At 33.9% G+C, this 72,089-nt stretch overlaps 4 protein-coding genes across 7 annotated transcripts; 3 read left to right on the top strand and 1 right to left on the bottom strand.

The window, feature by feature from the left end:
- Positions 1-10,218: 10,218 nt before the first annotated feature.
- On the top strand, positions 10,219-11,577 carry LOC145114260 (uncharacterized). The gene is made up of 4 exons (XM_079050261.1): positions 10,219-10,362; positions 10,459-10,781; positions 10,874-11,127; positions 11,198-11,577. The coding sequence occupies exons 1-4, from the start codon at positions 10,219-10,221 to the stop codon at positions 11,575-11,577; spliced, it is 1,101 nt and encodes a 366-aa protein (XP_078906387.1).
- Positions 11,578-18,210: 6,633 nt separating this feature from the next.
- Positions 18,211-21,478, top strand: LOC145114414 (glutathione gamma-glutamylcysteinyltransferase 1-like). Of its 4 annotated transcripts, XR_013710996.1 has the most exons (9): positions 18,211-18,413; positions 19,084-19,240; positions 19,351-19,589; positions 19,688-19,851; positions 19,944-19,995; positions 20,079-20,306; positions 20,398-20,853; positions 21,015-21,161; positions 21,359-21,478. XR_013710996.1 is itself a non-coding variant. In XM_079050414.1 (8 exons), the coding sequence occupies exons 1-8, from the start codon at positions 18,339-18,341 to the stop codon at positions 21,099-21,101; spliced, it is 1,458 nt and encodes a 485-aa protein (XP_078906540.1). In that variant the 5' UTR covers positions 18,211-18,338; the 3' UTR covers positions 21,102-21,478. The 4 variants fall into 4 exon arrangements, 3 of the variants coding, with proteins under 3 accessions (XP_078906540.1, XP_078906542.1, XP_078906541.1); XM_079050414.1 differs by having other exon boundaries at positions 21,015-21,478; XM_079050416.1 differs by lacking the exons at positions 21,015-21,161; positions 21,359-21,478 and having other exon boundaries at positions 20,398-20,442; positions 20,528-20,698.
- Positions 21,479-36,868: 15,390 nt separating this feature from the next.
- LOC145114413 (long-chain-alcohol oxidase FAO2-like) lies at positions 36,869-41,051 on the top strand. Its single transcript, XM_079050413.1, has 3 exons — positions 36,869-37,137; positions 38,816-39,091; positions 39,161-41,051. Exons 1-3 carry the CDS (start codon positions 36,916-36,918, stop codon positions 40,901-40,903), a joined length of 2,241 nt encoding a protein of 746 aa, XP_078906539.1. The 5' UTR covers positions 36,869-36,915; the 3' UTR covers positions 40,904-41,051.
- A 1,690-nt stretch (positions 41,052-42,741) lies between these two features.
- MRL7 (polyadenylate-binding protein 2-binding protein) lies at positions 42,742-44,570 on the bottom strand. The gene is made up of 4 exons (XM_079050412.1): positions 43,803-44,570; positions 43,524-43,608; positions 43,170-43,281; positions 42,742-43,063 (listed from the first exon to the last, which is right to left on the bottom strand). The coding sequence occupies exons 1-4, from the start codon at positions 44,525-44,527 to the stop codon at positions 42,966-42,968; spliced, it is 1,020 nt and encodes a 339-aa protein (XP_078906538.1). The 5' UTR covers positions 44,528-44,570; the 3' UTR covers positions 42,742-42,965.
- Positions 44,571-72,089: the final 27,519 nt, after the last annotated feature.

The raw sequence follows: 72,089 nt of genomic DNA, 5'->3' as shown, positions 1-72,089 counted from the left end.
AAACAACATAAGTATGGTAGATACTTGTACTCTTCAGTTTTGGAATAGTTAATTCAATAACTTACACTTAGGGAAACTATAGGATTTTCCAGGACAAACATAAGTACTTTACAAACAAATGGTTTATTATTCAACCAACGAATATTCATTATTAATTCTATAATTCCTTAGTTTATGCATCCGGGTTATGTATGAAGAATATCCGATAGACTGTGGAATGTGTGGTTTCCGTCTCATTCCCTGTTCCTTGTTTGGTTGTGGGTTTAGGGCAGATCCACACAATTAACTATCTGTTCAATATTGGTTTATACATAACTAGTATGAACTAAGTAGTTATAGAAGGAATTGGTTTAATCATGCTTTCAATAAGAGAATATTGGATTTTCTTGAGGAACATTATCAATAGATTTCAAAGGACCAATACAGTTAACCTTGTAAGTACTTAGTGCATACTTCAGGGTTATATACATGAAGATCCGACAATCAGTGGAATGTGTGGCCTCCACCTCATTTCATGTTCCTTGTTTGGTTGTGGGCTTGGGGCAGAACCACACAATCTATTATTTGTTTGATCTGGATTGTATATGATTGGTATACACTAAATACTCGCAGGAGGAACTAGTAAGTATCATTTTAATTAGCATTCATTACATTCGAAAATATGAGGTTTTTCTGGAAAATCACAACGCACTTTTCAAAAGAGCACAAAACCTGTTTTCTAAAACAAAATGCTTATGAACTCACCAGCTTAATGCTGATGCTCTTTCAAAACTTACTTGTATTCTCAGGACATTAATAGACAGGTACACGCACCGGGTTCAAGAAGATGGAGCATAATAGCTTCGAGTCTTTACTTGTTATTTTACTTTTGAAGTCAGTATTATATGAACCAAATGTAATGTAGACATTATACTATTAATACAATGGTTGTTGTTGCTTTGATTAATATTATTCAATTGTTGTGATACTGTACATGACGTCCTCCGCCTCCGAACGTTTCCGCCGTTCCGGTTTGGGGGTGTGACAAAAGCAAAAATAACAAATTTAAATATAATGCATTATGAATATGAATAAATTGTTACAAAAATAAGAATTCAATATATACATTTTATACCTCCTCGTCCATCAGAATCATTTCGATCGAGTATGTGTCGTTTGGATCATATTTTGACTTTTGAGTACAAAGACATATGATCCGAACCTTTATTATGAAATCGTCCGCGATTGAGTCTATTTCCTTTATAGGAGTAATATGGTCCATTGTACCATGCAGTTAAAAAAAAACTTGTATATTTAACAAAAATTAAACAAAAGAACCGAATATGGGCAATTTAGTAATTTGGTTATTACAGATAAAGTATTTTACAGGAAGGGTAATATTCAAAGCAAACAATAAGAATAGCAAAGCAAACAGAAGGTTATTTATTAAAAAGTAAATCAAATTTATATGAAGTGATGTGAAAGTAGAATGCTATTAACAAAAAATAGTTTTTGTACTTTAACTTTTGCTCTGAAATTGGACTTTACAGCAAAAATAACAGGAAGAATGTAAAATTAAAAAAGATAGATTTTATAGATTCACATTTGAACTGTAAGACAACTACAAACTTTAACATGTTAGAATAATGAAAGCATACCGAGGTTGTGTATACAGCTTCAGGATTATGAAAACAACGATGTTAAAGAAAGAACTTAAGAAGTGAAACATTGAGCAATAGAATGAACACAAATGAAAGATAATATAACCAAACAGACAAAGTAGATTCGTAGTGAAACATTGAGCAATAGAATTAGAGATGGCAATGGGGGCGGGTATTACAGGGGACGTCAATCCCCATCCCCATCCCCGAATCATCATTCCAATCTCCGTCCCCATCCCCATCCCCATTGGGGAATATAAATAAACCCCTATCCCCACCCCCAACGGGGATTGGGGATCCCCAGCGGGGAATCATATATTTCTTTTTCTCTTTTAATATGAAAACTTTTACGTAAAGAAAAACTCTAAATTTCAATTTTACCATCATAAGTTTAAAGATTTTACAAAATATAAAAATATACATAGCTTACATAAAAATATAAACAATTTTTCTACCAAATTTAAATACATACATGAAAAATCAAGTAGAAAAAAATTATCAAAGTGATATTTGAGTTAAAATAGATAAACAAAATACAAAAAATATACATGAGTTTAAATTAGATAAAGAAAAACAAATATAATTTCAACCAAGTAATTATTAATGAATTAGGTTACTTGGATCAAATTTTATGTATTGTAAATTGTAATATAAATATATGTTTTGTATTATTTTTATATATTAATATATATCGGGGGCGGGTCCAGGGTCGGGGATTAGGGGTATCCCCATCCCCATCCCCATTCCCACTTTTTTATTCGGGGATTCCCCATCCCCGTCCCCATCCCCGGTCAACTTGGAGATTCCCGGTCAAAACGGATGCGGGTTTCGAGTTCCCCGTTGGGTATGGGGTTTTTTTCCATCCCTAAATAGAATGAACACAAATGAAAGATAATATATATATATATATATATATATATATATATATATATATATATATATATATATATATATATATATGAAAGGGAACTGTAAACTTGTTTTTTTTATATTTGAGATAAAAACTATCGGTAATTTAGGAATGTTTAAATGTTTAAATTAGGAAGAGATGATATTTAATTATTTTATTGATATTAAATGGAATTCAAATTGATTGATCTGATTTTTTGGGATTGATAATCCGTAGATAGAGTATGACAGAGTGTAATACATATTTTTTGCAAACATATATGGATTAACTGAAAATTGAAATTTGAAATTTCCAGAAAAGAAAGAAGACAATAAATGTTTTCAAAATGGAAAGGCAAACTTGGAATTTCACTTTCATGTTTTAAGTGGGAAAAATCTAGGTGGAGGTGCTAAGGAAATGACATGTGGCTTTTTGGGTACTTATTAGAAGAGAGGATTTCCCTATAACATAGTATGTATTTTTTAGGATAGTAGGATAACTAGATGATAAAAAAAATTTTATTATGGTGTTAAAGATATACTTCCTATTGCCTAGTAACAATAACTTTACCTGTATAATTCGTAATACTTCCTTTAAGTTTGCTATATATTTTACTATTTTATATTTCTTATAAAGATTCTTTTCATCTTTTTTAGTTATTTTATAGATGCAATCTAATTGTATGCTTTTACATATCATTTTTTGGGTTTAACAAAACCTAACAATTTCTATTGTTCGAACGTATCATTTGTAATTATTATTATGATACATAAATCCTTCATATGTTAGTTTTTGAAATGGGCCCATACTTACACTTGTTAGTTATTCATGCAAAAGGGAGAAGAAAGGAGAAAAGCATGGGTGTGGTACTATTCTAATAATGAGTTAGATAATTATGTATCTGTTACATATTTTATATAGGTAGATAGATTATAAAAATATACAAGGGCGTAAGCTAAATTTGTTAGAACAAGAATTCAATGAAAAAAATAAAATGTGGAATGAACCGACACAAAGATAGAGTACAATTTAGCATTTGGATTGATTATTATATAATTAATTACTCCTATCGTTTACTCAAATATCAAGTTGTAACATTTAACCTTTTTTTTCTCAACTTTTCTAATTACTCAAATATCATTACTTCAATAATCATTTTAGTTAGCAATATAACGTTAATATTTAATTTAATTTTATATCATTTTATTGATTTTATATTTAATTTTTTTTACTAAAAATGAAGAAAACTTCTAGACACATTTTGATGATTTTATAGTTACCAAAGTAATTTTTGCAGTGAACGAGAATCACATGGAAGGGTTTTTGAAGGAGACGAAGATTTTACAATGCATGGTTTTTTGAGGCGAGTTTATGCATACTTTAGGTGGGTCTCAGGACCTATTTATTTATTTTTTATTTATAAATTATACAGAACAAAATTAGGACCTACCTTGCAAGATTTTTTGAGGCGAGTTTATGCATACTTTAGGTGGGTCTCAGGACCTATTTATTTATTTTTTATTTATAAATTATACAGAACAAAATTAGGACCTACCTTGCAAGATTTTTTGAGCCACCTTATAGTTTTAGACAATAAAAAAGGAAGGAAAAAAGAGGTATACTATAAACAATTTAATGCATATTATATTTTGTGACATGAAATAGTCTCATATCAACACCAAAAGAAAAATGATAGTGGTGGTGGGGTCATAGTAAACATGTGCTTCTTTCTTAAACTTACTCCAAATTTAAGTTGGTTTAAGTCAAAAATAATTTAAGAAATGATCGATTTGAGCTTGGTCCTTTTAAATCAATTATTTTTCTAGTTGAACAGACTCGATTAAACCTGAATATCTCTTGAACATACTTGATTGAACTCAGTTAGAGAACTAAGGAAATTTTTCATTCTAGATTTGTCATTGATGGTTTCTCAAGATCTCACTTCAAAACAAAAAATAGAAAAAAAAATGATGTTTTGAGCTACCATACTTATTTAACAATGCCCTGGAAAATGAGTGGTTATTGGTGGAATATCGTTAAATTTTAGCTATTTTTTGTTAAAAAATTATGAAAAATTGATTATTTTTTCATTTTATCTTTTATTTATATAGTTATTTATAAATAAAATAATTAGATGATTAGTTTCATTTCAATTACAACAAAGCTGATCATCCACACATGAAATAAAATAAGAGAAAATTACAAAATTAGCCAAATACACTAATTACCTTACAAATTTAGCCAAAAAAAATAGAAATTGCAAAAATAACCACTAAATTCGCAGATGGAAATGCCTCATCTGCGATTTTGGCTTTCCATCTGCGATTTGTATTGTTCATCTGCGATTTTGGTTGTGAAAATCTATAAAACGATTTTTTTTCCTCATTTTTCACTCTTCAATATAGAAAAACTCTCTCTCTCGGAGATTCCTTTTGACGATTTCTTGAAGAAAATGGACGATTATTTCAACAATCCCGAAAATATGGTTAGATTTTAACTCTTTTTATGTTTTAATTAACATTTATTTAGTATATGTCTTTATTATTTTATTATTTATTGTATTAGTTAGTGTAAAAAAAAGAAATTATATTGTTTGTGATAGGGTAATTTTGTTGTATTTGATAGTTTTAATATTTGTTATTAGTAAACTTGAAGTTTAAATGCTATTTTGTTAGTGGTTGTATGAATGTACAAGTAGAGACTGCGTAGAGTGTGCATCGGTTAGTTGTACATTTAGTAAAATGGTTAGAATATGCTAATTTTTTTAAGTTATTAGTTATAAAAATTGTTAGAATAATGTTTACAATATGTTTGGTTAGTGGTTTAAGTTGATAAATTGATATAGCATGGTTAGAATATGTTATTTGTCGTTTGTATAATTGTTGTATAACTTGAAAAATTGTATATTCTTATCGTATAATTGTTTTTATAAATTGAAAAATGGTTAAAATAATGTTTACAATATGTGTACAATAGTCGTTTGTATATTTGTCGTATAAGTTAAAAATTTGTATATATTTGTTGGTGAAGTATAAAATTTTTTATAGTATGGTTAGAAAATGTTATTTTATATATTTGTGTACAATAGTCGTTTGTATATTTTGTCGTATAACTATTTGTTGTTTTAGTAGAAAAAATTTTATAGTAAGGTTAGAAAATGTTATTTTATATAATTTGAAAGTTAAAAATTGTTTGTATATTTGTCGTATAAGTTGAAAAATTGTTAATTTAGTTGTCGTTTTAGTTGAAAAATTGTTTGTTTATATGGTTAGAAAATGTTATTTTATATAATTAGAAAGATAAAAATCGTTTGTATATTTGTCGTATAACTTGGAAAATTGTTTATATAGTTGCCGTTTAAGTTGAAAAATTGTTATAGGATGTTATTGTTTTTTATCGTAAATATATAAATTATTTATTAAATATTTGTATTTGCATTGTTATTATTGTTTATGTTATTATTGCATTTAATAATCATATATTTTAAAATGAAATAGTTGTTTAGTTTTCTAATATGTTATTGTGTTTTGTGCAGCATGATTATAATAATTTCGATGTGAAAGCTATTGTAAACTTAAAGGGATCGAAGTGTAACATATGAGAAGTATTTGAAGTGTTAGATGGTGTGAGACGTAATATATTTAAAGATACAAATTTGGTTACTTGTTGGACGTCCCTCGTTTACAAGGGGACGGATTGCTGTTCCACAAAATGTTCCTTCATCAGATACGGCCGGACGATGTTTTATCTCCAGATGGAATAAAACGGTTATATTTTAGAGTAGGCGATACGAAAATGGTATATGGGCCGGAAGAGTTTTGTTTGATAACCGGGTTGAAATTTGTGGAGTATCCAAAAAACATCGGGAAAAAAGTGTTAGAAAAAATAGTTAGTAGTAAAAAAAAATGTTTATTGCGTGAGCGGCTATTTCCGAACTATACAAATAGTTCGGTGAAAATCGGTGACCTGAAAAGTTTTATTTTAAATCAACCATTCTTAGAAGTTGACGACGCCGATACAGTTAGAGTATGTTTGATATACATTTTATGTGAATGTTTTTTGGAAAAAGAAATAAATGATCGCGTGCCACAAGATTGGTTTTTTTTGGCTGAGAATTTGGATGTCTGGAACAGGTATTTTATGTTTACTTTGAAAGTTTTATATTATTAATGTTAATTTATATTATAACTAAATTTTTTTTGTTTTGTTAGTTTCGCTTGGGGTAGCTATTTATGAGATTTTACGTATGACGACCTTGAGGATACATGGAACAAGATAAATAAATATTTATCACTTCCTGAGCGTCGTCAAACTTTAAAATACACCGTCTCAGGATTTACGGCTCCAATTAGGGTATAAAAATTTACTTATATTTAAATAGTTTTATTGTTATGTTAGTTATTTTAATTTTAACTTTTATTACTATAATTGCAAAAATTGTAGATATGGATATATGAGATGCTTCCGGCTGTTCGTGCCTGTGGATTTGTATTGAGAAAAAATAGAGACATGCCTCGGATGAAACGATGGAGTGAGACAAAAAATTGAAATGGGTTGATGTGAACAAGATTTTTTCAAAGATACAGGTTTATAAATATTTTTTTATTATTAATAAAATTCATTATTATACTTTTATATGCATTTTTAATATGTTCAATTTTTTAGGAGGGACAACCACCAAGAAATAAAATGTCACCGAGTGATGATGAGATGACATCTTGTTAGTATATGTCATTTCAAGAGTATGTATATGGTGAACGGAAATCAGTTCCATCCCGAGTACGGGACCATTTTAGGAGACAAGACGAATCTTCGTCTAGTATGTCGTCTAGTGGTCGCTCTCATGATAGAGGTGGGCACAGTGGAAAACCCAACCTAGAGGAGGTGTTGAAACGGCTACATGCACTGGAGCAACATGTGTTTACGAACCGAGAACCTACAGAGGTGTTTGTTGTAGAAGTGAATAACGAAGATCTATGGAATAACATCAGTTTTGAGGAGCCTGCAGTATTCCAAACAAAATTTGATGAACGGGTTAATTACACGCTACATTATTTTTTTTAATTTATTAACATATATGAATATTTATGTTCATATTTTATATTTGCAAATTTAGGTTGTAGAAGATGAAGTGATGAATAAAAATAATGTGATGTGTTTCATATTTTAATGTAGGAGTTGGAGGAGAGGAATGAGAATGCGGGTTGTAGTAGGAACAAATTTGATGACGATGTGTTTGATGTAAATGATAATGAAGCTAAAGAGGTTGTTATGCTTACATTTATTTTAATTTTTATTTAGTAGATTGAAACATGTTTTATTTAGAGATTTTTGCTTATTAATTTAGGTGTCGGAGGAAGATGAAATACAAATTACGGGAAATGTAAATTATTATGATGCTTATGGTTTTGATAGCAAAGAAGTTACACCAGATAGACCGAGGGCTCGAAATCCATCAAAGTATTTGTGCCCTACGTACACCGAGGTATTCGTTTAATTAAAAAACTTATATCGTAATAATAGAATTTTTTTATGTGAATTATTTGAAAGATAGAGATCTAAACATTTCAATATTGTTTTAGCTGCACACAACACCGAAGCAAAAAAGAAGACCAAAAAGGAAGGTTGATATGAAATCAACAAGCCCCGTTCCTCCTCCAGCATTTGTTGTTGCTCACGACTTCTCCGTGTTGCGCCTGCAACCTTACGTAGCAGGAGGTGAGGTTGTGATCCAGAATTATTTATTTCATTCATATGACGTGCAGCATCGTTTGTTTAATTTGGTGTTAGATAGAGAATTTTGGAGCGCCTTGTTTGGGCATACACACGACGGATGGTTGGAGGCAGCTGTAAAATAATACTTAATTTATTTTTTTAAAAGTATTTTCTTTTTTAGTTAATAACAAAAGTATCATAATTTTGTGCAGCATATCACCCTTTGGTATAGACTACTGATGGAGAGACGTTTTGATAGCGACCGACATACAATAATGCCGCCAAATTTTTTTGTTTGCCATGCTCTGGAGGAAGGGCAAGATTGGAGGGCGTTTATGGCTGGTATTGCTAAATACCCCAACTTCATGGTTGCTTGGTGGGATGTCGATACGGTAAACTAAATTTTATTTTTTGAAAATATTATCGTTATTGTCGTTATGTTTTTGTATTCTTATTTCTAAACAAAATTTATTTCTTTTTTATCCTTATACAGGTCCTATTTCCGATTCATTCAGCCCCTAATCACTGGTTATTTGGGGAACTACGATTGGCGAATATGGAAGTCCATATTTATGACAATCTCGGTAGAGGGGCTTATGAAAAATTCAACTCTGATGGAACCTTTACCAAATTTCAAGCTCGGGTGGCAGATTATTTAGACAAGATTAACTATTGGGGCCGGAGGAACATCCCAAGGATTCCATTGAATATGCAATTCATATTCGAAACAAATGTTCCCCAACAAAGTAGCCATTTGGGAGATTGCGGTGTTTTTGTTTGTATGTTTATGGAACAATTAGTTTCAGGCCAACCAATACGTAAACTTATTGACCCAAGGAACGCAGCTTTAGAGTTTCGCCAAAGGATGGCAAAAATTTATTGGGGGTCGAGTCTTGGTCCTATGTAGTTTGATTATATATTTGTATATGTAATTGTATGTTGGATTTAATGACCTAGTAATAACTTAAATACTTACAACATAAGAACGACACCACCATTTGTTTTAAAGTAACAAGTACACTGCTCTAAACATAACAACAAATACAACAATTTATTGATGTAACAACCTGAAAACTATCAAAACAATACTAAAAAGCTTACAAATTGTAAACAATAATTGCCAAAAACAACACCCAACTACAAACCAAGGCTATCTTTAACTGCTTATTTTCCGATTGAAAGAGCTTGTTACTGTTAGCTATTTTAGCTATTATGATAGATGATTGGTCCTTCTCTTCATCAACCCAACTGATAAACCCACATTTTGGTCCCTGTAAATTTAAACATTGACAATAAGAATTTTTGCCATATAATGATTAGGGTGTAAATATGAATGAAGTTAAGAACATGATACCATATATGGGTAAGCGTAAAATAATCTTCATGGGTTTTTAGTTGTACCCGAAATCCTAATGATACGTTCACCTCCGCAATTACAGTATGTCATTCGCCTTTTTTAGTCTATCTAATATGAATTACTTTCACATATAAATTTAATGGAGTTACATTACACCCATTTATAGAATAAATTTTATTACAGGCAAGTATCTTTGACTATGAAATGAACTGGTTTGACTACGAATTTAAAAAGTTGAACTATGAACTGCATACAAGTACATTGTGTTGTCTTGTCGGTCAGTGATATTTGACTATGAAATGAACTGGTTTGACTACGAATTTAAAAAGTTGAACTATGAACTGCATACAAGTACATTGTCTTGTCTTGTCGGTCAGTGATGTTTGACTATGAAATGAACTGGTTTGACTACGAATTTAAAAAGTTGAACTATGAACTGCATACAAGTACATTGTCTTGTCTTGTCGGTCAGTGATGTTTGACTATGAAATGAACTGGTTTGACTACGAATTTAAAAAGTTGAACTATGAAATATGAACTGTAGAGAAACACCAATTTGTATATAATTAAAATTGTATTTGTGTGATGATTATAATACACTTTCATTGCTTGTGAAAATGAGTACTTACACCGAAAGAAGCTTTTCTCAGCTACCAATATTCCTGCATAATCTACAAAGAACAAATCCTAATACCTTCACAGCCATCAAGAAAACGGATACCAACCGCTTTCAATTCTGTTTTGTGGCTTTAGGTTGCGTGGTATAACATATTAGTTTTATTGACTTAATTAATATTTCTTGCTAATGTATCTCGTGTACTCTTTACTTATCACTAATTTATGTTTTTTTTATGCAGATTCGTACCTTCCTTAGGTGCATGATATCGTTGATATATGTGGGTTATTTACCCCTTCTTGGGAGCTATCTGACAACAATGTACTTCGTAGTGGCTTTGGATGGAAATCATGAACCCCTACTCTTAGCAATTGGTTTGGGAACCTTAGAGTGTGAAGAATCATGGAGATGGTTCATGATGAAGTTAAAAGAGTGTTTAGGTGAGGATACAGAGGTTGGTTTCATAAGCAACCTATGTGATAAAATAGACTTTGGTGTTCAGAGTGCCTACCCGGATTCGTATCATGGATATTGTCCTAAAGATATAGCTCGAAAAATACGTGAGTCTGTCGGACATAACGATACGGAAGTCGAATCGTTGTTTTGGAAGTCATGCAATTCATATAGTGTTCATGATTTTTACTTGTGTCTGAAAGGTTGCAAAGTGCATGTAGGAAACCACCTTTCTGCACCTTGCTTAGGAGTCCAATTTTCTGGCTTGACGATATAGCAATTTCAAAATGGACACGAGCATTTTTCCCAAAAGTACGTTACAATGTTAAATCGATTGATGTCCCTGAAATGTTGCAAATTATATCCACGTCCATACGTGAGTTTCCTATAACAACGATAATTGAGTTAATCAATACGTCGATACAATCAAAGTATGTTGAACGGGCTGAAGTGGAGGGTAAGGGAGATTGTTATATTTAGTTTTTTTTCTTGTGTTATTATTTTTCTAAAATTATCAAATTTTCCAGGGAGTTTGTCTGGTGGGTTGACCCCTTATGTTGAGAGTAAGGTTCAAAAACGTGTCAACAAGTCTTATAATTGGATGGCAAGACGTTTGTATGGGGATACATTTGAAGTCGATGACAATTTTGCCACCAGCAAAGTACAACTTGAACGTAGGGTATGTAGTTGTGGGAAATGGCAAAAAAGCGGTATACCATGTGGCCACACTATAGCATCTCTAAGAACCCGTACGTCTGAAGCCATTCACGAAATGGTTGATTACAAGTTCACTGCTTTCGTGTATCGACTTGCATTTGGATCTGAGTTGGTGAATTCTATACCATCACATGTGCACTGGGAAATACCAAATGAAACGGTGGTCCTGTTACCTCCCTCAAAGAAGTAGTTATTCATGTACCCCGTTTGTATTTTATGTCGTATTATGTATTAGTTATTCATGTACCCCGTTTGCATTTTATGTCGTATTATGTATTACTTATTCATGTACCCCGTTTGCATTTTATGTCGTATTATGTATTAGTTATTTATGTACCTGTTTTGTTAATTCTTTTTTAATTGCGATTGAGGAAACAACATACATTAAAAGTAAGGGACATTTATTAACTAGTCACAAAACACACGTACAACAACAAGCAACTTAACTAACGAAAAACAATTACCTTAACCAACATGCATATTAAAAATGAGGGACATTCTTTAAAAGATTCCATGTATCTGCGTGGGTAAACTCGCTACCATCATATTCAAAACGGTATAGTTCCAAAGCCACCTGTCGCAGAATGTCTTCATCCATATTTGCATGTTCATTATCCAACTCGTTATAAATACGTTGAAATTGTTTCACCTTTATTTTCAAATCCATAAACTTCGCTTTGACATCTCTTCTTCTTCGATATTGAGTACGCCCCATTAAATGGTGAAACAAATGACAGACACGAGACCAAAATGATCCAGCGCGAACTTATGGGGGACCCGGTGAAAAATCCTCCTCTACAGTTACAATCCAAGCTTGAACCAAAACGACCTCCTCTTCGTTCCTCCATATATGTGGAACAGGTGAGTCCATAATTGCAAGGGGAGAAGTAATGCGATACAATTAAAATGGATATTAACAACTATTTATAGCGACTCCTTATTTTCCCGGTGCAATGGCTTGTCAACTCAAGTAGCAGTGTATTGTGTTGTCATTCGACGAAATGACTTGTCAACTCGAACAGTGATCTGTTGTGTTCTCACTTAGTACACTGCGTTCGTCAGTTAAGTTTGACTATGAATTGCAGACATATTAGAAGATTGGACTGCGATATTGTGTATAAACTACTATAAATTGACATTAAGTTAAATAAATAGTTTACTAAACGATGTTACAGATGTTCATATATTATTTTTGAGATTTTACTCTCTTTGTTTCAATCAAAATGAGTTCTATACCATGGAGCAATGACGAGTTCTTGGTTCTTACACGTGATTATATTCATGTGTACGAGACCAGCAAGTTGAACGATCCAATGTTTTGGAGTCGTTTAACCAATATTTTCAACGCTGAAAACCGAATGACTACAAAAAACGATCGTGACGAACTATACATCTTAGCAAAACTGAAGTTCTATTATTCAACGATGTTTATACCAAAATTGACGACACCCGTTTAAATGCTACTGAGGAGGTCATCTTGGTAGCTGCTAAGGAGGAATACAAGTCATTAAGTGACGGGTTGGAATTCCAGTTTGAAGCCCCTTGGAATATTTTGAAATATATCCCGTTTATTTAAAATCTATTTCAGTTTATTAGGTGAGTATTAGGTTATTTTCATGTATTACGTATGTATTGGATGCATCTTCTATGTTTAATTTTAATTAATAAATGCCCATTGCATTAGTTTTCACAATACATTAGAATACATTACTAACAAGAATTCCATGAACCATTACAAACATTACAACAATTACATGAAAAACAACGAAATACTACACACAAAGCATTAAAATAAAAAACAAGTCCATGGGTTATTATTAACGGAAATTAGAGAGGTCTACATGAAATACTGATTATTTTTAACAACCTTCAAAACTTCCTCATATTCGAAGTCTCCGCCGTCACGCTCACAGATGTAAAAATCTGTAACAACTTCCAAGAACTCTTCCTCGTCCCGACAACGAAGTTTGGTACTTTTTGCATAATTACACGCTCGATTGAACCATGTCACTTCTTCCTTTACATCCATCCATTTAGTAACAACATCTGATTGTTCTCGTTGTTGTCCTTCTCCCATCTCATGGTTGAACAAAGCTGTTATGCGAGTCCATTCATCACCTACTAGGCAATGCGGGGGAGCAAGTAATGATACACCATCCTTAACACTTAGCCAACATCGTGTAAGAACCAACACCTCGTTTGTCGTCCATGGCCTTTCAGAATTGGAACCAGGTACTTCATTCGAAGAACTTGCTGCATTCGACGACATTTCTAAATATGGGAGTTCGTTTCGTTTAGGTGATTTGGGTGTTTGGTTTTTAGATCTTAAACATCTATTTATTTTAGTAAATACAGGACTATGAATTACAACTTTGACTATGAAATGGTTGCATTTGGACTACGATTTGCAGGTTTCTACAGTGACTTATCATGTCAAACAATCATTTATGTCTTGTCACTTAAGAGTTTGACTACGATTTGCAGGTTACTGTAGTGACTTATCATGTCAACCAGTCATCTACGTCTTGTCCCTTCAGAGTTTGACTACGATTTGCAGGTTACTACAGTGACTTTTCATTAATGTCTAGTCATTTCAAAGTTGGACTATGAATTAGAACTCTGACTACGAAATGGTAGCATTTAGACTAGTATGTATAAATACCACTTATAGCACCAATTTTTTATAATGTCGACTTTATTATGAGTTCCTCACACAAATTCGAAGTTTGCTCATGCAACGAAGTAGATTGTTACTACTGTGATTCAATCGACCCTTTTTTTACACCCTCTTCAGCCGGGCCATATATGTCAGATGAAAATTTTGAAGAATTGAAGAAGGCTGAAGAACAACAATAAGAGGACAAAGAGTCATCTCGACTTCTCACTCAACGTGGTAATGATATTGCATCGGAATGCAAACAAGCTCAAGAATGGATAGACCTCAATAAAAACAAAATCAAAGAGCATGAAGAATGGATAAAAAAGACTAAGAAGGCAATCAAAACGACTGAAAATGGCTTGCTGAGAAGGACGAGCAGTTGATACACATTATGGTGCAAAAGGATCGTTTGGAAGACAAAATGAGAATTAGGGATGACTATATAACAATGGGGAAAGAGAAGTACCCATTGCAGTTCCCTGAGTTTAAAAATTAGTTACAAAATTGTTGTAATATTATCATGATACACCTTTGGTTGCAAAAGGATCGTTTGTTGTTTTTTTTAAATAACATCTTGTAATTGTTATAATCTGCAAACTAAATTTTATAATATAAAAGCTTCATTAATTGTTATAATCTACAAACTAAACTAAAATATGAAAGCATGGCAATGTCTTGTAGGATTTAATAAAAAAATTACAATACATAATAAGTTAACAACTCTTCATTTCAAGGTTGTTTTATATCAAAATCAGCGTCATAGGTTTGTGAGCAACTCGCTGAACCACCAATATTAAATGTCATTTCTGCAGTAGAAATTGTGCGACGTGCTCCACTACCGGACACCCTTCCAGTACAATTGTTTCTCGTGTGTCCTAGTTGACCACATGTAGAACACTCTTTTCTAATTGGACCCTCGCCTTGGGATGGAATGCGGTCTGTGTTTCTTGGCCTGCCTGGCTGACGTTTATCCATTATAGGTGGCTTAACAATCATCAAATCATCGGGGATATCCCATTCGGATGGCTTTGGCAAAGGGTTTATTGATTCATCATACGTTTTCCTCAGTGTTTCGGTAAAGTAAGCATTTAATGCATACCTCGAGCAGTCTTGGTAATTGTTCACTGTTAAACATCTTATGACATGACCAGAAGGTATCCCATCAAGTTGTCAATGCCTACATGTACATGTCATATGTTGGAAATCAACAATCACGTTTTGTGCCCCCTTTTTGACCTCGCATTTCGTATTTGAGATCATGCGAACATCCCACTTACTAAAACTTTTTTTGTTTTCTTTTACAATATCATCGGCCCAAGGGGTAAGTGTTGTTGTTGCTTCCGCTAAAAAAACAGGCAAAATGAAGAAGTTAAGATTAATAACATTAAATTACTAAAACATTAATATTAAAAATTAACTTAATACCTGCAAAGTTACGTCTTTTAAACCACCATTGTTGCATTGTTGCACGAAAAAAATCGATCAACATAAGTATCGGCACCTTACGTGCGTGTCTAGATAATGCATTTATAGACTCCACACTGTTGGACGACATAAGATTGTATCGGTTCCCTTTAAAATGTGCCCTTGACCAAGTTTCTGGATTTATACTTTTTAAGTACTCCCATACTGGTTCTTTTGTCTTTTTCATAACATCCATGGCAGCGTCAAAAGCATCAACTGTGTACGCCCTACAAGCCTTCCAAAAAATTCCTTTAACTGTGTTACTCTTCCCGAATCTAGATACTATGTTGAAATACAAATGGACACCACATATTCCGTGATGAGCGTGAGGAAAAATGTTGGCAACGGATGTTGCTATAGATGGAGACCTATCAGATATAATTGTAAGCTCCTGCATATTGCCTATGCAATCACGTAGTTTTTGAAAAAACCATGTCCAAGAATCGGTACACTCATTTTTGCATATACCATATGCAACATGTAATATTTGGTTTTGTTCGTCCTTAGTAACTGCAAGTAACATGGTACCTTTGAACTCGCCCTTTAGGTGGGCTCCATCTACTACTAGGGTCGGTTTACAAAATTTGACAAAAGCGCGTACCTACAATACATTGTATATCTATTCAAATACACCAAAATAAAAATGAAAAAAATTAATAAAATATTATAATACTAACCGAGCAACCAAGTGCGACGTACAAAAACTCAAAGCGATCATCACCATCTGTTTTAATATGTGTCACCATACCCAGATTATGTTTGACCAAATTGTGACAATAAGCCGGAAGTTTGGTAAAAGAATCCTCTTTCGTACCCCTTAACAACAACAATGCATATTGTTTCGCACGCCATGCCTGATGGTATGAGATATTGATATTCAATTGAGCATTCATATCATTAATAATATCTTTTCCCCGATAAACTCTACTATAATCTTCAGCCAAAACATCAGCAAGATATTCACCCAAAACATATTTGTTTGCTTGTCGATGATTAGGTTGCAAAATTGTTGAAGAACATGTGTGTACATCAACAAATTTATTCACTTGGAAAAGTCCATCAGAATTTTTAATTGCTTTTGCTCTTAGTAACCAAGAACAATTTCTCGAAACACACACAACCTCATACCTTGATTTGGTGGATCTACTTGTCCTCGTCTGAAAACCTTCTCGAAGACATTTTTTACCAATACACCACTTTAAAAGTTCTTTGTTCTTAAATATACTCTCACATTCAATCTTTTGAAGATTCATGTCTACCATCTGTGTTGGGATATCTTCATTAATATCAACTGGGCATGATGGTACAGGGGGCATACCGTAAAAAAGGTTATCGGGAAACTTAGCTTTAACTTCATCACCCAACTCATCTCTATCTGAATTGCTTTGTAAGTCGGTTATATCTAAACGTACATCAGCAACATCAACATAATCCTCGTAAACATGTTTTTTTTTTCATTTTTTTGACTCGATTTTTTTTTCTTTTTACTTTTATCTACTACACGCCTATTCATAACTTTAACTTCTTGTTCGGCAACATCATCACAACGACCACCCACATCATTAAGATATGTACCAACATCATCATCACCAACATACTTGTAATTCTCAGGATCTACATAGTGAATAGGTGAATAACTAACATTAACATTTTCAGCAACACTGTGAAACTGAGGTACACTAGGAGTATTGAAAGTACCTATCGGATCGTTGCTCCCTTTATAGCTGCATAAATTACCAACCGACTGATTTCCACTGTTATCAGCCTCATTAACCTCATCTCCATCATCAACCACCACAAACACTTTGACAGCCCTTCCTCCACTACATTTGATTACATTTATCAACATTCTAACATCCATGTCTTCAACTATAGCTATATAATAATTCAATTCAGGATGATGGAAACGAAGACTAATTCTATATTTGTCTAACAAACCAATTTTGCTTCTCACCAAAGATACAAAATCACTATAACTAATATACTCAGAAAATATCAAAGCGAATTCAGAAATACCTCCATGTGGACATACGTATTCCAGATTTGTTTCAATAACTTGTCATCTCCCACCGGTTACAAGACAAGCCAAATATTCAATCATTTTTTAGAGAAATTTTAGAGAAATTTCTTAAACAAATAACAACTAAACTGATAATTTTCTACAAAAGTTTATATATAGTAAAATTATTTCGTAGTCAAACCAATTGATTTCATAGTCAAAATAAAAAAAAAAAAATTTTTTGTAAAATCGCAGATGGAATACAGAGGAAATCGCAGATGGACTGTGTCCATCTGCGATTTAAGCCTGCCCTGCCCTATATATATATAGAAAAAAAATTATAAAAAATAATCCATCTGCAAATGTACAAGTGGCTAAAGCACACTTGTGCTTTAGCCACTTGTACATTCGCAGATGGAATGTGCAAATCGCAGATGGACCATTCCCATCTGTGATTTTTGTGGCCATTTTTGCAATTTCAATTTTTTTTAGCTATTTTCCACAAAGTGATTAGTATTTTTGGCTAACTGGTTTGATTAATTTTTTAACATAGCTTGGAAGACTTTATTTCACGAATGTATTTTCTTTTTCATATAAAACATAAATTTAATAAAAATTTTATTAATTATTTTATATATTAAATCTATCCGATCAGTATCTTTCACAAAAGCATGCCCACCTTAAGTGAGATGGATTCCTATCTTTCGTAAGGCATTTTAGCCTCCTTTTTGAAACCGTTAAACTTACGCGGGTTTTGTTACGATTGTCGAAATACACTCGGTTTCTACGAACCCTAGAAGCCAACGGCTGATCTTGACATTGTCGTCTGATGGCTATGGCAGGTTTGTATAGGAGAGTTCTTCCATCACCTCCTGCTATTGATTTCGCTTCTCCCGAAGGGAAGGTGGGTTGTTTACTCCTATCGTTTTACCATCTGTGCTCGATTAGGTTTTTGAGTTTGATGAATTTGTCTTGCTGTTTTGAAACTAGTTTATTTTGCTCCGTTTTAGTTTTGTTTCGATCGTGTAAATTAGTATGTGGATATCAGTTTGATTTTAAAAAGGTCGAATGTCGACTAAATGGGTGTATGGATTGAGTAAGAAGACGTAATATGTTTAGAGTTCAAAAAAATCGAGATACATTATGACTCAGTAACGCACTTACATCAAATGAACTAATCTTCGACTTCAAATTTGGGATAATTTGCATCTAAGTTTATAACAAGTGTTACAAGTAGAATACGATTGATTTCAGTTTGCAGAAATTATGTTGCCATTTTTCATTTGGTAAGGACTAGGTTTGACTAAAAGAACAGAAGTGTGGATCTTCTTCTCGGAAGGAATTCCTTGTATTGCTCACTACATCTGATTGCATTTCAACTTAAGACTTATCAAAATAGGCTTTCAGGAGTGCTTTTAGCACTCTTGTTATGGTACTAGTTGCGAGATGTTAGCCATGGCCATTTTAATCACATTAAGCAAAATTTTCTGGTCAAGAGTGCATTGTTGCCTTAACCACTACTTTTGCCTGCTTGTTCCTTGCAACTAATCTTCATACTTGCTCTACATTTGCAGCAATTGTTCATAGAAGCTATACAAGGTGGAACCATGGAAGGCTTTTTTAAGTTAATCTCTTACTTTCAGACACAATCAGAACCTGCATATTGTGGATTAGCTACCCTAGCCATGGTCTTGAATGCACTTTCTATTGATCCAGGAAGAAAATGGAAAGGTAATCTGTATCCTTGATTTGGAAAATCCTGATTATCTAAGAAAGTAAGAGATCAATAAGGGTATATAAATAATTTCACTCTTATATTTTGATAATCAGTTCTGTTGCAGGTCCTTGGAGATGGTTTGATGAGTCTATGCTGGATTGCTGTGAGCCTCTGGAAAAGGTTAAAGCTGAAGGCATTTCCTTTGGGAAAGTTGTATGCTTGGCTCATTGTTCTGGAGCCAAAGTTGAAGCTTATCGCACAAATCAAAGCAATATTGATGACTTTCGCAGGCATGTAATCGCGTGTTCCACTTCTGATGATTGTCATTTGATCTCATCGTATAACAGAGGGACTTTTAAACAGGCTAGTTTTAACTTTAAGCTCTAGTGTATGTTGAGTTTTCACCATTTTTGTTGGATATGATAATATGATATGATGAAAGTGATTTCTTTATAATGCAGACAGGTAGTGGGCACTTTTCACCGATTGGTGGTTATCATGCAGGAAGGGACATGGTGTTAGTTTTGGATGTTGCTCGTTTTAAGTATCCTCCTCATTGGGTCCCACTGACACTCCTGTGGGAAGCCATGGATACCATCGATGACTCAAGTGGATTTCGTAGGGGGTAAATAATAAAACTTTAATTCGGTTAAACTTTAATAAGAATAAAATTGTGGTAGATTTTGGGGTCATGGTTAATATCTTCTTCTTTCTCAGATTCATGCTCATATCCAGGCTTCACAGATCACCTGCACTTCTGTACACCCTGGTTTGTCCATGTGATTAAATAGTGAATTTGAATGTGAATGTGATCTTAGTGTGTTGTTTATAATCTTGGAATCTTTGTTGTAGAGCTGTAAGCATGAGAGCTGGATCAAGATTGCTGAGTATTTGGTTGAAGATGTTCCAAAATTGTTAAGTTGTAAGGATGTGAAAGATGTGAAGGATGTTCTTGCAATTGTTTTCAATTCTCTCCCATCAAAGTTTCTTGAATTCATCAAGTGGGTTGCTGAAGTTAGGCGAAGAGAAGATGCTGGTCAAACCCTAAGTCCAGAAGAAAAAGAAAGACTTGCTGTTAAGGTATCTTATAAAAAAGAAACAACCAACACCTTAATAGTGTGTTGATAGTTGATACTTGATATAACATAACATTGTATATTGTTGTATGTAGGAAGAGATCTTGAAACAAGTACAAGAGATTCGTCTACATAAACACGTAACAGATTTTCTGTTAACTGGGAAATCAAGATCTCAAGACTCTCCATGTTTATGTAAAGAATCTTGTTTGACTGATATTGCAGATAGTCTGTGTTGCCAGGGTGCAGTGTTTCTAGAAGGAAACAGCCTGAATGGATTTTGTTGTCAGAAAACATGTGTAAAAAGCAATGGAGATGTACCTGTTGTTACAGTTGTCTCGGGAACAGTGACGAATGGCATTGAGGTACAACAAGTGGATGTGCTTGTTCCTTCATCTTTAGAAATGCACCCTGCAACTAATGATGTCCTCACTGTGCTTTTACTGGCATTGCCACCACAAACATGGTTTGGGATCAAAGATGAGAAGCTTTTGCAGGACATAAGTAGCCTTGTTTCAATAGATAGTCTTCCTACTCTGCTTCAAGAAGAGGTATCCCCCATATTCTCTTTGTATATTGTTAAGCAGTTCACATTAAGGGTTAAATCCAAATAATTAGATAAGACATTTTAATTTATAGTTTTGTAATAAGAATTAGGGCTATTGATCACGAGATTTCATTTATGGCATTTATATACACAATGACATTGCAGATTATGCACTTGCGTGGTCAACTCTACATTCTGAAGCGATGCAAAGATGAAGAAACAGAGGAAGATTTCGGTGCGCCGCTCATTTAGCATTCTTTAGAAGGTCAGATCGGTCTTTTTGCAGAACCAGATTCAACAAAAGTTGAAAAGGTTAGATATTTGATAACTAAAAAGGATACAAGTTGGGTCTCATCAAAATTGTATTTTAATATTATCTTTTTTTTTTTTCAAAAAATGTTAGATTATTATTATTGGTATAGTTTATTAAACTAAAAAAAAAAAAAAATAGTTATTGATGTGCCAATGTGATCGTATACATAAAATTTAATTGTTATCTACCTTACAAGGTGCGATCATTTGAAGATAGCTTTGGTTTGGAACGCAAATAAATTGTAACCTATAGAATGCCTATATATGATATGATGGTGGATATGGGAATTTCAACAGGGAATATATTATTAAAATAACTATTGTTTGTAAAGATTACAATGTTTTGGTCCTAGATATGAAATAACGGCTATGACATGTCCATACTGAAATGATGAAAGTATGTTATCGAAACGAGGTATGAAATGTGTTTGGAACTTATACATGTTTGGAAATTGGAATATACCATTGCTTGCTCATTGTGTACGACTTTATGAGATTTTAGGTACAGTCATACCACTGGGTCGTGGGCTTAATCATGCTTAATTATACTTACACTTTCATCCTTTATTTTATTAATACTTACATAATCCAGTCTAGTCAAGTCGAGCTAATAAGCTTAATTGTATTTCTGTTGTCATTATTTTGAGTAAATTACAAAAAAGTCTATGTGGTTATGTATTTTTCTTGAATCAAGTCCCGGGTTTTTAATTTCCTACCGACTGCCGAGTTTAGGGCTTACAATATTCGATTTAACTCAACTCCATGTGTGCATGTATATATGTGTGAGGACGTTCAAATAAGAACGCTAATTCTCATGATAAGGTAGGAACATATATTTTTATATGGATATCAATTATCAATGTTTATAACACAAAACTGATAAAGTTTGTTATATTTGTTTTTTTTGAAAAAAAATAATGAAACTTTAATTAATGAATATTTTTATTCTTTGGTTAATGATATTATCTTTTACTTTCAGATTTTATTTAAAAAAATTAAACTAAACTTATCAAATTTATAAATTTTGATCTTTTACAGTTAGATATCGATATCAATATACAAATGTATCACCGTTGATTATTGAATATTATTGTATTCACCAATGAACCAAGTTGAATTGTATTTTTAAGATATTTTTTTCTGAAAAAGAAAAACAAACATAATAAAAAAAATTTAGTTTTTATATTTTATAAATAGGCATCCATGGAATAAACAAATAAAATTGCACTTTTTGTAGTTTTTTACGCGACATAAATTTTTTTCTAAATATGCCCATACATATTTAGTGGTGCACATGCATGTTATGTGGAGTGTGGACAACTCTCGGATTGCATTGTATTAAAGTGACACGATATGTCAAAGAAATTATGAAGACATTTCCAAATGGCAAATGATAACTTTTTCTTTAGAGACAACGTTACGTCGACAATAATTCGAATGTTAAAATAAAATCTTTTATTATAAAGTTGTTCTTCCGTGCCGTCATTTTCACATTTTCATACAAACTAATAATAAGATAATATAAGAATTAATTCAAGTTAAATTGGAATATATATATATATATATATATATATATATATATATATATATATATATATATATATATATATATATATATATATATATATATATAGAAAGAGAGAGAGAGAGCTAGGTTCAGATGTTTAAACTAATTATTGTGTTATTGTATGAGTAAATGTAGGCCAATCATTTCAAAATGGTAAATATGTAATCTTATATTTAATTAATTATAGTAAATATATAAATCAATTAATATTCCTTTAATTTAGGAATATCAGTTTTAAAACCAAATTTCTAGTCCGCCTCTTCCCTCCTCTCTTATATTCATCGACTCCGGCAGATTCAAGGAGGGCATCGTAACCTGCGGATCACGTCCCCGTGGCGTCGTGCCAGTCGCCACCTGCCTCACAGTCAAAGGAGCCAAAGATGTCCTCAACAAACAGTTCACTTTCGAGCTATCTACCCGATCCGATACTATGTACTTCATAGCCGATTCTGAAAAGGAGAAGGAGGATTGTATCAATTCAATTGGACGCTCAATTGTTCAGCACTCGAGGTCTGTTAATGATAACGAGATCGTTGATTATGATAGCAACAGATAATTTTATTAAATCACTGTTTTTTTTTCTGAAATTTACATGTAAAATTAGGTATGATGCCATTTCCTCCTTTATGTTTATGCTTCCTATGTTTGAGTATGAATCAAATTGTTGTCTCCAGTTAGGTGTCTCGAGCAGCAGCAGTGAAGAAGAAGGGGGTGATCGACGAGCAAGTCATTGTCGCATTCTGATGGTGCTCTGAAGATCGTCGACGCTGATGAGGAATCAAAATCAATTGCGGTTTTAGGGTTTCCCCCTCAAAAATACCAAAATCAATTGCGGTTTTAGGCTTTCTCTTGATCATCTGCAAATCATAAGTGATTTTGTGCTCTGTTGCTTTCACTGTATTTTACTTATCTGCCCGATTCCGGTATTGATCATTGTGACATCCCCATTTTCACGGCCAGAAAAGACCGATTTTGTTTATGCTTTATAAAAATCAGAGTACCTTTTTTAATAAAAATGTTGCGGAATTTGTTCCCAGTAAAACATGATAAATACGTTATCAAAGCATTTCCGAAGAAAAGTATTTTTATTTATTTTAAAACATTTGGGATGTTATCGTCAATACAGAAACATAAGCATAAACAGAACTTGCATTCATTATCACTAGTGATTTATATCTCCTTAATCTCTCAGTGTAATGTGACTTCATATCAACACCTGTGATATAAATAAGCTGAGTGGGTCAGGTTGGGAAACCTGGTGAGTACATAGGGTTTTCAACCCACAATAAATAAGTTTATTAACTTTATCAAACCAAACAAACCCGATTACCCGTTCCCGTTATCCTCACTTTACGTCCCTAAAACATCTAACACAAGGGACCTAGTCTAAGGACTTTCATCGGGGTGACAACACATGCTTCGGGGGTTCCTCAGCAATTCATGTCAAATAAGGCAACCGTGTGGGGGATGGAGTACTGTTGGTGAGCACACAGTTCAAATAAACACCTACAGGTTGCGAACCTGCTAGCGTTCCACTGGACTGTCTAGAATAGTCCGTGATCGTCATCTATACTCTGCTAGATGACTGGATCATCAATAACATCTATATCGAGGCCTCTCATTATTTTATTTTGTCACACAGCAACTATTCATCTACCCATGTTTTACCCAACACATTTTGTAGATATAAAATACATATACAGTTTAAATCATTTAAAACATGTATAAAATCGTTCATCCAGCATAGATAGCAAGTATACAGATAATATGCACACACAGCACGTAATTTATATAAAATATTTCATATCTATGTGTAAGCTGAAAGGGACCATGCACTCATTTGAAAAGGTGGTGATTCCGAACTCAGACAGCGCTTCGCTTCTTAAAAATAATTTCCTTCGACGAAACCTAGTATTATTACCACTAGAGTTTAGTCTATTATTCGTCGAGACTAATTAATAGTCTAGCTACTATTACTATTATATAAGCGTTAAACAATACTTATATAACCCATAATAATAGTCCGAGTACTTATTATAAGTTCCTAATAACGTTACTATAATTAAATAAAAATTATATTAAAAATAGCGTAGGCGTAGCTCACTTACAACGGGTTTTATAGAAAACCGGGCTTTGCTTGGAGCAGCGTTCCCGAGCCAAAAATCTCTTCTTCTCGGAGCCGTCGAGCACTCCGGGGCTTCCGCCTCGTGCTAGGGAGGTTCCGTAGGCTTTTCGGGGGGTTTCGGGGCTAGAGAGAGGTTCTAGAGAGAGAGAGAGTAAAGAGAAGAAAGAATGGGAAAGGTGTGGAGAAAATGAGGGTGGGAGAGGTTCTATTTATAGGGTGAAAAATGGCTGAACTTGGTGCCACATGTCACCATCTAGTGGCAAGACTTGGGGAGAAAACAATGGCCAAGATTGTGCCACATCACCCATTTTCGCACAACACACTTCCGACTTCTAAAATCCGTAACTTTCACATACCACCTCCGTTTTGACGTTCTTTATATCCACGCGTAGTTAAAAATAAGATCTACAACTTTCATTTTGACTCCGTCGGCTAATTCTCGACCGATCTTAAATTTAACAGTACGAAGAGATTATACTGTGAAATGTCCGCGTAAAATTCATAACTTCTACATACGGACTCTGTTTTCGTCTGTCTTTTTACCGTTGAGTTCCTATTAATGAGATCTTCAATTCTCATTTAGGTCGCGTAGGCCAAAAACCGCTCGATCTAAAATTTGAGTTTCGGGTTGTGCACTGCTAAGCCAAATCTTAGAAAATTCATAACTTCCTCATACGAAGTCAGATTTGGGCGTTTTTTTTTTGTATGTTCTCGGTTTATCGTATACTACAACTTTTTTTAGATTTCTAAGGCTAAAAAGTTCTCCATCGTAAATTCACTATTTACGTCTCCCGGTGTCGTGCCAGTTTTGCCGTAAAACTTCGACGGATCATAACTTCTTCGTTATAACTCGGATTTCAACGTTCTTTATATGTACGGAACCCTTGAGGCGTATTCTACAACTTGGTTAAGATTATTTATTCTAAATAATCTTTTGTCAAAAAGTCGTTTTCGACCCCTATTATCTCTAAATTGACTAGCCCGGATCTACGGGCGTTACAATTATCTCCCCCCTAGGATGATTACGTCCCAGAATCATCAACGAAACAGGGCTCACATGATGACTCCATACGTTATCTCTTCATCCTAAGTAATAACCGTAACTTTGATGTTTCTTCGAACGAATATCTAACTCTAAGACTTCCTGATTGCAGGAGGTGCTCGATCTTGCACTTGCTCCCTATCTCACGTTAGACTCCAAATTATGACCTTCAAGTCACAATCTCGATCCTTACTGGAGACTGCTTCTTCTTCTTAACAGACTTAAGATAAGTTATTTTATTACTAAAATGGACCGATGTGTCATATTCTAATGACTTATCATCGTATGTTCCCACGCTTAGACTCAGGTCTCTTAGAGTCTTCCAGAACATGCTATACATTTCTTCATGTTCTAATCACATCTTAAAAGGTAGCATTTCTAGCTACAAGCAACTATCGCGATACCTCTACCGATCGCTGTGATTATCTTTTATTTCAATCTTCCGACTTAAGTCACATGCTACATCAAACTTGGTTCTCTGAACCACGTAACATACTTATCGTAGTCGGACTCAATTTGATATGACCACTAGGGTTGGAATAACAATCATCCTCTTAGTCATTACCGAAACGATGGTAACGACATATTTGAATAAAACGGTATCAATTACTAGCTTCTTGGTAACCTTGTGACTTTCCCTGATCCAAGCGTGACTCCTGTGCTTCCGGTAGTATAGGCCTCTACTACCTTTCACACCTACTCATACTCGTCCCAAGTATTGTCTCGCAGTTCACCTAAGTCACCATACAAGAAAATCACATAACAACTTGACACATTAGATAACAAAACGAAAGTTTTATATTATTCCTTGAAACGATTACATAGGTGTTCAAGTTCAACCTATACTATGCCTCTAATAGGCTACACCACGTGGTACTACTTACACGACTACTTCATAGATCCTCATTCCTGATCCCTTTCATTTCCATCTTCTTCGTCAAGGATCATATGGAACGCTCTTGCCTTCGGTTTCGGTGGAATGTTTGGTCTTGTCACCTATTTCTTCTTCGGGCAATCCTTAGCAACATGCCCTTCTTCACGGCATTCATAACACACCCTTTTGCTGGCGGTGCACTCGTTGGCGTAATGTCCGGTCTTCCCACACATGTAGCAAGTCACTTCCTCGCTACATTTCCCAAAGTGCTTCTTCTTGCACTTCTCGCACCATTTCACTTTGTTTCCTCCTCCGCTAAACTCCTTTGAACCAGACTTGATCTTCTTATTGGGCCTCGTAGACCCTTCAAACTTCCTCTTTTCGCCAACCTCAATCTTGTTGGTAGCTCTTCCCTTAATCATATCCTCCACAGACTTGGCAGCCCAGATAGCTGCCTCCAGAGTAGGTGCCTGACGCACTGGCACCGCGTATTCCCATGGAAGTCCCTTTGCGTACTTGTCGATTTTCGTCAGCTCATCCGGAACAAGACGCAAGGCGAACTCCATCTTCTCTGTGAAGTTGTTGGTGTATTCATCAATTGACATGCTTCCTTTCTTCAAGGTCAGGAACTGGTTCTCTAGCTCAAGCAGGTTTTGGGCTGAGTAGTACTTGCGTTTGAACTGCACCAAAAACTTTGCCCATGTTAGTTGCAGGGGCTCATTGGGGCTCAGAGTCTTCCCCAGGGTATTCCACCAGCGCACAGCACCTCCTCGGAATTGACGTACTGCAAAGGTGGTATGTAACTTGCCTCTGCAACCACAAGTCATGAAAGCTAACTCCATCTCCGAGATCCAATCCATGACTCCGATCGAATCTTCCTTTCCAGTGAAAGTCGATGGCTTGCAAGTCAGAAAATCGATGTACTTGCATCCATTCCTCTCGACTCCGTCATATTGGTTGTTTTGTCGAACTATTGGTGGGTTGGCTTGACCAACGGTCCCACTGTAGTTCCCTCCTTCTGACTGCCCATCGTTCAATTCGGGCTGTTCAACTGGCATTGTAGGTTCGTCCCTATTTTCATGCAACATTTGCCTCATCTCTTCCCGTTGTTCAGCCAACATAGCCCGTATCATGGCTTGTACTCCGGCCATTGTAATTGGCTCAGGAGCATCTGCTACAACAGGTGTTTGTTCAATCATTGGTGGTTGATTCCTGTTCCCATTTGCATTCCCGGCTCCACTACGGGTTCTTGCCATTTCGATCTATATACCAAATCAGACGTTCGGTGTGCAATGACGAGAATTAAGATAGGAAAGATTTTATTTACGATCGACGTGTAATTCTCCCTATTTTTCGAAAAGTTATATGCCAGTTCTAATACCGTAATTAAACGTTTAGAAATCTGACCACATAAAGTTTCTAGATCCGGTCGGCAACAGACCATAGATCCGATCATACAATGCATATCATGAATCATTTAGCACATAAAAGCATGTTAGGCATTTTCCCTAAATTAGCCAGTGCTTGTGTCTATTCAGGTGCTTTACCTAAATTTTATTAGACACACTCCTCACAATCCTTGCTTAGCATTCTAAGTTTAAGTCTATAAATAAATCCATATTCCTAGTTCGCTTAAACTAATGCTCTAATACCAACTGTGACATCCCCATTTTCACGGCCAGAAAAGACCGATTTTGTTTATGCTTTATAAAAATCAGAGTACCTCTTTTAATAAAAATGTTGCGGAATTTGTTCCCAGTAAAACATGATAAATACGTTATCAAAGCATTTCCGAAGAAAAGTATTTTTATTTATTTTAAAACATTTGGGATGTTATCGTCAATACAGAAACATAAGCATAAACAGAACTTGCATTCATTATCACTAGTGATTTATATCTCCTTAATCTCTCAGTGTAATGTGACTTCATATCAACACCTGTGATATAAATAAACTGAGTGGGTCAGGTTGGGAAACCTGGTGAGTATATAGGGTTTTGAACCCACAATAAATAAGTTTATTAACTTTATCAAACCAAACAAACCCGATTACCCGTTCCCATTATCCTCACTTTACGTCCCTAAAACATCTAACACAAGGGACCTAGTCTAAGGACTTTCATCGAGGTGACAACACATGCTTCGGGGGTTCCTCAACAATTCATGTCAAATAAGGCAACCGTGTGGGGGATGGAGTACTGCTGGTGAGCACACAGTTCAAATAAACACCTACAGGTTGCGAACCTGCTAGCGTTCCACTGGACTGTCTAGAATAGTCTGTGGTCGTCATCTATACTCCGCTAGATGACTGGATCATCAATAACATCTATATCGAGGCCTCTCATTATTTTATTTTGTCACACAGCAACTATTCATCTACCCATGTTTTACCCAACACATTTTGTAGATATAAAATACATATACAGTTTAAATCATTTAAAACATGTATAAAATCGTTCATCCAGCATAGATAGCAAGTATACAGATAATATGCACACACAACACGTAATTTATATAAAATATTTCATATCTATGTGTAAGCTGAAAGGGACCATGCACTCACTTGAAAAGGTGGTGATTCCGAACTCAGACAGCGCTTCGCTTCTTAAAAATAATTTCCTTCGACGAAACCTAGTATTATTACCACTAGAGTTTAGTCTATTATTCGCCGAGACTAATTAATAGTCTAGCTATTATTACTATTATATAAGCGTTAAACAATACTTATATAACCCATAATAATAGCCCGAGTACTTATTATAAGTTCCTAATAACGTTACTATAATTAAATAAAAACTATATTAAAAATAGCGTAGGCGTAGCTCACTTACAGCGGGTTTTATAGAAAACCGGGCTTTGCTTGGAGCAGCGTTCCCGAGCCAAAAATCTCTTCTTCTCGGAGCCGTCGAGCACTCCGGGGCTTCCGCCTCGTGCTAGGGAGGTTCCCTAGGCTTTTTGGGGGGTTTCGGGGCTAGAGAGAGGTTCTAGAGAGAGAGAGTAAAGAGAAGAAAGAATGGGAAAGGTGTGGAGAAAATGAGGGTGGGAGAGGTTCTATTTATAGGGTGAAAAATGGCTGAACTTGGTGCCACATGTCACCATCTAGTGGCAAGACGGACCATAACTTCTTCGTTATAACTCGGATTTCAACGTTCTTTATATGTACGGAACCCTTGAGACGTATTCTACAACTTGGTTAAGATTATTTATTCTAAATAATCTTTTTTCAAAAAGTCGTTTTCGACCCCTATTATCTCTAAATTGACTAGCCCAGATCTACGGGCGTTACAATCATTATGTTCACGATGTTTTTCTTGTGTCGATTTATGTTCACGGTGCTTTTATTGTGTCGATTTCAGGGTATGCTTAATTTTCCTTTGGGTATGAACTATGAACTATGAACTACGAAGCATGAGTTTTAAAATTAAAATCCAATTTTATCTTTCTTTGGTATAAAAATATATATTTTTTTGAACGAACGGGGGAAATGCCCTCTTTTTTTTTGTTGGTTTGCTGGGTACATAAAGGCAAGAACAAGACTGTTCTTGTATTTCTTGACTGGAATCCATGTAGAATGAAAGGAAACATGGGGTTCATTAAGAGGAAACGTAGAAAAGATGGGTGAGTGGAATCATGAATTCTGGAATCACGAATCCAATTCTGTTGGTATTTTTTAATTTTATTTAATTTTGTTGGCATTTGTTGACGAATTGTATGAAATCACGAATCCAATTATGTTGGAATGGAATCATGAATTATAATTCCGTTGGAATGGAATCACGAATCCATTTCTCTTTAATGGGTTTTGCATGACTTTATTTTGGTTTGCTTCTTTATGCTTGAATTTTATCTTATATTGTTGGTTTATAATGATCAAGTGTTGAATACCATTATTTTTGTAGGTACGAAACGAGAGATATCAAAGCAAAACATGGTACATATGAAACTTACAACATTCTACTGGAATGGAATCTTGAATTCTGATTCTGTGAGAATAGAATTTTGAAGATGAACATTGTATGGGATGAAGATGAACAATGACCACCAATCTTCCAAAAAGAATGGATTATTCTACTAGAATAATATACAATATAATGAAAAAATATATATGTAGTAGTATATTCTGGTAGAATGATTCATATATCGTGTTTTTTGTGTTATTAATAAGTGTAACATTCGCATAGAATAGTATATAATTTTTTTTTCTTTTCTAAGAATGTAATGAAATTTTTTTTAACTTGTATCCAAAATTTTGTTATTCTTCAAGAAGTTCATTAAATCAAAATATATATTATGTCAGAATGTGTAATTATTGTATGGTTCAATCATATTTGTTATTTTTCAATATATTGATAAACATATTCCGTCAGAATTTTCGAATTAGGAGAATTGTCATCCATACAATCAGATTTTTAAAATTAATAGAATCTATTTTCCTTAAAATATGTAATTTTCCTTTTTTAAATTTATGTTAATTGACTAAAATACCCTTAGAATGAAATTAGTTGGTATTTTTTAATTTTATTTAATTTAATAATATGTATTATTCACTTTCCAAAATTAAGTAAAATGATTGGCCCACAATTATGCATACAATAACACAATACTTAGTTTGAATAGAATAACCTAAGCCTATATATATATATATATATATATATATATATATATATATATATATATATATATATATATATATAACATGAATTATCAATAACGACTTAACTTCTTGTAAAATGCTATTTATCAAACAATCTTTCTAATCATATTGTCAGAAATTATTTATTTACTTTAATTAATTTAATCAATAATCGACGGCAACGATTACAAAACTACGCTTATATGATGAAGAAACTTTCGTTGTTCAATAATACCACGGAAAAATTATAAGAATGAAAATGAGTAATTTTGTCACGGGAAAATGACATTGTAGCCCTACAATGTATTCAACATTTGCCCATTCAGTCTCTTATGTTATTTCCGTGCCTTTTAAGAGAACATAGTAGGTAGTGACCTGTCTTTTTGGAAGCTCTACCTTTAGTATCCAATATCTTGTCATTTAAAAGTCAAAATCAGGCAGTAAAAGTCAAAATCATAGTGTAAACCGGATAAACATCATTGGGTTGTATCAAATTGGCCTGTATCGAATTAGAGTGTATCGAGTTGGAGTATATCGACTTCTGCAATCGAATATCTCCGATCGTTTCCCTCTATCAACTTCAATTGTTGTATCAACTTCGACTGTTTTCTATTTCTACAAATTGATCTTGTTTGTAGTTCTGTAACTGTAATATGACAACTTCAATGGAGATGGATATGAACCTCGATGAAAAAGGCGATGTGAAGCAGAATGTTAATGATGACGGAGGGAGGAAGAAGACGAAAGGTTTTGATTTTGCCAAAAACCAAAATACAATTTTCATTGATCCATAGCAAGTTCAGTTCTAACATACATCAAATTACAGCTTGTAAAACAATTATGCCAAAAAACAAAGCCCAACTGAACATTAACCAAACCTTCAACTTCCGATTTTGGCTTACCACCTCCTTCAAGCAGATCTTTAGGCTCTAATTTTGGATTACCACTTCCCTCAAACTTTGATTTTTAGACTTCAACAACATGCACATGATTTTCAGCCTTATCAACCCACAAAAGAAACCCACTCCTAGGTCTATCTAGATTTCAATATCATCAATTAGCAAAATTAGGTTAGAACTAAAAAAACCCAATTGTTTCTTGATATGGAGTACCATATTTGGGTAAGCATAGTATTCCCTATCGAGATTCTTCTTAGTGGTGGAAGTCCTTATGATTGTCATGCTTCCACAATCGCACCTCACCATAGTTTTCTTATTCGGATGAAACAAAAGAAGAAAACTGAAAGAGACGAAGAAGAAGAAGCTGGGAAAAAGAAGGAAGGAAGGAGGCAGAGAAAAAAAAGAAAGGAAAATTTCTCAATGACCGTTGCAGAAGGAAGCCATTGCAAAGATCGGGTCAATTGGTCAACGGGTCAATGTTTTAGATGAGGAAGTCACCGACCAACCCCTTTCAGTTCTTCGAAAAGGACCAAATCGACCCGACAAAAATAGTTTGTTCCCTTAAAAGGCACAAAGATAACATAAGGAACTGAATGGGCAAATGTGGAATACATTGTAGGGTTACAATGTCACTTTCCCTTTTATCACAAACAAATCAAGACGAGATGGAGCTCAAGGTGACGGTCTTAGGTGGACCTCAAACTGGTTTGATGAATTGTTTTGGGATATTCATCATACATATTTTTATAAATGTATATTTAACACAAATAATTACTTTAAAACTTATTAATAAATTCCAAAATCATAAAGAAGCTCAAAATTTGTATTTATTATTACTCCATCCGTCCCAAAATTATTGTCCATGTTTGACTTTTGAAGTCTTTCCATGTCAACTTTGACCATAAATAACTTTATTTGTGTTATATAATTGTTGATGAAACTTATAACAATGAAAATACATTTAAAAAACAATCTATTCATATATCTTGCATAAAAAATTATATAACAAAATGTAATTTATTTACGGTCAAAGTTGAACAAAAAAGACTTAAAAGTCAAATGTTGACAATAATTTTGGGACGGAAGGAGTATTACTTTTGCTGACAAGAATTATTAATTCTACCCAAAAAAACATGAACAACAAATACGAATTTTTCAAACTACATATGTATTTTTGAACCTACATAAATAATTCAAAATTTTGGACCATTTTTTTAGAAAAAGGAAGATTCAAACTTAATTTTATCGACAAAAATAATAAAAAATTACAAAATTTCAAACTTGGTTGTCATACTGCGAAAAAATTAAGAAAAAAAATTGGTATTGACTTATAACACTTATAAAAATTGGTCATTTTGATCATATACTTATTGTTATATATATATATATATATATATATATATATATATATATATATATATCATATGTATTTAATTATAATATGCATATACTTATTCTTATACATATACATATACATATGCATACGCATATATATATATATATATATATATATATATATATATATATATATATATGTTTACTCTTATGCATATATATAGAAGCATTAATTTATTTTTTAAAAAGTTATGCATGTACATATGCACATGTTTTTTAAAAATATGCATATACACAAAAAAAAATGAATATGCATAAAAAATGCATTTTTTTAACTTCTTTTTGTTTTAAATATTATTTTCGAAATGTAAGGAATACATTCGCTGATTTTAAAAAATATGAAAAAAATAAAATAAAATTAATCATTTTTTTCAAATAAGTGAAAACATACCTTATATTTCGAAATGAAGATTTAGAAAAAAAAAACACATTTTTAATACGTGTTCATATTTTTTTGTGCAAATATACATTTTCAAAAAAATATGCATATGTACATGCATATAATTTTTTTTTCTTGTAATTGTGTTAGATATATGTATATACATTGTAATTATCATAGATATATGTATGTATATGCACATGTGAAATTTTATACCTAAATTCACTATAGATAAAAAGTATGTTGGTTTTCTCCTTCAATTTAGTTCTCCATTGATTTTGTCATGTATCACCATATTAGTCCTCATAATTAATGTCATGCCACTTGTCAACCTATTGATTCTTCGTTTTTAAATTTCTCACTCTAGTTACATTAAATTAATAATATTGGAATAAAAAATAAAATAAAATTAATATAATTTCACGCATTTATTTGAATCAATGATTATAATTTTAAATAACTAAAAAATATCTTTTAATATTTTAATTAAAATATTTATTTAAAATAATTAATTAATATATTTGAGTTTTTACTATGAAAATTTAACTAATTTTGTAACCGTGGTTCACACAGGTTATAAACTAGTGTGTGTGTCTATATATATATATATATATATATATATATATATATATATATATATATATATATATATATATATATATATATATAAGTTTAGCTTCATATGAGACCATCATATTTTTTGAGACTTGGGGACGCAATCGTAGCCATTCAGTTTGAAGATAAAAAAAGTATTTTTAAAATGCAAAATAAGTGAAAGTTTTCGAATTTTTTTTAAATATTCTTTTTGTCATTTATTTTATCCAAAAATAAAATTACCGTTTTTTCAAAATATACGTGAAATATTCTAATAGAATATTATACTGTAAATTTTCAAATCGAATTTTTAAAATGTTAGAATATTATACTAGAATATTGAACTATAAATATTCAAAAAAATTTAATAGAATATTAGAATATTCTAACAAATGTAACAATTCATATTTTTCCTTTTGTTTTGCAATTTATAATTTATTTTATTTTATTTTTTTGATCTCCAAGACAAGGAGTGGTTAGGATCGCGTTCTCATGTCTTATAAAATTAACATGATATATATATATATATATATATATATATATATATATATATATATATATATATATATATATATATATATATATATATATAGAATTAGCATGATATATATATATAAAATTAGCATGATATATATATATATATATATATATATATATATATATATATATATATATATATATATATATATATATATGGAAAAGTTCAATAGAGAACCATAATTATTGGTTCTTCAAGGAACCAAATCTTTTTTTTCAATTTCTAGAGCTTATTCTTTATCGAAAAAAAAATCTAAAAAGATCTAAATTCATATATTAACATTGTGAATGTGAAAAATATTTTTCGGATTCACACGATTCACATTGTGAATTTTCAAAGATTCACATTGTGAATTTGACGTAAAAAAAAAAATCAAATTTGATATAATTGGAAAAAGGATAAAAAGTTATGAATTTCTTTATTTTTAGTTTTTTTTTTTTGATAAAAAATAAGTTCTAAAAGTTGAAAAAAAGATTGGTTCATTGGTTTCTTGGTTAATTATGGTTTTCTATTGAACCTCACTCTATATATATATATATATATATATATATATATATATATATATATATATATATATATATATATATATATCCTTTCTAATAAATAAAGAACTTTTTGCCACTTGTCAATTTTTTATGCATTTGGACACATGTAATTATTTTGTGGTTAATTCTTAGAAATTAATTTTCGCTTGTCATTTTGTGGTAATTTTTGATTTTCTTAATTAACTATCTAATTTTTAGGTTATAGAAAGTAATTAATGTGTCATTAATTCGTTTCCTTATATTTTCAAATTTTAATATGTTTCTTTCAATACATATAATTCAAAATCGTCATGTTTCTTTTAAACTTCATTGTCATTTTAGGCAAAATGGTCTATATAAAAAAAATCAAACTTTGTTGCTTTTTATTGACAAACTAAAAAAAATGTTATATGGTCGAAATATAATTATTTTTCTGTAGTTTGTTTTATTAATATAAATTGAATTATTTATTTATTCATTATTTTGTTTGTATATATATTTTGAAATTTTATTTTAAAAAATACTTAATGTTTACATTTTGATATTTAATATATTCTTTAAAAAAAATATTTAAAGTTTTATTTTCATATAATTTTTTTTTAATAAACCCGTGTAATACACGGGTTTCACACCTACTATATATATATATATATATATATATATATATATATATATATATATATATATATATATATATATATGGAAAAGTTCAATAGAGAACCATAATTATTGGTTCTTCAAGGAACCAAATCTTTTTTTTCAATTTCTAGAGCTTATTCTTTATCGAAAAAAAATCTAAAAATATCAAAATTCATATGTTAACATTGTGAATGTGAAAAATATTTTTCGGATTTACCGTGTGAATCCGGATTCACATTGTGGATTTTCAAAGATTCACATTGTGAATTTGACGTAAAAAAAAAATCGAATTTGATATCACTGGAAAAATGATAAAAGGTTATGAATTTCTGTATTTTTAGTTTTTTTTTTTTTTTGATAAAAAATAAGTTTTAAAAGTTGAAAAAAAATTGGTTGTTAAGTATGATTCTCTATTTAACTTTTTATATATATATATATATATATATATATATATATATATATATATATATATATATATAGTGCTACTGAGTTGAGACTCCATTGCTCCCTGTTTTGTGATAATCTGGGTTGTGCACACAAACAATAATGTCTGAAGAAGGAAGAAACGGGCATCACCCATTGTTAAGAGGAGGAAGAAGAAGTAATGAAAAGTACAGCCATGGTTTCTCATCCTCTCAAATCCAGTCATTGGCTGCCATCTGTGAAGCTTTCATCCCTCCCATTGTGCCTCCGCCTAACCCTAGCCCTAATCAATCTGTTTGTTCCTTCTATTCAGCTACTGGATCTCAGCCTCCTGTTCCTCAAGAGGTTTGCCATATCTCTTTCGATTTATGTTCCGTTAAACCCTCGAGAATTTTCAATTCCGATATTAATTTTGCTTAGTTTCTGGTGAATTTCACGGATGATCGTTGAAGTTAGTTGTGTTGTTAAAAATTAAAACTTACAATCGCACAAAAGGGTAGGAAATACTGCCTAATTGTTACTTTTTAACAGGTTAAGAACAAAAATCATATGTGAAATTAATTGTTTTGGAATTTGCGCATAATACGATTTCATGTTTAGAACCAAACATTTTAAAAAAGCATACCATGAACAAACATCATTGATCGTATTATTCTATTTACTAACCAAAAAAAACTAATTGTGATTTGTTGCTATTGCTCGAATTACGAAACTGAGATGCAAATTAAAAAACTGTTAGATTTCCTTAAAAACAAGTAAAAGCAGAAAAAACAAAAGTTTCCACCTCAATATGATTGTTTGGATGTTGATTTACTACTACCTTTGAATATGAAACAAATCGTATCAGACTTTTCTAAATCGATATCAGTTAGATTCAGAATATTTCACTGAGTTTCTGACCTTCTTTTTGAGGTTGTCAACAAAGCTTATCCAGTTACATTTAACATTGGATAGAAATTATCAATTATGTATTTATCCGATAATATACGTTTATAAGATAAATAAATAAATTTGTTCTGTTTGTAATTTGCTTTTAACAGATTATTTTTATTTTCATTTGTCTATTTATTAACTTTCAATGGATATTTAATATCTGGATTTAGTTTGATACTTCAACTTGTTTCTTGTTTTCTAGTAGGAAATCATTTAATTATTTTTTCGTAAAATATCTTTACTTTTAAATCCATTTATAGCCTAGTTATGGTTTCATTGATGATTTCGTGTTGTGGTCCAATATTTGTTGCTATAATTATTATTTGAGTGATTATCGACATATAGTTTGTTCGATCTAAATGATGTAATATTACTGTTAACAATATTTATAATTATAGAGGGTGTGTATCGTTAACCGTTAAAAAAAGAAAACAAATTTGATATATTAAATTAACATTTGAGTCTTAAGAAATCTATTGTGTAAAATCTTTTATTAAAAAATTATATTCTTATTTTGATAATATAATTTTATTTTTGAGAATTGAGACATTATTTATTTATAGATTAGAAACATTTCGGTCAGTCAAGCCAGAACAACCTGACTCGTTCAAGATGTTCATGTTATCACATGTTTTGCTGTTATAATTTATTTGTTCTTATAGATTTTTTGTTGTACAATATGTACAAAAATACAGTATCAAAATTTGGATTTTTTAATAATTATAAACGGGTACGAACATGTATGTCACGTTTGAATTCCTTTTACGAAATAAGTAGGAATCCAGATATTTGATTGGTTGATCTGATGATCAAATAACTGCATCTTTGACGTATTCTTGCACCCGTAATCTTCAATTTGGTACGTCATGAGTAGTTACATAGTATGAAAAAAACGATATTTTAATATTTATTCTAAAATTTCAATTTTGGTTACTAATACAATATACAAAGTGCCAAAATAAAATTGACATTTACAAAATACTACTTTTTTTTAAGACATTCGATAAAGAAATTACATTGATGACAATTTTATTGTGATTGTTGTTCTTGCACTTATTTTTTAACTAATAAAATGTTGTTTTGGGTTAAGATTGCAGAGAAAATGATGAAGAGATACCCACCAGAAGCAGTGATCTTGGTGAAATTGGTTCTAATGCTTCTATCCACTAAATTGGGAACCCTTTTAGTCTGTGGTTCCATGTGTTTCGACACCAAATGGCCATTTATCCACAGCTTTCATGATCTAAATTTGAACAAAAGAGAAAAAATTCTTCAAAAATGGTCAAATACATACACATCTTACATCCCTCTCAGACTTGTCTTCCTAGTGCTCAAGCTTATGGTTTTCTACATATTCTTCTCACTAGTAAGTCGTTAAAAAACTCTCTCAAATTCTTTAACTCTAAATTCAAAAGTTTCTGATTTGTTTTTTTAGACTGATGAAAATTCAGATAACCCGTCATGGGAAGCCATCGGATACCAAGTCAAATCAACAAACAAAACCTCGAACAATAAAAAAGAGAGACCACTCGATAAAGGTGTTATCGAAACCGAGAAAGAAAGTGATGCAAGTTTTAAAAAGTTGGTTAAAAACAAAGGACTTGAATTAATTGAAGATGATGAGAACGGTTTTTACAACATCAAATGTGACGTGGTAATCGTCGGATCCGGTTGTGGTGGTGGTGTTGCCGCCGCTGTCCTGGCCAGCTCCGGCCAGAAAGTGGTGGTTATTGAAAAAGGTCATTACTTTTGCCCCGATGATTACTCGCTTTTAGAAGGTCCTTCAATGAATGAACTATATGAAAAGGGCGGGGTGCTCTCGACATTAGATGCCAAAGTCATGATTTTGTCCGGCTCAACTCTCGGTGGTGGCTCCGCCATTAATTGGGCGGCCTCCATCAAGACACCGGAGGACGTTCTTGAAAATTGGGCAGTGGATAAAAAGATTCCGATGTTTGGGACCGCCGAATACCGCTCCGCCATGGAAACCGTCTGCAAGAGAATCGGTGTCACCGAGACTTGCACCAACGAAAGCTTTCAAAACAAAATGCTCCGGCGAGGGTGCGAGAATCTCGGCTTGACCGTGGAGGCGATACCGCAAAATGCATCGGAAAATCATTATTGCGGTTTGTGTGGTTACGGGTGTAAAACCGGTGACAAAAAAGGCACCGACTCAACTTGGCTAGTCGACGCGGTGGAAAACCGTGCGGTGATCTTCACCGGTTGCAAAGCAGAAAGGATCGTAATAGAGGATCGGAAAAGATGTCGAGGCGTGATCGCCACCGCCGAAAGTAGCACCATCACTCGAAAACTCAGGTTCGAGTCACGGGTCACGATTGTTGCGGGCGGTTCCCTCTCGACACCGCCGTTGTTGGTTTCGAGCGGGCTCGCGAACCGCCACATAGGGCGGAACCTACACTTGCATCCCGTGTTACTAGCATGGGGTCACTTCCCGTCAGTTTCAGGAGTTGAAACCGACGGGAAGTGTTATGAGGGAGGTATCATTACCTCCCTTCATAAAGTCAGAGAACCATCGGACGTTAACGAAAACGTTAACGTCCGGGCGATTATAGAAGTCGCCTCAATGGGACCGGCGACATTCGCGTCTATGTTTCCGTGGGTATCGGGGGCGGATATGAAGGACAACTTGGTAAAATACTCGAGAATTGTGAAGCTTTTTTCGTTAGTGAGAGATGAAAGTTGCGGTGATGTTAGGGAAGTGGGGAAGATCAAGTACCGATTCAACGAGACAGATAAAGAGAATCTAAGAATCGGTTTACGACAAGCGTTGAGGATTCTTGTTTCCGCGGGTGCGGAAGAAGTAGGAACATTCCGGAACGACGGGCAACGGATGAAAACCACAGGAATTAAGGATTCGGATTTGGAGGAGTTTCTTGATGATGTGTCGGCTGTTGGAGGGCCGAAATCTAGAGGTGTGAATTGGACTACATATGGGTCAGCCCATCAGATGGGGAGTTGTAGAATGGGTTGCAATGAAGAAGAAGGTGGTGTGGATGTGAATGGAGAAACTTGGGAAGCAAAAGGGTTGTTTGTTTGTGACGGCAGTGTACTACCGACAGCTGTTGGAGTAAATCCGATGGTGACTATTGAATCGACTGCTTATTGCATATCTAAGAAAATAGCTCAGGCAATGGAGAAAGGGATGTATTCCGATTAATTTTGGAAAATGAAGGTTTGTGAGTTTTTAATCAATTAATTGTATTTGTATTTATGAGATTATATTATATTTGTTACATAAATAAAGTTTTCAATAAAGAATAATAGCACATAATCAAGTTTATATAAGATGTTAAGCTTATGTTTTAGTTTGTTTTGTTGATCGAAAAACTTAAAAGTTATTTATATGGTTGTAAAAAGAAACGTTCTGTATCGACCCGTTATAAAGGAAATTCTGTTTCATATAGTTGGATCAATGTGTTGGATACCACGACATCATAATACAACACATGTTGGGAATGATGAAAACTTATTTTCTAAAATTTGGAATATAAACATGTTACTTAAAGGGGCCTTTGGATATATAATTCAAAATTTGAATTATAATAAAATATGTTACACAAGATAATATTAAGATATGCGTCTGTCACTCGAAGTAGTAATAACTAATAACCGACAAGGGGTGATACCCCTCGACGCATAAAGTTTTCCATGCAAAAATATTAGAGGAAATGGGTTTCGGTCTGTAAAAATAAAAAATAAAATAATAATAATAATAACATACAAACAAAAAGATATAAACTCCCTAAAAAACCAAACGTGTGAAAAACAAATATAAAAGAAATTGTACAACTGAACAAACTACTTTTCAAAAACATTAAAAAAAAAAAAAAAGCAAAGTTATTAAAATAGTTGGGAAAATTTTGAAAATGAATTCCTAAAAGATCACATTTGTTAAGAAAAGAAAAGCACAGAATCAAATGCATAAACTGTAAATCCACATCAGATAACAAAAAATAAAGAACATTTTCTAAGATGAGGAAAGAATTGATGTTATTCAGGTCCCAGGAGTAATCTGATTTGTGGGTTTGGAGCTGGTATGCTTCTGGAAGTTGTGACAGTGAGTTTTCATAGTGAGTTTTCATGGTTTTTTGGAAACTCAGGATCTAGTAACGCTGAAGGAGAAAGAAGGATTGCAACGATTGCAGCGACATGTGCGTCGTGGTCCTTCGAAAACATAACACTTTGCTCTCTCTCAAATATCTTTAAATTTAAATGAGGGCATAATTGTCTATTTACAATAAAAATATGTGGATAGATCAAAAATACCCGTGGAAGAATATATAATGAAAAATAATTTGTTTTCTTATTTATCTATACATATTACAATAATATATAATGAAAAATAATTTGTTCCATATTAGTGTATATCACAATAAAATGTTTAAAATAATATATGTCAAATCACAATAAAATATTACCCACTAAAATATTATCTAAAAAAAATATTCAAATCACAATAACTTTTTAAAAAAAAAAATCGTGGATAAAAGTACTCCATTTACATATTATTACTTAAAAAAAGTTGAATATGCATTTAAATCAAATAAGTTGTTGTTAGACATTTCATAGTTCATTTGGAAGACACGAGTAGACGAATGATTAATAAACTTTTGACCGAATCTAATATATTTTTTGAGTTGAATGATTAATAAACTTTTGACCGAATCTAATATATTTTTTGAGTTGATGATTCGTCAACCAAAAGATATACTTACAATATGGAAGAAAAAAAAAATGCCTCACGAGACCTTAACGATTTGAGGTTATAGAATCATCACAAACACATAATCTTTCATTTGCTTGTCTCTTCCAAATGAATAATAAAATGTCTATGAGCAACTTATTTAATTTAAATTTGTATCCAACTTTTATAAGTGGTGATATGTAATTGGTATAAAGTTTAAATACTCTCCAAATTAAATAATAATAAAGCTATTGCCTATTGGTGTGCATATATTACAAACTTTAATAATTTAAGGAATTTGCAGATCAGTCTATCAAAACTGAGATGAAACTAATTATTTAACCCTCATTGATCATATTGCCACAACTACACTTTAATAACCTAAGATCGCACAATCATGAAATATCTAAATACCTACTTAACACCTTTAAAATACTAATTAATTGATTACTTATATGATACTTTATATTTCAAAATAATTTGATTTTCACTTTGAATTGAAACTATAAATAAATAATTAGATTGAAACTTATGATCATGAGTACAATTTTGCATCTTTCATCCATGAAGGTCTTCTCGCTTTGTAGTAAAAATGTGCTATCATCTGCACCAACTCATCCGCTGTTCGAATCTCTGCAATTCACAATTCAAACCAACCCAATAAATCAGATTCAGATAATCAAAATTGTTACTTTTGTTTTTACTTATTTAACTGAAAACAACTAAAAAACTGTCTTACGTGGTTCCCTGTAAATAATTCTGTTTCCACGTAAAAACAATATTTGTGGGCATTCCCGAATCTTGAGTGCATACGCAAGATCCGTCTCAATGTTCATATCAAGCTTCACTGTCTGCATTTCCAACCCAATAAAGTTATAACTAACCAAATTTACATAACACAGGTGACAATTTCAACACATTTATCTATAAATACGTTGATTTGTAACAAGTCAAATGAGAAAACTTTAAAAGAATAGTTAAGAAGGAAACGACATGCAAACAACCTTCTAACTAAATCATTTTGACACATTATTTATTTATAAAATCCAAATAAATGTTTTTTTTTTTTTTTTTTTTTTTTGTGTATTTTTACCCTAGGTGGAAGGCGATCTTTTGCGTTCCAGTACACCTTAGCAGCCTTCTCTAACTCCTTTAAGGCCCTCCAATTTTCACTTGCCCTGTAAAAGTAAAAATAAAACCCACAAATTAGGATTAATACAACTTGTTAATTAACTATTCATAACTTCTCAATTTCGAAGGTGTCATCAGAATCAGATAATCAGGTTATTACAGTCTATTAATAGATGTAGGATGATTAGCTAAATATATATTTATGTCAATAAGTAATCAGTTTGCAGATAATGTTAATTACCGATTATATCTTTCGAAGACAAGCACGATTAAGGGACTAGGATGGAAGGCAAAACTCTCCCACTCCAAACAATTGATCTCCTTAACTACTATATTATCATCCAATTCACCTTCCCAATCAATCTCCACCCCATCTTCTCCGACCACATTCTTGATCGGATGCTTTTCGAAATACTCCGATGCCCTAATTCCCCACCCCACTTCAGCATCCAGTGGCCAATTTGGATCCTCTTCCTCCACCACCATTCCTTTCTTCTTCTTCTTCTTCTCCTTCTTATCACCATTATCATCATCATCATCCTCGTCGTCTTCATCATTAATCCTTTCCCGAATTACATTCTCTTTACCTTCCAGAACCTCCGAATTCTGCTCGAGAATCGCTGCAAACGTTTCCTCTAATGAACTCCGCATGAAATCTTCCACGGCTGCCGCTTCGCTTCGCCTACCGCGTCTGGGTTTTCTAGGAATCGTTGTGGGGAAGGGTTTTTCTTCTTCGTTTTTTGGATTTTCGGTGTTTGCAGTCGCTGGTTTTCTTCTAGGTTTGGGGTTTTTTCTGGGTTTTCTATCATCTTCAAAGCTTACATCCGAATCTTTAGAAACTGCAGATAGAATTCGATGCTTGCGAATGAAATTGATATTTGAGTTAGACGCAGAGTAACGAATCGTATTGGTGTGTGTGGACAGAGGGAGGAATGAGTGAAAAGTGAGGTAAGGGTTTAAGGCCATTGTTAGGGTTCAAAGAAAGAGTGACAAAATTCGAGATTTGTTTGACTTGGAGCAAAATTTCTATAAAAGACTATTTTTTCCAGATAAATAAATATTTATATTTAACAATATTAATTTAAAATCATCACAACTAGTCAACTAGTCATTTATTTATTTTTTCTGGAATTTGGATACTTGTAAATCATAATGAGAATATTGTTTTTTCCCATCGATCAAACTTATTTTTTCATGACGTCTTTGTAAATATCACATAAAATAGGGGAAAATGACTTATATGGTAACTATGTTTCAAAAAATACCATTCAAGTATGGTGTGTCCAAAAAACATCATCCAAGTAAAGCATTTGTATAAAAAAAATACAACGAAATCTATTATTTGTTCAAATTTGACCTTGTGGTAACCGGCAATTACAGATAAAAAATAAGTAAAGGAAAAAAACAAGAGGAAATGACTCAAATGGGTAACTATGTTTCAAAATAATTCAAAAAACATCATCCAAGTTTGATATGTTCAAAAAATACCATCCAAGTAAACTTTTTGTACAAAAAACACCAACAAACTATATGTTTTGTTCAAATATTCCCCACCGATAACTGGATCTTACAGGTTAAATGATGATTTTGTTTAACTATTATGACATGACATAATAATTATTGACAAAACATTAAATGATATATTCCTCCTTTAAAAATCGATTTAGGGTTTCTTCATGAACGAATGACTTATTCTTCTCCTATGATTGCTCTTCTTATTCTAAAGTGATGATCTCGAACTCAAGTCAAAAACCCTAATTCTTGACTTAAGGCAAAAAGGGCTCCTTTACCTCTGCCTCAATGGGCCTCCCTCCCCCTAAGCCCCAAATCCATAAAAAGCCCAAAAAGGCATCCAAGCCCAACTACAAGGCCTCTAAGGCCCAATATGGCCCAAGAACCCCCAATATGGCCTTAAGCCCAAAAAGGCATCCGACTTAGAATGAAGAAGTTATGGCCTTCGGAAGATTGGCGGTTCTTGATCCTAGCCGAGTACGTTGGGCGTACGCTAGGAGTACGTCGGGCGTACTGGCATGAAATCCGAATCTCAAAGGCTTCAGCATATGTTGGGCGTATGAATGGACTTGTTTAAGTTAGGCCTCGGGCCTACCTGATTGTAGCAGGTCATTTTTTGGGCTTAAGGCCATGTTGGGGGTTCTTGGTCCATATTGGGCCTTAGAGGACTTGTAGTTGGGCTTGGATGTCTTTTTGGGCTTTTTATGGATTTGGGCCTTAGGGGGAGGGAGGCCCATTGAGGCAGGGGTAAAGGAGCCCTTCAGATTCGGGCTAGTCAATTTAGAGACGATAAGCGTCAAAAATGACTTTTTGATAGAGGATTATTTAGAATAAATAATCTTAACTAAGTTGTAGTATATGTCAGAAGGTTTTCGTACATATAAAGAACGCCGAAATCCGAGTTATAACGAAGAAGTTATGACATGTCGAAGTTTCGTGACAAAACCGGCACCACACCGGGAATCGTAAAAAGTGAGTTTATGATAAAGTACTTTTAGCCTTATTGTTATTAAATAAAGTCGTAGAGTACGTCTCCACCTACGCGTGGATATAAAGAACGTCAAAAACGGAGCTCGTATGCAAAAGTTATGGCCTTCTGAAGATGTAGTTGTCTGAGAGCATGACACGTGTCAGAAACCCTAATCTGACTGGACTCACGACGTGAGCATGATTTCTCACGACGTGAGAATTCAAAACGCCACTTTTCAAGGATAGAATGCAGATGGCAAGTCTACGTTTAAGGCTCACGACGTGAGCATGATTTCTCACGACGTGAGGAGTCAAACAGACACTAATTGAGGCTAGAAAACAACTGGGAAGGCTACGGGATGACTCATGGAAGCTCACGACGTGAGCATGTGAGGATCACGACGTGAGAGAGCCAAAATCAGCCTATAAATAGCAAATTCGACCATTTCATTCTTTACACCAAAACCTCTTTCATCTCTCTCATTTGCTGAAGCCGTTTCCCTTGCCGAGCCTGACAACGACGAACCGCTAACCGTTTCTAGTTAGGTTATATCCAATCACGCTACTAATGTGAGTGCATAGTTACTTTCATCTTACACATAGATATGAAGTATTTTATATAAATTACGTGTTATGTGTGCATATTATCTATTTACTTGAGATCTATACTGGATGAAAGACTTAAACTTTCTATTTTAGATCTAAACTTTTTCTTCAGATCTGAACCGTATATGTATTTTCTTTTCAGATCTAAACTTTTTCTTCAGATCTAAACCGTATATGTATTTTCTTTTTAGATCTAAACTTTTTCTTCAGATCTGAACTGTATATGTATTTTATATCTACAAATATATTGGGTAAAACATGGGTAGATGAAATAGATTGTGTGTGAAGAAAAATGGGTTGGGGGATGAGATGAAAAAGTGATATAGATCATGAGATGAGGGTGAGAGATGAAAAATGAGAAAATCCTTTACCCAAGCTTTGGCCCTATCATCTAGCAGAGTATGGATGACAACCACGAACTATTATAGACGGTCCGATGGAACACTAGCAGGCTCGCAACCTGTAGGTGTTGTGAATGATATGTTCACCCGGTGTACTCTAAAAACTCATTGACATGTATTGCGAGTGGACTCTCGAAAATAATATTGTCAATAATGAGATAAACCCTGACAGCTATGGACTTAGCGCCCGTTGGATGAACCCTGGCAACTATGGATTTAGTGCATGTTATATAAACCTTGGCGATGATGGACTTCGTGCATATTCCTTAGGACAATCCTTAAGAATGAGTGATAGATGATTCTTATGGTAGATCTTTAAGAATAAAGAAGATAACGGCGATGGGTAATTGGGTTGATTGTTTGATGATTAAACATAATAATTATATTATTGTGGATTGAAAACCCTAAGTGCTCACCAGGTTTCCCAACCTAACCCACTCAGTTTACTTGTATCACAGGTGTCGATACGAAGCTACGTTACATTGAGAGATTAAAGGAGATGTAAATCACTAGTGTAAATGAATGTAAGGTCTGTTTATGCTTATGTTTTTGTATTGAGGATGACATCCCAAAGTTTGGATATAAACAAATTACATTTCTTCGGAAATGCTTTGATAGCATATTTATCATGTTTTTCTGGGAACAAATTCCGCACCACTTTTCTTTAAAATGATACTCTGATTTTTAAAATAAAGCATAAACAAATCGGTCTTTTCTGACCGTGAAAATGGGGATGTCACACCCTTTTTGCCTTAAGTCAAGAATTAGGGTTTTGGATTTGAGTTTGAGATCATCACTTTAGAAGAAGAGCAATCATAGGAGAAGAAGAAGTCATTCGTTCATGAAGAAACCCTAAATCGATTTTTAAAAGAGGAATATTTCATTTATTGTTTTGTCAATAATTATTATGTCATGTCATAATAGTTAAACCAAGTCATCATTTAACATGTAAGAGCCAGTTACCGGTGGGTAATATTTGAACAAAACATATAGTTTGTTGGTGTTTTTTGTACAAAAAGTTTACTTGGATGGTGTTTTTTGAACATACCAAACTTGGATGTTGTTTTTTGAACGATTTTGAAACATAGTTACCCATTTGAGCCATTTCCTCTTGTTTTTTTTCCTTTACTTATTTTTTACCGGTAATTGTCGGTTACCACAAGGTCGAATTTGAACAAACAATGTACTACGTTGGTGTTTTTTGTACAAATGCTTTACTTGGATGGTGTTTTTTGGATACACCAAACTTAAATGATATTTTTTGAACGATTTTGAAACATAGTTACCCATATAAGTCATTTTCCCCATAAAATAGTGGTTTGAAGATTAGTGCACCATATGGATTGGATAACCAGTTTAGTGGTTTGAAGATTAGTGCACCATATGGATTGGATAACCAGTTTTTCATATGTCGAATTTGTTTCTTTTGTTTTCTTAAGTCATGCTTTTTTTCTTCAACTTCTTGAATAAAATCGTTTATTTCTCTCATTGCATTGTGGACATCATCGTACTACTTTTCCACATCTGCTTCTTGAGATTGCACAATAGTCTTTGACTAGATCAAATCTAAAGTTAATTTCATGCATGTCTAGAACGCAAATCAAATAGCATAGTTTTGTTTCCATGATTCAGATTGAGTTACTGAATTTTCTAAAGTGTTTTTGAAACTATAACTTCATGAAATCAACACTAGATTTTTTGGATTTTTATTATGACTTAGCTTAATGTAATTATTGGGATGTGGGTTTGTTATTCAAAGTCCAAAACATTATATTAATACCCGTATTTCGGTGCTAGAAGTGTTAACCTTTAGTAGTAAATTTGTTAAATAAAAGGAAATAAATGATATTATTTAAATTAAATTAAATAATGGAATTAACTTTTTTAAGTAAAAAAAATAATAGAATTAAAATTTTCAAAGTTGATTTTGGTTAAATGGAGAAGTTAAAAATGTAGACCAACCTACCTATTATAGAAACTTAAGCTTGACTTGGATTTAACTTGTCTTGCACCTTAATTGTTAAAAAGAAAACTAACTTATAACTTACAGTGGCTAGGTTATAAATCTCAATACTTGTTGATTAAAAGTTTAGGGACATATTTTGCTAAACGTCCATAGTTATGGGCTTAAATCCTTATATTTTCCTCCTTATGTTGATTTGGAACGTTGGGGATGCATTATAAGGCTGGACGGAGCGTCACGGGAAGGAGGGGCGGGAAGTGTTCCCGCACATCGGAACACAACACCGTCCCTGCGGGATAGGGGTGGGGGTGGGGTTGCTGCATTCTCTCTCCGCTTGTGATTCGTCCAACATTTTCCTTTTTTTTGTAACCATTAAAAAATGGTAGAAATTTGAATTTTTTTTGCCAGGTAACGTCTATAAGCCCGACAATTGTTAATTAATTTTTATGTTTATTACTCATTTTAATATATATATATATATATATATATATATATATATATATATATATATATATATATATATATTGTAACGTCTGGTTCCTGATATGCTCTTAACTCATTAATCTATTCATTTTGGAATGACAACTCGACGAGTTAGTGGCCCTAACTCGTCGAGTAGAGGGCAGAACATGTGCGGGTTTTAAGTTATCTACTCGACGAGTCGAGAGCCCTCGACTCGGCGAGTAGGTCTGTCTGAAGGAAACCTTAATTTAAGGGTTTTGCACCCAATTTAAGCTCCTTAACCCCCACCCCTTTGGCCTCAATTCTAGCCTCCATGTCCCAAACCCTAATCCACGAAACCCTAGAGCTTTATTTGAGAGTGTGAGCCATTTGGAGTGATCTTTGTGTACTTTTGAAGCTTGTGGAAGAAGAAGAAGATAGAGGGCTATTAGTTCATTAGATCTCATTATGTCTATTTTAGGAGGGTTTTTGGTCCAAGCATGATATCTTTTGGAGATTTATCGACCCAAGTGGGTATTCTTTCAGATTTAGGACCATGAGGGGCTGATATGACATAAAGGTGCAAACTTTATGCCATTGGAGCCCCCATGTAAACCATAGAGTGTCATATTCGCCTTTTTAGCCCCAAAAGGCCATGTATGTAGAGAAAGGTGGGAACTTTACGTGTCCAAGTAGTGTTAGGGGTTTAGATATGTGATTGTAAGCTTTAGTTTGGTGGGTGGATGACTTAAGGACCAAGTTCTAGGTCCCAAGGAATTAGGGTTTGAGCTAAACCCTTTAAGAAGAGGTATTAACGGGTAAAGTTGGAAACTTTACCCTTAAAAGGACATTTTTCAGGGTTTATGTGGAGTATGAAGCTTAGATCTGAAGTGTTGGGGCTTAATCCATTAAGATAGCCCAAACAAACAAGGGGACTCGGCGAGTCCAGGGGGGACTCGACGAGTTGAGTAGGTTTGTCCCATTTCTGTACAAAGTGGAAATCGACGAGTCTGTGAAAGGACTCGACGAGTTAGTTTGTGTTTTCACGACTAAGATTGGCAAAGGAACTCGACGAGTCAAGGGATTGACTCGACGAGTTGAGTCGACTCAAAAGTTGACTTTGACTTGGACTGAGCGTTGACTTTGACTGGGACTTTGACATGACCAAGGTTGACCCGTGAAGGGGTCTTGACATAAGAGATGGTCATTTTACCCTTAGAAGGGTTATCAGTTTTTGACTAAGTGATGATTGTGATAATGATAGTCGGGGAGTGGTTGGAGCAGCCACTAGAGATTCCTCACACGAGATTTTAGCAGCCAGTTTGAGAGGTGAGTCCTCTTCCAGTAGGAACGGGTCTAAGGCACCAAGGCCGGCCCGTTTAGTTAGTAGTAGTTCCGTATTACAGTCCGATGACGGGCGGGGCCCGAAGTTATTTTTTATGTTTTTCTGGATTTCGATCCGATGCCAGGGCAGTCCCGAGGAATGCTTGTATGCTTGATGTCTTTGTGATTCTTGCATGTGTTTGTATTTTATGTTTCCGGATCATGATCCGATGTCGGGGCGGTTCCCGAGGAATGTTAGTATGCTTCCGGATTACGGTCCGATGCCGGGCGGGGCCCGAGGAATGTTTACATGTTATATGTTTAGTTTTATGTGTATTATTTGATTATGATCATATGTATTCCGAGATGTGCTCGATGTCGGGCAGGGACCAATGCTGAATAGGGTTCGATGTCGGGCGGGGCCCGATGCTGGGATATGACCCGATGTAGCAGGGGTGGGGCCCAAGATATGTTTATGGGATATGTGTATGATATGTGGTAGTTGGGGAGACTCACTAAGCTTCGTGCTTATTGTTTTCAGTTTTGATTTCAGGTACTTCCGCTAGTAAGGGGAAGAGCTCGGGATGATTGCATGACACACACCACAATTTTCAGTCTGGGATGTTTTAGACTCTGATATTTTGATACATGGTTTTGATACAGTATTTGGATATGATGTTTTGGATACATGACTTGCGATTTTATTATGATATGGATGCATTATGGTTTTCTTAAATGATTTTAAAAAGAAATTTTTGGATCGTATTTTTGGAATGTTACATATATATATATATATATATATATATATATATATATATATATATTAAAAAACAAATTTTTTTATTTAAAAAAATAAAGTGAAAGATTTTTCCCATACATACTCTTGGCTTTTGGTGAGAAAAAGAAAAATAAGGGAAATGATGATCAGGGAGACAAAAAGTGAAGGAAACTTCTCGCATACACCCTCATGTCTAAAGAGTGTGTTAGCATAATAAAATATAGTGGAAATACCTAAAAAGTCTTAAATTTTACACATGTAGTCGGTAAAAGCCTAATTTTAAAAAAAAAACATAAGTTTTTGAATGAATTTTTATTTTAAAAAATGAATGGTTTTCTGAAAAATTATGGTTTTTACCAACCAAAAAAGTTGTGGCTTTTGCCAACAAAACGTATAAAACTTGAGACTTTTTTGATATTTTATAAAAAAAAAGTCTCAAGTTTTTACACATTTTGGTGGTAAAAGCCCAAACTTTTTTTGTTGGTAAAAAGTAAAAACCATAAGTTTTTAGAAAGTCTTTCACTTAAAAAAAAAAAAAAAAAGGATGACCGGTTCATAACCGGATAAATGGTTAAAAACAAAAAGTTTTTTAAAACTTATGGTTTTTACTAGGGGTGAGTAAGACCGAAAACCAAAAAACCGACGAAATCGAAACCAAAAAACCTAACCCAAACCCAAACCGTCAGTTTGGGTTTGGATTTTTTAAAACCAAAAAATTCAGTTTGGGTTCAATTTCTACATTACAAACCACAAATCGATCCAGTAAGACGAACCAATCCAAAATTGTATAATCCTTATAGAATATATTATATATAAATAATATAAGATAGTTTATGCACAAAATGTATACTAGTTCAATAGAGAAGAGCATGTCCCTTATTCTCATCAAGTGATAAGTTCTATTGTTTTTATTGTTCATTTTTTGTTGTTGTGCTTAGTATCCCATTCCATATTGTAATAAAAATTAGTCGTTGTTCATTTTTAGTCGTTTGTCACTTTGCTTATTAATCGTTGTCCTGATCTATTGTAATAGTTTAACAGATAATCCATTGTAATGGTTTAATTTGATAGTTTCAATTACATTTTCTTATTTTCACCCAAATAAAGGGATATTTACTTATTCAATTAAGATGTTAATAATAGGTTGATTGCAGTAAAATTAAAATGGACAATTTCATATATGCCATAAAATGGGTTTAAATAGGGATGAGCATATGGACCGGGGAACCGGTCGGAACCGGTACCGGAACCGGAACCGGTCGGGTCGGGCCGGGACCGGGACGTTATTTTTGTGGATTTTTGGAACCGGGAACCGATATAACCGGTAGAACCGGCAAAAACCGGAACCGTATGATGCTATTTTTTGAGGACCAGTTCCAACATGTGAAAACACGACAAGAACCGGTAGGAACCGGGAACCGGTAGAACCGCCGGGCCGGTTCGGTTCTTGATTTTGGCCGAAGCCAGTTCCCGGGTCAGGTCCGGTTCGGGCCGGTTCTGTCCTTTTGCTCATCCCTAGGTTTAAACCCAAAACCCGTGAACCCATGAGTTGAATCCAGAAACCGATAAACCGATCCTAGAAACTTAGAAACTGAACCCGGTTAGAAACCTAACCTATTGTGTTCTAAACCCCAAAAACTAAAATACGCTGGTTGGATTCGGTTTTATCTAAAACCGACCCAACGAGGCTCATGCTCACCCTTAGTTTTACCAACCAAAAAAAAGTTAGCGCATTTACCAACTATGTGTGTAAAACTTTAGGCTTTTTTGGTATTTGCCCTACAATATATTGATCTATTGTTGTATTGGTCTTTTATTTAGCTAGGTTAGTCACATATAACTTTCTTATTTATAGTTTTCTTTCATTTTCATTGTAATTACCTTTTTTTCAATAATAAACCATTTATGTATTACCTTTATTTTGTTATCAGATTACATCCTTTATTTTGTTATCAGATTACATGGTACTGGAGCTCCATTTGGTAAATGTATGTTGATTTGATGATTTTGTAGCATGCAACAGTATCGCAGATCGGATTTTTTTTTTGTTAATCATATTTTTGGTTTCAATCTCATTTTTGTTGGGTATTTTTCGATCTAGTTTGTAATTTATTATCGATTGTTGTTGGTTTCATTCTCATTTTTGTTGTTGGTTTTATTATGGTATTAGATATCTGTTTCACTTTATTATTGGCATAATGGTTCCAAAAGATATTCTATCAATACCCAATTTGATCAGACAAACCATGTCTACTGGAGTTATGGTAATGATTTTTTTTTGCATAGTAAACACATTGGGGTATTGTTATTAGTACAATATGTAGGCCGACAGATGAGAAAGTTGAGGTGTTGGACCTCATTCGTTATTGACGACTCTACCGCTCCCCGTGATCGTCATGTCGTTCTATACCGGTAGGTTTTATATAGTAATGTTTTGGTCAAAATCGATCAAGTGCAATTCAACCAAGTTGTATGAGAGGCTGTGATGTTAGTATAATGTAAGTATAAAATAATGATCAAAGTGAGACAAGTGAGTTACAAGGAAAGTCATTGATCATTTATAGGATCTCCGACATAAAACATTAGGAGGTGATAATGATCACCTGCCTTGATGTGTTTTATTGATTTAAATCTGAGATTACAAAGATGATGAAGGTAATACGAGTACAAATGTAGTAACCAAGCTAATTGTGTGTGTAATGTGTGATTTATAGGTGTTATTTATTGTCTAAGCTATTTAACAAGAAGTCTGAGATTTCTAAGATCCTCATTGAACAAGTATTTGCACGTTGTTTGACTGGGTATTCTCGGGTCTTAAGCTTGGTTGAAGTGATAATAATCAGGATCTTGAGATATGTTTAAGGATCATGAGACTTTAAGAATATTAAGGATCCTGGATATGATTTTGGGATCCTACCCCTAACAATTTCCCCTAAATTATACCTGCGAAATATTAATGTTGGTTTCCAAATATTTAAAGGTATAATTTAAGAAATAAAAATAAAAGAGATAAGAAATTTGAATTTCAAACCCTAATCGGATAGGTTTTATCCGTTTCATAAGCATCATTGCTTAGTCAAATCATGTTCTCTCACTTCTATCACTTAGGTTAAATAGGGGTAACCAACTTAATTTCTTTCACCTTCCCCAATACTTCTTTCAATCATCTCCGGACACCTTCACAGGTAATATCTTTCTCTTCTTTTCCTTTTGTTTTCCACTTTTTTTCGATCATGGTCAAGAAGGCGACTCGTTCTCGTGCTAGCATTACTGCCCCTCCCGAGAACGACTTCAATGATCAGGGGATCCTGAGTTATGATGAGGTTTGCTCCTTTGATGATGAAGACATGCAGTCTCTTAAAGTCAATGGAGCTTTTCCTTTCGATGTAGTGTAACACCCCGTTTCCATATTGGTTCGACTTAAGGCTTCAAGGAGTCAAAGGCATTGTTTTTTGGGCAAAATCAAGGCTCACGACGTGAGGAGTGATCAAACAAAGATTTTGATTTAAATTGAGCTCACGACATGAGATACGCTGCAGCCGAAGCCCATGATCTTTTAGGGTTTCCATCGTATTTAATCCCCATAAACTTCATTTTTGGGTTCCAAACCATCCTCCTTCATCCCTAAACTTAGTAAAACCCTAACCCTAGCCTCTCCTTGTGTTTTGTCAGCTTTTGGTGGAGTTGTGGAGGTTTAAATAGGAAGAAATCACCATGGAAGCATAGTTCCAGCTTGGAAGTTTCATTTGCAACCTTTAGCCACACTTCTAGACCAATGTGAGTAATCAAGATCCAAGATTTATGTTTCCTTGTTGTTAGATCTAAGGTTTTATGCATATTTATCAAAGATATTTAGAGTTAGAGTGTTGGGAGTCCTAAAGTTGGCAACTTTATGTTGGATTAATGTCTAAGTCCATAACTATAATTGGTAAGACTTGACCCGACCCGGCATGGTCCATTTGGGTTGCATGGCATCATGCATTTTGATAGACTATAATGAGAGAAATAACACTTAAGGTTGGTTAATATATTATAAGTTCTAATATATTAATAAGGTTATTTAATTAGTATTGATCAAGAATTAATTTGGAATTAATTAAGTGATCAAAAGGAGACTAATTAAATATATGGGTTGATTGTGTAAATCATTCATTCTTATATATGTGGGCTTGTGATCCAAGATTCCTTATGTTGGACTAAGTCCATGGGGTGACCCATGGATACTCCATGGAGGTTAAAATCCATGGAGCATAAGGAATGGGTAAAGTTATGAGTTACATGGTGTAACCCTAATAGTCACCATATAAAAGAATCCCATGGCTCAAGAAATCGGGCACTAATGTGTGAGTGTGAGGGCTAGACGATTTCAAGGAGTGTTCAAGTTTCTCTCAAGTTATTCCATGTGTATTTGGTGTTGTGTGAACCATTTGAGGTGTCACACTTGGGGCACTAGGCACTCAAGCTTCATGAAGACATTCTACATCAAAGAGGTATGTATTCTATCTTGTTATATTTATTATTTTGTATGCTAGATTAGGATAATACCTTGGATGTTCATAATTGTATGTATAATAGAGAAAACATAGATCCAAGGTATTTAGGGTTGCATGTACACTTAGGAGTGTTAGAATGCTCATAACCCAACAGTGGTATCAGAGCCTAGGCTTGTTTTCTTGTTATACTTGCAAAAGTAGCTGAAAAATCGAGTTGGATGCATATATTCGATTGTTTTGGCTGGAATTGGACTAGGAACATTACCCTAAGATGTTTTTGGACTTATAAACTTGTTTTTGATGTGGTAATGTTCATGCTAATCCAATTTCTAAGATAATTGTCATAATTTCAAGATTTGTATTAGTTTGTATGTTCATGCTAATTTCTTGAAGATTGATGATTTGAATTATCTTGTTCTTATGAGGTTCTTAGATTAATAGAAAAGTTGTGTGAAATAGTTGTTTTCAATCCATTTTAATCTAAGAGTTGATTCCAAAGTGTGTTTTTGTAACTTGTCCTCAAGTTATATGAAAAGTCACATTTAAGAATCATAAAACTCATAAAAGTTGGCAAAGGTTACAAAATGAAGAGTCTAGTTCTAATTAAATGGTTTTATGACTCCATAACTTGTCCTCAAGTTATGGAGGTTCAAGAGTCTCTTCATTAAATTAAAAAAAAAAGGTGTAACCTTAATTAGTTACATAAGTTACAATAAAAAAAAGTTTTTTTTTTATTAATTAGTTTAAAGTCTTCCATAACTTGTCCTCAAGATATGGAACTTGAAGAGTTTTTTTTTTTAATTAAAACTACTTTAAACTCATAAGTTATGGAATTAATTAGTTTTGAATAGTTTCAAAACTTGCCCTCAAGTTTTGGAATTTGAAAAGTTTTCACTTATGAATACTTTAATTCCAAGTTAGCCCTTAGAATTTTAAAAGTTAAAATTCAACCCTTATACTTTATAATATTATAAGTTAACAATATTTATATATATGTATAAGAGTAAAGTCAGTCTTACCGTTAGTAGGCCTCATTCACGAAGCCGGTCTATAAGGGGGGTATAAGGTTACTGCCTATAAAATGGCAGTTTAATGGGTGTCCACTCTCACCCACCGCTTCCTTGACTGGTGGAGGGTCGTTAGCCGAACGGGTAGGACAAGGACTATAATTCTCCTTTCATTAAAAGTATTAATGATAAATACTAAGTAACTAAACTCTTATTAATACCCAATCTTAGTTACTTAGGAAAATGTGAATTTGGTGCTAACCCATGAAATTACACTTTGCACTTTGTTTAAGCTGTTAGTGGAGCGTGTGTGGTTAACCGGCACACTAACCTGGACTTAACAAGGTAGGCAAAGGGTAACTTAATGTTTATCATAGTATCGTTGGAGCGTGTGTGGTTAACCGGCACATCAATTGAGGGGTAAATATTAAGGGTACCAAGTATATTTGCATGGTTACTTCACACCTTGTTTTGTGATCCTCGGCATCCCAGTCACAAAACCTGAAGGGCACACTCGAGATTGAAACATGCCATTGAAAAGTTCAATGAATCTCAAAAGAATCTAGGAGTTTCAAAACCAATTAAAACCTAATAATACATTTCGTTTATCTTGGTGGAAATTGGTGAATCGTCATTCACCTACCTTCAAATATTTTATAGCTTGGATTACGGCATCCCTCTTCTAAGTTATAAAATAGTTTGTTGGGTCCTAGCCTTAATATTTCATATTGGGTGTCATATTAAGGACTTTAAATCAACTATCTTGAATATCTCCCAAAAAGATGTCTGGTCTAGACATTTATGATCTTCCCAAATCTCTTGAAACAAGCTTTCCTAAATGAAGATGATGTCCCATGGATATCATACTTCTTTCACCTCCTCCAATTATTCTCCCTAACCCACAAGTTCCTAAAAAGTTTAAGGTCACTCAAGCCCTATTGGCAAGGCAAGGTCTAGGTGTGATCACATCTTGGAGATGTAGTCACATATTGACAAGCCGGGAGAGTTGGGTGTCAAAGTCTTGAGAAAGTTGGTGGCTCAACTACTTTCTAAGTCACATAGTGAGTTCTTTTGGGAATCCTATGAAACAGACTAAGACAAGACCCTTAATGATCTTATCTATTTGCTAAGATCAACTTCCTAAAACGCTATGGATATTGACAATGATGACATTGGATATCCAGTAAAGCTCTCTCTTCCCAATGGAAAGGGATCGGCCATAGTCAACTCGGTTGACCCAATGGTAAAAAGAGAGGCGAAGTCTGAGATAGTCCCATTATCAAGGGTCCATAGGTAACTATTGCCAAAGGAAGGGGCATTGGTTACGAAGCTGCCAAATTTACCTAAGGATGTTAAAGTCGATAAGTTTGGCTCTACTTCAGGTAAAGTCCATTGTCTAACTCTATTAAGTACATGCTGATTCTGATCGCGAAGATGGATTGCAATCGCATGGTTCGGTGATCAGAATTTTGGGCTATTACTTAAGAGTTATGATATTTATATTGCTTAGGAATAGATAACAACAAGGTTTTCATATGGATTGTAAGGATAAGTTTTTCCGCAAAGTTTTAAAATAAAAGAAAAAGGTTTTGATTTTATTTATTTTAAGTATCCTTACAATGGCATTTGTGAAAAGTTGTTGCTTATAAGATTCCATTGATAGCAATATTGGAAAAATGGATTTGATTCTTTCGGTTGTGGTAGTGTCTAATATTACCAAATAAGGAAAGATTCTCATCACCCAAGGTTCAATTGGACCGAAACTTGGAATCATGCAAGTTGTATAGTATGATGAATGAGAACTTTCAGCTTGGAAAATTAAGACTAATTCCTTATGTGAATAAGGAAAGGACTAAGGGATCGAGTACACATTCTTGTGCACTGGTCAAGTCCACCACAAAAGATCAAGAAGACTATTCGTCATGATTTACTTAAGTTCAGTAAATATGGTTATACTTATAAGTTTAAGTATAAGTCTGTAGCATTGGAGAAGTTTCAATGTGAGACAGAAAGAATAAGAAGAATCAAAATATGGCAGAAAGATAAAAGTTTCTCAAATCTGAAAAGATGGGAGAGTACTTTAGTATCATGTTTATGATCATCTTAATGATTAAGATACCATATCACAATTGGTCCTCTAAAGTCATCTTAGTGCATTCTTATGACTAAGAAGAGGAGTCATGAATTGTTGAAATGGTTAAATCAAAAAGATGAGTCATACTTCGTTCCAAAACAATTCTTAGAGTCATACTCCAAGATTGTAACTTGAATGACATATCTTAAAGAGGGTTTGTTAACACTAGTCAAATGTAAGAGTAAAAGGTTATCTACTCTTGTACATTTGAAATTGGTAAGTTGTGATGTTTTGCATAAAACAGAGACCAACTTAGGCCAATTGTGTAAAGTGTTAGTCTTGATAAAGAATCCGCACTATCTCTTGAATATTTGACAAGGGAGTCTTATATGTCAAGAGGACAGTGGGAGTCTTAAAGCTCTTGAAAGTTTCAAGACTTAATCAAGAATAAAACCTAAAGTCCTTCACTAGCACACGACTTGAGGTTTATAACCTATCGTGTTGAAATTTTTGTGCCTATTCAAGTTGGCTTTGCATAGGAGTTCTGAGAGTTCTCAATTGGTTGCACAACTACTTGGAAGCAATGGCAGGCACCTGAGCTGCCAAATGGCAAGAATTTAAGATTGCACAAGTTTAATCAATATGAGTTTGGATTTGTCACTAACCTTGTCTTGTGATTATGGTTTTGACAAATTCACATGGATAAGAACACATACACTATTAAATCTAAGTGTCATAAGATTTCTCTCCGATTCATGAAAATGATGGTGAGGAAACACTTTCACTAAGTAGATTTTAGCTAGATAGCAATTGTGATATTTGCATTCTCAAAGTCGTTAGTGGAGCGTGTGTGGTTTACCGGCACACTAACATGGACTTGTGAGAAGTGGCAAAGGTCTAAACAATTGAGACTATGATTACGACATCCCTTTTCATAGTTCTAAAATTGTTTAGACATACATGTGAGCTATCTAAGAGAGGTGTATGATTTTGATAAACTTTTATCAAAACAATCTAGTATCAGAAATCTGAACTTTGGTAAGAAAGTCAGCTGATTTCTGAGTACATGTCAAAGCTAGCGGGAGCATAAGTGTTATGCTAATAATCATCATGTTAGTGGGAGCATGATAATTATGACAAAGGTTGCAAGTTAGCAATGTTAATTATAGAAAACAAAAGTTTCAATTCGTGAGGTTGCAGGGGTTGAAAAAGTTGTTTTGCTATAATTAAGGGAGAGGAAATTATACTTCATTTCAATTCTAAAAGATGAGATTGAGATTTTAATCGTATTTAATCAAGGATATATATATGAATTTCATGTTGGAATGGCTCAACATAAGGAAATTCTATATATGGGTCCATTATTTGCGTTCTAAAATTCGATTATGATTACGGCATCCCTTTTCATAATCTGAATTTTGAGAACTTGGCAAATTGAAATGGAAATATTATAGCAAAAGACTGGTTTAGTCTTTATGTGAGACATCATGAATCGTGTCACATATGCTTCGGATATAGGATCGATTACATGTACTATATTCATCCTTTCTAAAATTTTCCAAATGCCTGGGGCATTATGAAGGGAAAAGGTCTAGAATTGGATATGACTAAAATGATTAAGCAATTGTCGAGGACAATCTAAGGTTTACCAAAGATTGGTTGCTCAAGGACAGTTGGAAGTATAATGTTAATTCTGGAAGGACCATATTGACATAATCTGTAAGGAGGCAACTCTTGTTCAGAAGTGATAGTCAAAATGGAATATGGAAATGTTTCAAAGTTAGAAATTATTCAATCTGTGTAAGATTAGGAAACTTAATGAAAGAAGGATGTTTCCAAGGAACTGATCTCCTTTGGAGTGCTCTGTAATGATTGTTGTCAAGTCTTTCTGACTTTGTACATAATCATTAAGAGGATCAATGCATATAAGTTTAAAATCTAACAGATTTCAGTAAATGGCATGAATTTGGAATTCTTGCATTTGCAGTAAGGATTTGGGACTGTGAAAAGAGGATCATTGGAGTGATGTTCAATTGATCTATTTTACAAAGTAAAGATCATAGACAAACATAGTATGCATACTTGGTGTATGGCATGACTAGTGTTTAGAAAACATAGTGTACATGCTTGGAGCATGGGACAACTATTGTTTTAAATTCAAGTATAAAGTTGATAAAACCGAAACAATGAATAATGAGTAATCAGTATGGTGATAAATAAAAGTGTTTATTTATATTCATAGGGTTTGATACCATATTTGATTCATTTATTCTTGTGTTTCACTTTGCATGTTTTGACTTCCAGAATAACTAAGTCGCTCTTCCTGAATGATTAAGTTATTCAAACCATCCACAGTCGGTCATATGTTGGAAGTAGATATGAATCAAGACTGTCATGGGTTGGTTTGTAGAGGTCCAAGTTGGTGGACAAAGTGGTGCTACAACACTCATGAGTGCTCATAAGTTCTGAGTATTGGATTCAACCCGCGCTCATTTGAATCACTTCATGGATTTTATCACGAGTGATCATGAGACGATAATATCTTATATTCTTCAAACCTAGAGATATGAGTTGTTACTATGAGTTGGTTATACATTGATTGCACGAAAACGCATTGGTAACTCGATGTTATAAAACGTGCCTTTGTGTATGATTCAACAAGTAGTAGAACAAGTCATATGAGTCGAAGTTTATCCATTCCTTTTACCTTTGGGATAAAAGCGATATCTGTGGGCCCCTCAATGATTTAAATATGATACATGTGAGTGCTTGGCCAAGCCAGGACTGATTTGATTTGTTCAATCAGTCAGTCATCATGAATCGGAAATCGGGAAACAACAAATGGACAGAGAGAATGATTGATAATCCATGTCTCAGTCCATATGATATCTAGAATGGAGGAATATATGATCCCTTATCTAATGGACAAGTCATTGACAAAGGTCAGAGTTCATCGACAAGGTCAGAGTTCGACAGAAGCTTTTGAGAGCTACGATTGCTGATCGGTTCCTGAAGTCATACGCAATAATAGTTTTAGACTTATCCAAGTGGGAGACTGTTGGATTAATGTCTAAGTCCATAACTATAATTGGTAAGACTTGACCCGACCCGGCATGGTCCATTTGGGTTGCATGGCATCATGCATTTTGATAGACTATAATGAGAGAAATAACACTTAAGGTTGGTTAATATATTATAAGTTCTAATATATTAATAAGGTTATTTAATTAGTATTGATCAAGAATTAATTTGGAATTAATTAAGTGATCAAAAGGAGACTAATTAAATATATGGGTTGATTGTGTAAATCATTCATTCTTATATATGTGGGCTTGTGATCCAAGATTCCTTATGTTGGACTAAGTCCATGGGGTGACCCATGGATACTCCATGGAGGTTAAAATCCATGGAGCATAAGGAATGGGTAAAGTTATGAGTTACATGGTGTAACCCTAATAGCCACCATATAAAAGAATCCCATGGCTCAAGAAATCGTGCACTAATGTGTGAGTGTGAGGGCTAGACGATTTCAAGGAGTGTTCAAGTTTCTCTCAAGTTATTCAAAGTGTATTTGGTGTTGTGTGAACCATTTGAGGTGTCACACTTGGGGCACTAGGCACTCAAGCTTCATGAAGACATTCTACATCAAAGAGGTATGTATTCTATCTTGTTATATTTATTATTTTGTATGCTAGATTAGGATAATACCTTGGATGTTCATAATTGTATGTATAATAGAGAAAACATAGATCCAAGGTATTTAGGGTTGCATGTACACTTAGGAGTGTTAGAATGCTCATAACCCAACACTTTATGGGTCCTTAAGGTCCCTTGGTGCTTGTATGTCATGTATCTGATGTTTGGAGGACGTTTGAGTCCATGCTTGAGAATTTATCTTATTTTTCTCCATGAATGACCTAGTTTGAGCTCAAGTCTTGTATTAGACATACAAGGCCTTAAAGCATCGATTTTTATGATCCTTGGAGTGATAGGAAGCCTCTTGGAACAGATGTAGTAGTGGCTTAATGGATTAAGAAGTTTATTGAGCAACATGGCATTCAAACGGACCTCACGACATGAGGAGATGCATGTCCCGTCGTGTGGGTGGTCATACTCGATTATTTTGTCTTGTAGTGGCTCACGACGTGAGCCATAGATGGTCACGTAGTGAGAGTCTGCTGACTGTTGATTGTTGACTTTTTGACCATGTTTGACTTTGGGTCAAACTTGATGATTTTGGGTTATTAATTGAGATTCTACCTGTGTGAAGCTAGAATGAGTTTCGCATCCCCGTCAGAAAGGAAGGCGGTCGAGTGGCCGTCTAGGTTGAGGATTGGGTAAGTTGGGAGTTTAGAAAACATTCCAACATTTGGTTCATGCTTTTCCTTGCCATCAGATAGCAGGTTTCGGGAACCAGGTTAGAGCTCCAGTAGGACTCAAGTTCAGTTGAGTGTTAGGTCGAGTGCGTATTCGACCGGTATGGAAAGTGTTGTAAGTTTGTGGGGGTAGCCGTAGCATTCACAAGGTTGGCAGATAGTGCCATAGTGTTGTAAGTATGCGGGGCCGTAGCATTCACAAGGTTGGCAGATAGTGCTAGAGTGTTGTAAGTCTGCGGGTGTAGCCGTAGCATTCACAAGGTTGTCAGATAGTGCTAGAGTGTTGTAAGTCTGCGGGTGTAGCCGTAGCATTCACCAGGTTGGCAGATAGTGCTAGAATGTTGTAAGACTGCGGGTGTAGCCGTAGAATTCACTAGATTGGTAGATAGCATGGGAGCGTTGTTAGAACACTGAAGGAACATTAGTACCCACCAGTTCGGGTGTAGCAGTGAGGGCGTGGCAAATCCACGGATTGGTTTATGGATTTCCCCAGAGGAATTAGACCTGGTTGAGCCAGTGATAAGACTGTAGGAACGCCACTACAGTTATGGGATCAGGGAAGCAATTGACCGTATAGGATTGCTTGTGATATAAGTGTTGGGTTTTGAGCATTCTAACACTCCTATGGTGTACATGCAACCCTATAAACCTTGGATCTATGTTTTCTCTATTATACATGCAAATATTAACTATTCCAAGGTTTCATCCTAACTAGCATATTATGAAGCACCTATACTACAAAGTTCTAGTTAGATGACATACCTTTTGATGTAGCTTGATGTCTTCAAGCTTTAAGAGCTTAGCCCCAATAGTGTGGAAGCCTCAAATGGAATCACAAATCACCAAAACACCTTGGAAGAACTTGAGAGAATATGTATGCACACTAAAATCGGCCCACTCTTATTTTCACACACTTGTGCCAATTTTGTGAGCCAAGGACCCCTTTATATATTATGGAGGATTAGGGTTACATCCATGTAAACCCTAATACCCATGACCTTTCATTTACATAGGATCCATGGGTTAAAAGCTCCATGGACCATCCATGAAAGCTTAGCCCAACCTAAATGAACTTGGCCCATTCCATATATATAAGAGTCCATATTTAATTAGTTCTTTTTTATCACTTAATTAATTCTAAATTAATTCTTGATCAATACTAATTAAATAATATGATTCCATATTAATATATTAGAACTTATAATATATTAATATAAATCATAAATATACTATTCTCAAAAGACTATCCATATAAATTGTGCTGGTGAAGTGCAACCCAAATGGACCATGCCGGGTCGGGTCAAGTACATATCAAATATAGTTATGGACTTAGACATTAATCCAACAGTCTCCCACTTGGATAAGTCTAAAACTATTATTGAGTATGACTTCAAAACCTAACTGGCAATCGTAGCTCTTAAAGTCGCTGTCGAACTCTGACCTTGTCAATGACTTGTCCATTAGATAAGGGATCATATATTCCTCCATTCTAGATATCATATGGACTGAGACATGGATTATAATCATTCTCTCTGTCCATTTGTTGTTTCCCGATTTTCGATTTATGATGACTGACTAATTGAACAAATCAAATCAGTCCTGGCTTGGCCAAGCACTCACATGTGTCATCGCTAATCCATCGAGGGGCCTACAGATATCGCTTTTATCCTGAAGGTAAAAGGAATGGATAAACTTCGACTCATATGCCTTGTTCTACTACTTGTTGAATCATACACAAAGGCACGTTTTATAACATCGAGTTACCAATGCGTTTTCGTGCAATCAATGTATAACCGACTCATAGTAACAACTCATATCTCTAGGTTTTAAGAATATAAGATATTATCGTCTCATGATCACTCGTGATAAAATCCATGAAGTGATTTAAATGAGCGTGGGTTGAATCCAATACTCAGAACTTATGAGCACTCATGAGTGTTGTAGCACCACTTTGTCCACCAACTTGGACCTCTACAAACCAACCCATGACAGTCTTGATTCATATCTACTTCCAACATATGACCGACTGTGGATGGTTTGAATAACTTAATCATTCAGGAAGAGCGACTTAGTTATTCTGGAAGTCAAAACATGCAAAGTGAAACACAAGAATAAATGAATCAAATATGGTATCAAACCCTATGAATATAAATAAACACTTTTAATTATCACCATACTGATTACTCATTATTCATTGTTTCGGTTTTATCAACTTTATACTTGAATTAAAAACACTAGTTGTCCCATGCTCCAAGCATGTACACTATGTTTTTCTTAAACAATAGCTTTGCCATACACCAAGTATGCACTCTATGTTTGTCTATGATCCTTACTTTGTGAAATAAACCAATTGAACATAATTTCAATGATTCTAATTTCACACTCCCAAATCCTTATCGAAAAATGTGAGAATTTCAAATTCCTATCATTTATCTAAATCTGTTTAGATTTTAAACTTATATGCACTGACCCTCCTGTAATGAATATGTACAAGGTCACAAAGACTTGTCAACAGTCATTATAAGGTATTCCAATGGAGATCAACTCCATGGAAACTAAGTCTCATATTCAAAGTACATTGCTTTGGACATGCTTCTTGCATTAAGTTTTCTAATCTTACACAGATAACTTCCACCTATGGAGACAACTCCATATTCTCATTTTGACTATCACTTCTGAATAAGAGATGCCTCTTTTCAGAATATGTCAATATGGTCCTTCCAAAATTAGCACTATACTTCCAACTGTCCCTGAGCAACCAATCTTTGGTAAACCTCAGATTGTCCTCGACAATTGCTTAATCATTTTAGTCATATCCAATTCTAGACCTTTTCCCTTCTTAATGCCTCTGGGCATTTGGAAAAATTTAGAAATGACAAATATTATAGCACATGCAATCGATCCTGTACCCAAAGCAAATGGTACACGATTCATGATGTCTCACATAAAGACATGATTCTAGACCAGTATTTTGCTACAATATTTTTATTTGCCATGTTTTCAAAATTTGACTATGAAGAGGGATGCCGTAATCATAATCGAATTTTGAGAACGCAATATAAGAATTTCCTTAAGTTGAACCAATCCAACATGAAATTCATATATATATTCTTAACTAAAGATGATTAAGGTCTCAATCTAAGCCTTTAGAACTGAAATGAAGTATATCCTCTCCCTTAATTATAGCAAAACAACTTTTTCAATCCCTGCAGCCTCACGAATTGAAACTTTTGTTTTCTATAATTAACATTGCTAACTTGCAACACTAACAATAATTATCATGCTCCCACTAACATGATGATTATTAGCATAACACTTATGCTCCCACTAGCTTTGACATGTACTCAGAAATCAGCTGGACTTCTAGAAATCAATACTTTATTGACTTTCTTACCAAAGTTTAGATTTCTGATACGAGATGCTTTGATAAAATTTTATCAAAATCATACACCTTTCCTTAGATAGCATGCATGTGTGTCTAAACAATTTCAGAACTATGAAAAGGGATGCCGTAATCATAGTCTCAATTGTTTTGACCTTTTGCCATCTGCTTCAAATCTACTTGGTGGAAGTGTTTCCTCACCATCATTTTCATGAATCGGAGAGAAACCTTATGACCCTTAGATTATATGGTGTATGTGTTCTTATCCATGTGAATCGTCAAAACCATAGTCACAAGACAAGGATAATGACAAATCCAAACTCATATGGACTGAACTTATGCAATCTTAACTTCTTGCCACCTGGCAGTACAGGGCCTGCCATTGCTTCCAAGTTGTTATGCAACCAATTGAGAACTTTCAGAACTCCTATGCAAAGCCAACTTTAACTGGAATGGGCACAAAATATGTCAACATGATAGGTTATAAACCTCAATGGTGTGCTAGTGAAGAACCTCAGGTTTTATTATTGATTAGTTCTTGAAATTCTTTTTAGGATCTTTAAGACTCCCACTGTCCTCTTGACATATAAGACTATCTTGCCAAATATTCAAGAGATAGTGCGGATTCTTTATCAAGACAAACACTTCACACAATTGGCCTTAGTTGGTCTTTGTTTAATCCAAAACATCACAACTTACCAACTTCAAATGTACAAGAGTAGGACACTTTTACTCTTACATTTGACAAGTGTTATAAACCTTTCTTTAAGATATGTCACTCAACTTATAGTCTTGGAGTATGACTCTAAGACTTGTTTTGAAACGAAGTATGACTCATCTTCTTGATTTAACCATTTCAACAATTCATGACTCCTCTTCTTAGTCATAAGAATGCACTAAGATGTCCTTAAAAGACCAATTGTGATGTGGTTCTTTAATCATTAAGATGATCACAAAACATGATACTAAAGTACTCTCCCATCTTTTCAGATTTGAGAAACTTTTATCTTTCTGCCTAATTTGATTCTTCCCATTCGTTCTGCCATACATTGAGACTTTTCCAATGTTTCAGAATTATACTTAAACTTGTAAGTATAACCATATTTACTAAACTTTAGTAAATCAAATAGTCTTAACGAGATTTGTGGTGGACATGACCAGTGCACAAGAATGTGTACTCGATCCCTTTAGTCCTTCACTTGACTCACACATCCATGTGAACAAGTAATTAGTCTTGATTTTCCAATGCTTGAAAGTTCTCATTCATCATACTATTCAACTTGCATGATTCCAAGTTTCGGTCCAATTGAAACTTGGGTGATGAGGAACTTTCCTGATTTGGTAAATTTAGACACTACCACAAATGAAAGAATCAAATCCATTTTCCAATATTGTTGTCAGTGGAATCATATAAGCAACAATTTTCCACAAATGCCATTGTAAGGATACTTCAAATAAATAAAATTAAAAAATTTTCTTTTATTTTAAAACTTTGCGGAAAAACTTATCCTTACAATCCACATGGAAAATTGTTGTTATCTATTCCTTAGCAATATATCATAACTTCTTAAGCAACTGCTCAAAATTCTGGTGCGATCGAAATCCACCTTCGCGATCAGAATCAGCATATACTTCCTTTAAGATTTCTCTCTATTCTTTGAGTCTTAAAACATCAACATGTGACCCAGTCACATCATGTAATGAGGATCTCAGAATAGAACTTAACAGAGTTAGATAATGGGCTCTACCTGATGTAGAGTCAAACTTATTGACTTTAACATCCTTAGGTAAATTTGGCAGCTTTGCAATCAACGCCCCTTCCTTTGGCAAAATAAACATATGGACCCTTTGGTAATGGGACTATCTCAGACTTAGCCTTTCTCTTTACCATTTGGTCAACCGGGTTGACTATGGCCAATCCCTTTCCATTGGGAAGAGAATGCTTTTTCTGGATTTCCAGTGTCACCATTGTCACTGTCCATAAAGTTTTTGGGAAGTTGATCTTCTAATCAAATTTGCTTTACTATCGTTCCAAATCATTGTTGATTCAGCAGCACCAAGCAAATAGATATGATCATTAAGGTTCATGTCATAGTCTGTTTCATAGTAGTCCCAAAGGAACTCACTATGTGACTTAGAAAGTGATTGAACATCCAACTTTCTCAAGACTTTGACACCCAACTCTCCCGGCTTGTCAATATGTGACTTCATCTCTAAGATGTGATCACACATAGACCTTGCTTGCCATTAGGGCTTGAGTGACCTTGAACTTGTGGGTTAGGGAGAATAATTGGAGGAGGTGGAGGAAGAGAAGTATGACTTCCATGAGCCAAACTCGGGAAGTCATATTCATTAGGAAAGCTTGGTTTGGGAAGATGATTGTTGTCTAAACCGGACATCAACAATGGGAGAAATTCACGTAAAGTTGATTTAAGTCCTTAATATAACACCCAATATGATATATTAAGGTTAGGACCCAACAAACTATTTTATAACTTGGAAGAGGGATGCCGTAATCCAAGCTATAAAATATTTGAAGGTAGGTGAATGACGATTCACCAATTTCCACCAAGATAAACGAAATGTATTATTAGGTTTTAATTGGTTTTGAAACTCCTAGATTCTTTTGAGATTCATTGAACTTTTCAATGGCATGTTTCAATCTCGAGTGTGCCCTTCAGGTTTTGTGACTGGGATGTCGAGGATCACAAAACAAGGTGTGAAGTAACCATGCAAATATACTTGGTACCCTTAATATTTACCCCTCAATCGATGTGCCGGTTAACCACACACGCTCCAACGATACTATGATAAACATTAAGTTACCCTTTGCCTACCTTGTTAAGTCCAGGTTAGTGTGCCGGTTAACCACACACGCTCCACTAACAGCTTAAACAAAGTGCAAAGTGTAATTTCATGGATTAGCACCTTATTCAGATTTTCCTAAGTAACTAAGATTGAGAATTTATAAGTGTTTAGTTACTTAGTATTTATCATTATACTTATAATGAAGGGAGAATTATAGTCCTTGTCCTACCTGTTCGGCTAACGACCCTCCACCGGTCAAGGAAGCGGTGAGTGAGAGTGGACACCCATTAAACTGCCATTTTATAGGCAGTAACCTTAGACCCCCCTTATAGATCGGCTTCGTGAATGAGGCCTACTAATGGTAAGACGACTTGCTCTTATACATATAATATATTAAACTTTTAATATTATAATAGTATAAGGGTGTATTTTAGACATTTAAAATACTTGGTGGTTTAATCTATTAATTAAACTAGACTTTTAATTTAATTAAACTCAAACCATATATTTATGGATTAATAATACTCTTTTAATTAAACGCTTTAATTAACTACTAATAAAGTCCATAAGAGTTAATTTGAACTATTCAACAAAACATCATACTTCCAATTATTAAACTCAAAATTAAAACCATTTAATTAATTGTTTAAGTTATGAACCCAAGAGTTTTAGAATTCAATTCTTTTTTTCATAAAAAAACTTTTCTCAAATTCTAAAACTTGAGGGCAAGTTTTGTAATTCTTGAAAACCTTTGGATTCCATAACTTATGGAATTAATGGTGTTTTATGATGAAACTTTCCATGTTCCATAACTTAAGAACAAGTTATGGAATTCTTTAAAACATTAACACCAAATTTTGTAACTCCATAAAAACTTTGAATCAAATTTTTTTTTTAAAAAAAAAACTTTCATATCCATAACTTATGGAAGTTTCAAAAACCCTTAAGATCACAACTTTAAAAAAGCTTTTGAGCTCCAAAATTTTATGAGAAAATATGTAACTCCTTAAAACCTTTAGATCAAACTTTTAAAACTAATAAAATAATCATATCATTTTATCTTTTACTAAATTTGACCTAATTCAACTCATATAACAAATGATTCAAATTTTACAAATAATTCGTTTTTCACAAAACAAGTAATTATCTTAAAATTTGACAAACGTCATGTTTTTTTTTTCTTTTTTTTCCAACTTGAAAATAAAACATTTGCATCAATATAACAGAAAACAACCCATGGCTCTGATACCACTGTTGGGTTTTGAGCATTCTAACACTCCTATGGTGTACATGCAACCCTATAAACCTTGGATCTATGTTTTCTCTATTATACATGCAAAGTTCTAGTTAGATGACATACCTTTTGATGTAGCTTGATGTCTTCAAGCTTTAAGAGCTTAGCCCCAATAGTGTGGAAGCCTCAAATGGAATCACAAATCACCAAAACACCTTGGAAGAACTTGAGAGAATATGTATGCACACTAAAATCGGTCCACTCTTATTTTCACACACTTGTGCCAATTTTGTGAGCCAAGGACCCCTTTATATATTATGGAGGATTAGGGTTACATCCATGTAAACCGTAATACCCATGACCTTTCATTTACATAGGATCCATGGGTTAAAAGCTCCATGGACCATCCATGAAAGCTTAGCCCAACCTAAATGAACTTTGCCCATTCCATATATATAAGAGTCCATATTTAATTAGTTCTTTTTGATCACTTAATTAATTCTAAATTAATTCTTGATCAATACTAATTAAATAATATGATTTCATATTAATATATTAGAACTTATAATATATTAATATAAATCATAAATATACTATTCTCAAAAGACTATCCATATAAATTGTGCCGGTGAAGTGCAACCCAAATGGACCATGCCGGGTCGGGTCAAGTACATATCAAATATAGTTATGGACTTAGACATTAATCCAACAATAAGGTTACCATTGGTCAGGTAGCAATCACTCTTAGCCTGAGACTGGTGACGTCAGGACTCGAAGTATGGACCCGATCAGTTAGATCAGAAGGTCGTTAGAGCCACAGTGGTAAAATAACTAGTGGTAATTATTGAGAGAAGAGGATTTTGTTTAAAAGTCGTGTGTGGACGACTGTGTGGGAGTCCTTTTAGCTCAGCGACCGGGATGGGGCCCGATAATTCAGATGATAGGCGAACGAATTGAGACCAGGGAGGTCTCAATAGATTTTGGAAAGCAGTCATGTGGCATCATGCTATTTCAGGAAGTTCAGTGCTTCGGGCAGTTTCAGCGTTTGAGCAGTAATAGTATTTGTGTTTTAGGTTGCAGGTATGGATGGGTAACAGATTGCTTGGGTTATGCTAAGTCACTCACAGTAGGATTATATAATCTCAGAGTAGTCGATTTGAT

This window comes from Lactuca virosa, chromosome 5 (assembly GCF_052849685.1).
Source record: "Lactuca virosa cultivar CGN04683 chromosome 5, Lactuca_virosa_CGN04683_v6, whole genome shotgun sequence".
Lineage (NCBI taxonomy): Eukaryota > Viridiplantae > Streptophyta > Magnoliopsida > Asterales > Asteraceae > Lactuca > Lactuca virosa.
The sequence above is the reverse complement of the archived record's forward strand: the minus strand, read 5'-3'. Positions and strand labels throughout refer to the sequence as shown.

Coding starts and splice junctions, on each gene's coding strand:
- LOC145114260 (XM_079050261.1), top strand. CDS start 10,219: ATGAGTACTTACACCGAAAGAAGCTTTTCTCAGCTACCAATATTCCTG. Junction 10,363..10,458: donor TTGTGGCTTTAGGTTGCGTG/GTATAACATATT, acceptor TTTTTTATGCAG/ATTCGTACCTTCCTTAGGTG. Junction 11,128..11,197: donor TGAACGGGCTGAAGTGGAGG/GTAAGGGAGATT, acceptor CAAATTTTCCAG/GGAGTTTGTCTGGTGGGTTG.
- LOC145114414 (XM_079050414.1), top strand. CDS start 18,339: ATGGCTATGGCAGGTTTGTATAGGAGAGTTCTTCCATCACCTCCTGCT. Junction 19,852..19,943: donor TCAAGTGGATTTCGTAGGGG/GTAAATAATAAA, acceptor CTTCTTTCTCAG/ATTCATGCTCATATCCAGGC. Junction 20,854..21,014: donor CTACTCTGCTTCAAGAAGAG/GTATCCCCCATA, acceptor ATGACATTGCAG/ATTATGCACTTGCGTGGTCA.
- LOC145114413 (XM_079050413.1), top strand. CDS start 36,916: ATGTCTGAAGAAGGAAGAAACGGGCATCACCCATTGTTAAGAGGAGGA. Junction 37,138..38,815: donor AGCCTCCTGTTCCTCAAGAG/GTTTGCCATATC, acceptor TTTTGGGTTAAG/ATTGCAGAGAAAATGATGAA. Junction 39,092..39,160: donor TCTACATATTCTTCTCACTA/GTAAGTCGTTAA, acceptor TTGTTTTTTTAG/ACTGATGAAAATTCAGATAA.
- MRL7 (XM_079050412.1), bottom strand. CDS start 44,527: ATGGCCTTAAACCCTTACCTCACTTTTCACTCATTCCTCCCTCTGTCC. Junction 43,609..43,802: donor GTCTTCGAAAGATATAATCG/GTAATTAACATT, acceptor TTACTTTTACAG/GGCAAGTGAAAATTGGAGGG. Junction 43,064..43,169: donor AATTATTTACAGGGAACCAC/GTAAGACAGTTT, acceptor TGTGAATTGCAG/AGATTCGAACAGCGGATGAG.